This window comes from Nicotiana tabacum, chromosome 23 (genome assembly GCF_000715075.1).
Source record: "Nicotiana tabacum cultivar K326 chromosome 23, ASM71507v2, whole genome shotgun sequence".
In the NCBI taxonomy this organism is placed as follows: domain Eukaryota; kingdom Viridiplantae; phylum Streptophyta; class Magnoliopsida; order Solanales; family Solanaceae; genus Nicotiana; species Nicotiana tabacum.
This window is the reverse complement of record NC_134102.1, coordinates 135,953,020-136,025,108: the sequence shown is the minus strand read 5'-3', so window position 1 is coordinate 136,025,108 and position 72,089 is coordinate 135,953,020. Positions and strand designations below refer to the sequence as shown.

At 35.1% G+C, this 72,089-nt stretch overlaps 3 protein-coding genes and 1 long non-coding RNA gene across 5 annotated transcripts; 2 read left to right on the top strand and 2 right to left on the bottom strand.

Moving 5' to 3' along the window:
• Positions 1 to 2,362: 2,362 nt before the first annotated feature.
• LOC107786484 (uncharacterized) lies at positions 2,363 to 3,945 on the top strand. The gene is made up of 3 exons (XR_012706023.1): positions 2,363 to 2,522; positions 2,627 to 2,731; positions 3,807 to 3,945. It is a non-coding gene; the product is annotated as an uncharacterized LOC107786484 (long non-coding RNA).
• LOC107786483 (uncharacterized) lies at positions 3,657 to 5,579 on the bottom strand. 2 transcript variants are annotated; one of them, XM_016607972.2, is made up of 6 exons: positions 5,115 to 5,579; positions 4,918 to 5,032; positions 4,753 to 4,834; positions 4,602 to 4,653; positions 4,419 to 4,470; positions 3,657 to 4,331 (listed from the first exon to the last, which is right to left on the bottom strand). In XM_016607972.2, the coding sequence occupies exons 1-6, from the start codon at positions 5,451 to 5,453 to the stop codon at positions 4,162 to 4,164; spliced, it is 810 nt and encodes a 269-aa protein (XP_016463458.1). In that variant the 5' UTR covers positions 5,454 to 5,579; the 3' UTR covers positions 3,657 to 4,161. The 2 variants fall into 2 exon arrangements, with proteins under 2 accessions (XP_016463458.1, XP_016463457.1); XM_016607971.2 differs by having other exon boundaries at positions 4,024 to 4,470.
• Positions 5,580 to 17,786: 12,207 nt separating this feature from the next.
• On the top strand, positions 17,787 to 22,406 carry LOC107806805 (uncharacterized). Its single transcript, XM_016631045.2, has 3 exons — positions 17,787 to 19,093; positions 20,642 to 21,184; positions 22,006 to 22,406. Exons 1-3 carry the CDS (start codon positions 18,188 to 18,190, stop codon positions 22,102 to 22,104), a joined length of 1,548 nt encoding a protein of 515 aa, XP_016486531.1. The 5' UTR covers positions 17,787 to 18,187; the 3' UTR covers positions 22,105 to 22,406.
• A 29,100-nt stretch (positions 22,407 to 51,506) lies between these two features.
• On the bottom strand, positions 51,507 to 61,763 carry LOC107806804 (golgin candidate 6). The gene is made up of 20 exons (XM_075245427.1): positions 61,598 to 61,763; positions 61,343 to 61,399; positions 61,191 to 61,243; positions 60,268 to 60,395; positions 60,129 to 60,181; positions 59,020 to 59,166; positions 58,857 to 58,930; positions 58,697 to 58,766; positions 58,568 to 58,621; positions 58,361 to 58,456; positions 57,011 to 57,061; positions 56,844 to 56,930; positions 56,583 to 56,696; positions 56,433 to 56,504; positions 55,980 to 56,165; positions 55,688 to 55,791; positions 55,383 to 55,431; positions 54,149 to 54,214; positions 52,692 to 53,468; positions 51,507 to 52,200 (listed from the first exon to the last, which is right to left on the bottom strand). Exons 2-20 carry the CDS (start codon positions 61,364 to 61,366, stop codon positions 51,673 to 51,675), a joined length of 2,733 nt encoding a protein of 910 aa, XP_075101528.1. The 5' UTR covers positions 61,367 to 61,399; positions 61,598 to 61,763; the 3' UTR covers positions 51,507 to 51,672.
• Positions 61,764 to 72,089: the final 10,326 nt, after the last annotated feature.

The following is a 72,089-nucleotide window of genomic DNA, read 5'->3' as shown; positions in this document are numbered from 1 at the left end:
ACAACGGTCCCGGGGTTAAAGTGTTGCAATGAGGCCATGTACTTGGGTAGAACTGCAAATGACTTATCCCAGTTACCATAAACAATTTCAAACGCACGTTTGCGCCCAAGAAATGCCTTTCTTTTGGTAATGGTACAACCATATTTCTGGTGGACGGATGTAATGTACCCTTTGATCTTGTACCTTATGGACGCTTCAATGTGTGAAATCAGGACAAGAGAAATCAAGCCAACATCCAAGTTGAAGTGATTCCCACTGAATGTGTCCATTTCATAAGTGTGGGTGCTAATGTATTTACCCACTTTCCACATACATGTTTTCTTCTTGCTCGTACGCAGCATCCAATGACAATCCGTAAACCATCTACGACAAACAATCTTGTATACATCCGGAGTTGACTCTCATACCGTCATCTCACGACACTCTTTTACGTTATACATTTTCGCCGCCCTGCTTAGGCGCGTTTTATCAGGAAAAAGCATGCCATTTGCCAGCACCGTTGGTCTAGACTCATCCCACACTACTGTCCGAATTTCATCAATATCCCTTGTGAGGGCATCCACATCCGGCATACTTGGAAAATAATCAAGGTAGGGAATCTCCCTTGAATGAAACGGCACTTGGGACTCGTACGCTCTTGGTCTAATAGGGGTGGAGCATGCTCCCTCATCAAATCAGGTCCAGCATTCTCTTCCTCCTCATCACCACCCTCATTAGGGAAGGGTGTGTCATCTCCGGACTCATCGGCATTGTTGTTATAATCACTGTTCTCTTTCCTGACTCTGTGCATCTACCATATCCCGATTAAATATGTAGTCTTCGGGCAATTGAGTCAGGACAGGAGGTTCAACTTGCTCATTTTCACTGCACAAACAACAAAATAATGAGCTACTCAAATTGATAAATACTTTACATATAGCTATAGCACTTCACTTACAAGTCGTAATGTGTTGACATCCCATGATGGACATTATCCTAATGGTGATGACTCCCGGATGGACCACCATGATCCAACACACCAGAACTATGCATATTCCAACTGGGCGTGGGTTCATGACTTGTAAAATTCATATCTGGTTGGTACCTCATGTGGAATATATGAGTGTTAATACAAATTCAATACAACAAAAATAAACATCATAACATAAAGAAAAATTGAAGTTTACCACTCGTCTTGTGGATTATGTAAAGTAGGAGAGAAATTATTTTCTCGCTCCTCATTCGCCCGTGGAGATAAGTTTAAATAAGCCAAACTCTTTTAGCCGGAACCTGTTCGGCAAAAATTGCTCCAAAATAACCACCCGATGACTGAGGGTTATCCCTGCTTTGCGCAACCTCATTATTGTGAATGTCTTCAACCTTCACGTACATTTCCAACATTTTTATCAAAAGAAACTCTCGGTATTCATCCGGAGTCCTCAAAAAATCACTCAAAGTTTCATCATCCTCGATGTTAAACTCAGCGTAACAAGCAACCCCTTGCGGAGTGACAGAATACGGATATCTTCCAGTTTCTTTAAGGTTCACCGAACGTTTGCTCACACTCATTTTATTACACAACAACGATACAAGTCTATCGTACTTTATTGTAAGTGGCAACTTAACATGATACTATGGAGATAAACTATAGCTCACTGAGTTATTCGCCACCACAACCTCACCCCCCAATATAATGAAACCCTTACTTTTCGCTCTTCAGACATTATGACAAAATGCTTGAGAATTTAACAAGAAGAAAAATTTAATAGGAGTAGAGAATATTTCTGAATGAATTTTTGCAAAATCCTTAACACCTTTAAATAAGGCAATGCCCAATCCGGGGGTTCGAATTTTTTGAGGTATAGCGCCCTTTAAAAGGGAGCTATACTCATTTGAATTATTGTTATGTCAGTTAAGCGCAAAAGAGTTATTTGTGGGCTCACAAAATATGTATAGCGCCGTTTATAAAGGCGTTATACCTGGCAGTTTTGTTAAAGTCAGACCACCCTTTTAAAGGGCGCTATACCGTAACGTCCAAAACGTGTTTGGTCACAATGTTATTTTTCACTCATTTCGGTCATTTGAGTCCACAAAGACCACATTTAGGTTCCGGGCCCCCCTATGAGCAAACCTTTAAGGTCAAAAGTCAAAAGTGTTGCCCATGAGACAAATGAGAGGCAACACTTGATAAACTTAAAGTTTTGCCGATGAGGCAAGTGAGGTCAAAAACTCAAAATTACCCACTTTCAAGGCCATTCTTGCAAATCTCCCGACTAAAATGGGCCTATTAGCAAATCTCAGTACTACGTAGGCCCAAGTATCTTAATTACAATGAGGCCCATATAGAGACCCATTAAAATCAGGGCTGTAGGCAAACAACAGCTAGGCCCGCTTGAACTTTCAAGAACATTCTCCAACGCTCTTGTTCCTGCAATATCCGACCACCTTCGAACTGCTGACATAACATCTCTTCTCTCTCTTCTACTAAGGCGAAAGATCAGTTTTTGGGAAGTTTTTAGGACAAAAGAATTTAAGATTTTCTGGTACGGTTTCTACAATTTCATCAATCTTGTAATCATGGGGTTTCCTGTTGGATCGGCAATTCAACATTATGTTTATTTTTCACACATTTTTCTATGATTTGCAGGATTTGGTGAAAGGGTAAGAAGAATTGCACCTATGATTCGAACTGAAACTTTAGTTCCTGCTCTAACCAAATTCAAAACCATGGTTCCAGCCGGAGGAAAATTGGGTAATTTCTCAATGTTATGCTTTCTTTATGTACGAGCACTAATTATATAATTACAAAGGAACCTTATGTCACGGGTTCGAGCCGTGAAGCAGTGTTTGGCACCGAAAAAAATGCTTAAAAGCACTTACTTTACTTTTAGGCGTACAAAAATAAGCCAAAAGCCAAAAGTTGGGTATTACCAACTTATGACTTTTGGCTTTTAGCTTAAAAGCTAATTTTTAAAAGCCAATACAAACACCCTCTTACCTTATTTTTATACTTTTCATGCCTAAAAGTAAGTGCTTTTAAGCACTTTTATCATTGTCAAACACTACATTAGTGTAGTCTGTTTATATCATACCCCTTGGGTGCGTCACTTTCACGAACCCTGGGCGGATGCGAGATTCCTTATGCATTAGGCTGCCATTTTTTGACTAATATATGATTACGTACATAACAAATATACACTCCACTTTATTTAGATTTTTGTCTAGATACAAGTTTATATGTTAATTTGACTTATATTATATTAGTGTTTGTAGAGAATATAACTAACTAATGTTCTCTACTTCCAATTTATGTGACACTATTTTTCCTATTAGTCCATTCCAGGAAAATGACATATTTCTCTATTTGGATGTAATTTAATCATTTAACTTTAAAATACTATTAAACCCTCAATGAGTGGCTTTTATCTACACAAATATTATGGCTTGATTAAGATTACAAGTTTCGAAGTCTTTATTTCTTTATTAAACCCGTTACGGAATCAAACGGTGTCATATAAATCGGAACAGAGTGAGTATGAAAAGTCAGTGGGATAGAAAAATTGACACGGAAATGTTTAAAATATGAAATTTTAAATGAATTTGAATTCTTGAATCTTTTGAAAATTGTATAAAAAAAATATTGTCACTGGAATTGTGTCGAGTATATTAGGAACGTTCCAAAACAAAGAGTGTCTAATTAATTCGGATAAAGATAGAATTGTTATTACAAATGTACAAGAAAATTGTAGTTAAGGATATTAATGTTGACTACTTGATTTACTGTTGTATTTGTTTTGATAAACTGAATAATGGCAACATTGATGTAGTTGGAACAATGATCCCTAAGAAGCAAGCAAATGATGATGCTGGAGAAGCCCAGATGAAGACGGAGAACATTGAACCCCTTGTTGCTTTTAGCAGGCCGCCTCCAATTCCTCCTTTCCTTGGACCTCTAGTTGCTCTTTCATTGCTTGAATCATGGTCGAGACGAGATAGCAACGATGATTGACAGCTGAGATGGTTAATGGCATATGCCTTCTTCTGCCTATAGAAGTAAGAAACTTTTGAAGGTTTTAGAGTCTTGTTAAATGTGAAGTCTATCTTGTCTACTATCTTTATGTAGGAAAAATAAGTCGTTGAAATGTTGTCCGATGTCTTGAATTGGCAAGCTGTGCATATCTTCTACTTGTGGAACATCTCTATAATGTAAAGGAATAACTTGTAAATAAGTGTAAGAACGGTGACTGTGATACTCCATAGCTTGCGGTACCAGGCAATAATTGGACCTATGCTTGGCTTGAGTGCCATATCGTAGATAGTTTGTACCACTTGGGGATTCATCAAGAACAACCCTGCATAGGAAATGTTTTTTGTCCCGTTGAGAATATTTTCTTCTCTTGTTGGTGAAAGTATAAAGAATATTAAAGAAATCAACATACGTGATGCCTCAGGGAAAGTATCAAACACTGAAATGACCGTCTGGAACACGTCCTGCTTTTTGTCAAGAACATGAACACCACGTGTGTTAATGAAATAGGAACTGAACAAAGACATCTTGTTGATGAATTAGATTGTATAATTTGCTCTTTTTCTGAAATATAGAAAATTGGCGGTGTTCATACCAAAGCAAAGCTTCCTGGTTTGATTGGCGATTCAATGATTACCTGAGCTTTCCTGCATAAAATTTCCATTTCTGGAACTTTTAGTACTTGTGCGGCGTACAAAGTAGTAGTCTTAAAAGTTAACATGGCTTCAGAAAAGTTTGAAATTTACTTTATAATTAGTTGTTCACCATCTCTTGATAACTCGTAGCAGCTGCAGCCTCTTGTGAAAGGAACCTGTTTCTTCTTCCACTCTGCATTTACCAAAATATAGTTTCTCAAGTTTCAACTTATATGCATTTTCTCTAAATGTGAGAAATAGGTGATTTGGCCTTACCTAAGTGCCAGTTTACCACAGTTGTAAGATCAACTCCTTCATAAATTTGTTCAATGCAGAACTTTGTGTTCTTACCCATGCATGTGGTTAGTTTCTCCAGAAGTTTCAAAGCTTCCTGCATATATTTGCAAATAGGAGCTTCAAGAATTAGACAAAGTTACTATACTTTCATATTTCTGAGAGAAGATTGAGGTTACCTTTCTCCCTTTGAATGGTCGAGTATAGGAGAAATCATCAAAGAAACAATCTTCAGATATGAGTAGTGCTAGTTGGTTCAGGTCGTTGTTGTTGATGCTAGAGTAGAATTTCTTGATTGTTTCGGATGGAGAAGATGGACTCGTGCCATTATCGGGATGTGACATTGAAAATGTGACCAAACAGTTTGATTTTCTCTTGATGCTTTGTATATCAAGTTTTCGTTGTGATAGTATTTTGACTGGTTCATAGTTAGCCTTTAACGGAAGGATGCTCCGGCTATGCCTAAACTCTGGTTTGGACCATAAAATATGTGGGAGAAGTTGGCCTGAAAATGCCATTTTTAATTGATATAGCAGCACTATAGAAACTGTAATAATCTATTTATTAACCCATGATTGAGAAAGTGTAAAGACTTTGGTTTATGCCTTGGCATTGAGGAAAGGAATTGCTGGTTGTCCTATTCTTTCCCTAAAATTGTTGCCTTGATGTTCTCTGCCTTGCTCTGTACTTGGGGAAAGGAATTGCACAAGATTACACGAGGTTTACTTATTTCTTATATCCTATTCTTTATTATTTTCTTTTTCCTTTTTTTTTTTTGAATTTTAGCCGTTTGCCATTTCCTTTCAAAGTATTTTAATTTAATTTTTTTCTAAAAACAATGGATGACTAAAGAAACCAAAAGAAATGTTGGTGTCATAGGGGTTGCTTGGCAGGAGGATGTTAAGCAAATGATAGACAAGCATCAAAAATAAAATTTTATAAGAGAAGGCCATATTCCGTTACATACATTGATCTTAATATTTGAACCTTGCATTGTAGGTGAAAATTTGCTCTGGACAGTGGAAAATTGTCACAAGATGGGGAGGAAACGATGTCTAAATACAAGAACTCAATGAAAATGATACTATTACAAAACTCTCTAAAACCCCTGAGGTCATTCGACAATCGACTCTAACTTGTCAATCTCCTACAAGATAGGGAGGAAAAAGATGTCTAAATACAAGAAATCAATGAAATTGACACTACACAAAACTCTCTAAAACTCTTGAGGTCACTCGACTCGTCAATCTCCTGTCATTGTTATCTCGCACATAAAGGAACATTCATGCTTTCCCTACATCACAAATTTTTTTTTAAGTCATGACCATCTTTATCTCCTGAGGACTAGGATTTGGGAGCGGAATTTGAAGGTGGAGTGGCGATCGTGGCGAATATGGCCGCCAGCGAATGCAACGCCATGGCTGCTATCCTTGTTTTAACTTGTCCTCTCTTAGGAAGTGGCCTTCGACCTTTTATCTTCTTGTCAAATAACAAAGAAGTTGTTGCTACATCATTTATTTTAGGCGCCATTTGACAGGATTTGATTCTACAAACGGTTCAGTACAAACAAAAAAATTCGAATGCAAGAATTAGACTGAACGCCTTCTTTGGCAAGAAACAAGTGATTATTACTAGTGTTTTGACAAATCCAATTGCATGAATTAGGCGTATATATATAAACCACAACATTGCTTAGTCATTCAAGAAACAGCGGCCTTTTTCATTGTAGCTACGTTACTAGGGTAGCTAATAAGTAATGACAAAAGGACAATTTGTTAGCAACCTTTTGTAGTAGGTTCATCACACTAGGTAAGGCAGTGGGGAAGCATGACAGCTAAATTTTTCTTGACCAGAAAGATTCCCTAGCAGAATTCTCTAGTGTTATTTTCAAATCATTAGTTGACTATATATGAAGTTAACAATTCCGATCATTTTATTTGTCAACCAATTAGTTGAGTGTACAATATTTGGCAATTTATTAATCATTTCTTAAATACAATAGAGTAGATTGTTTGTTAGCTAACGGAGATGAAGATTAGGATGGATTTATCATGGCTTGCTTGTAAGGTGACCCTATCCTATAAAGTGATACAACAAAAAATTTAATTTTATGCTCATTAAAATAAAATAAAAAATTATTTTAAGTCTTTCTCAGCTCATAAAGTGGATAACGATACTTCAATCACAATCATAGGTAAAAAGTTTTACAACCATAAAAAATAGTCTTTCTACTAATACTATAAAGAAGTAATTACCAGTTAAGTGTTAACACTTGGTATTGCATTTTGGGAGAATGGACAATAGTGCAAAATCAGTGCACTGACTCTAGTCTTTCCACTAATATACTGTAAAGAATTACCACTTGCCACTTGGTATTGCATTTGGGTGAAAATTGGATAATGGTCAAGAATTATTATATTTTTTTAAACAAAGTTGCACTATAATTGGCCTTTTCAGGGGCGTATCTAGGTCGAGGGAGGTGGTTCATGTGAATTCATGCTTCTATTTTTTAATTATATATAATAATGTTATATTTTCTTAAAATTACTTAAATATATGTGTGTTCGCACATGGTGAAAAGCGGGTTCAACTGAACCCGTTTCGTCAAAAAATAATATTATGTATATGTATAAATTACGACTAAAGCTGCATAAATTTTGTATAAATATTTTATTTGAACTCACTTGACAACTACTATTTTACGACTAAATTTGTATACTTCTAAGATTGAACCCGCTTGCGCAAAATCCTGGGTCCGCCATTGGTAAACATGATTTAACGGCGGAGATAGTTTGATGGCAAAGAAATAAATTCGATGGTAGTCTCATATATTCAAATTATAATTCAAATACACCCTTAACACGGATTTTATATATATATATATATATATATATATATATATATATATATATATATATATATGTGTGTGTGTGTGTGTGTGTGTGTGTGTGTGTGTGTGTGTGTGTGTGTGTGTAAAAATCACTAAAAATTTTAAAAAGAATATAATTTTGAACCTATATTTACAGAAGTGTTATGGTATGCCTAAAGTTAAACCCATCAAATTAAATTTTAGATCCACCTCTTTACAGTAATGTATCATTTTCTTGAAATTTTGAATCCGTCTATGCTCCTTTGATGTTAGGCATACGCTATTACTCCTCAATCCACCTCAAATTCCTATGAGCATATGAAACGGAATTTTTTTTCTGTGACTATAATATTTTACAATTCTTTGTTGGTAACAGGGGACAAGCATTTTGTCCATGTGTAGCAGAATCAAGTCATGACTAGGCTGTTTCAATTTCAATTGTAACACTTAAAAAATGAAGAATTGTTTCTCAAGATAACCAAAATTTGTATATCCATTGAATTTTGTATATCTTGAAAATCTAAACCAGCAAAAAATCTTAGACGATAGATTTCTATTTCAATTGTCCGCCGCATGCTTTCTGTCTAATGTAGCAAATGAAAACCAGACAACCCAGAATGTATCCTAAAAACAGCCTCGTACATCTGTCAAATCCACACGAGTTCTTCTCGATCAGATTGGTCATATTAATTGTTTATTTTTTCTAGCCGTATATATAGATTATACATTAATTATACACAACTATACACATATAATACATAAATTATATATATAATATATATTCGCTGATTATTTTTAATTTTAGTTGTAATTTAAGTTGTAGGGTGACGTCTATTTAGGTTAATTTTTTTAAAAATATTGTCACCTATTACGTCAATGAGTAAATAAATAATGTGGGTATTTCTAGATGCCACCAGTTGGGGAGAAAGGAATCTTGATAGTCAGACAATCCTTCTGGCATGCTACCCAACCCCCTGCCTATAGTCCAAAACTATATTTGCTGGTTCAATTGAATTCAATATTTTTAACACGAAATATAAATATACATATATATATATATATAAGAAATTATTAAAATATTATATTCAGAACTCATAATTTTAAAAATATAAAGGTTTGAACCCATCAAGTTTAAATTCTGAATTCGTCGCCCTTCCAAAATCATTTGAAGATTAAAAGCGGATCAAAAATTTGAAGTTTATGAATTTTTACAGCGATCTTAAATTAATATACGATTATAAAAATCCCACAGTCAAATAAATATACGGAGTTTGAACGTAGATATTGGATTCACGTGAACAAGTAGCTGACAGTATGGATGAGAATAAACCTCTCCCAGACAAGACTTTCTCTTTCCTGGTCTGGATTAAGTTACTACACTACTATAAAAGGATCCCAACTGGCTCAAACAAAAGCAAACCATCTCATAACTATCTTATCCCAGTTCAGAACTTGCAACATTTTCAGTCATACTCCACTAAATTATTTGAGCTTCAAAATCATGAATCACAAGATTGATAGAGATTCTGAAGCAGCAATTGAAGGTTTTAGGGGTACAAGGCCTTTACCAAGAAGGGGTCAAATAAAATCAAGAATTGCAGCAAATGCTTTTCATTCCATCATTTCTGTGCTGTCAAAAGCCTCTTCACATCATCATCATCATCACCATTCTATCAGGAAAAGCTAAGAATAGTGAATTGGAGAAATAGATATCTTGAAAATATCTAAACAAATGGTAGTATTTATTTCATTTCTTATTTTCCTTTTCTATGCCCTGTAACTTATTAGAGATATGAAATAATTTTCTGTTAGGAATGTTGATATATTATGTAGAAAGATATCTTTGATACCAAAAAATAAAAAAAAGAATCTTGATTTCTGCAAATTAACTATTGCATACACCCTTCTTCGTGTGTTGTCAGTTCTCATATTGGATAGTAAAATATAGGATAAATATGCTGGCTATAGATAATATTAACAAGGAAAGAAAAAAACCTGCTGGACCAAAAGTAAGCTGAAACTATAAATTACTTGTTCCAAATTAATCAGTTAATTTTTTAAAAAATAGGGTGAGATTGAGAAAGCAATAGTGAAATTTATGTAAGCTGAAACTATAAATTACTTGTTCCAAATTAATCAATTAATTTTTAAAAAAAGGTGAGATTGAGAAAGCAATAGTGAAATTTATGTTCAGGCTCTCTTAAGACAGTGATATTAATATTTAGTGTTATACATATTTGAAAATATGTTTCAATCAAGTGCTGTCATTCGACAGACCAAATGTGATATACTATATCAACGGTGCTTCCATAAAATTCTGCGTACGTCTACTATAATGATTATCATTATTGGGCTCAAAATTACATCAAGAAAGCTAGCTAGAGTACATTTTTGGGGTATTTATCACTTTTAACTCGCGTCATAAACTATTTATATCTGATAATCGAAAAAGTATATAAATGTTATATAATTTTTGTATATATTATGCAGAATATATATATATATATATATATATATATATATATATATATATATATATATAACTATTTATATATTTTTTCGGCTATTATTTTTACAGCGGCTATACAATGTCATTTTTTCCTACATTTTTATTGCAATATCATGCATCTAACAAGCCCACTTCAACATATATCCAGCAATCAAAGAAGCCCAGCTCTTGAAAAGTCAATTTATCAAACATAGCATTATATAACATGGGAATTCAAGCAAAATTTTGAGTCACCTTTGCCGCTATACTAGAAACTTCTTCATATCATGGGAATTCAATAATTTTTTATACACATTTTTTTCGACAAAAGAGATTCAATTAGATGCCATTCAAACTATATAGCCCCCGCCTTAATTGCAGCACAAACCTTAAAATCCAAATCCGAACAAGGTGAGAACTCATCTTAGCATGGCCCAAAAGCCCAATTTCAAATAGTTTGAACAACATGCCTTTCAACCACTGTTTTGGTAATCACTATCCCATTTATCATGATCTTATGCAAAGGGAGACATATATGATTAAATTAGCTGCACATGATAATAAGAACTTTGTTGAGGTCCCATACTACATATTCGATTCGAACACACACACACATATATATACATGATGTGATAATTGTTTTTTTGTCGCCAAATAACAATAGAAAAAGATGTAGTAATAAAAAAGGTATGAAGTTTGTGAGGGCATTCTCGTAACTATTACCATTAGTACATAATCATTTATCTTCTTCTTCTTCAAGTAGCCATAAAATATATTTAAATCCTAAATTATTTTAGGGAGTTAATTTGACTGATGGTTATCCAACTAATGTTAATTTCATAAAAGTCAAGCATTTATTTTTGTTATTTAAAAGTCGCTAAACTTTACCATTATCACTTAAAAGTCATTCTGGCTCAAACCCGAGAGAATTTCTACAAGAAATCTGATATGGCACAAAATTTAATTAGTGACGAGTGCAAAATACAATACGAAATTGATGCTCGCTAGCCAAAGATAGTATAGTTTAATTATCATCTTCACACGGATTGGATTTAAACAATGCTCAAGTAATTTCTAGCTTAACGCTATTTAGGATGATTAACACTTTGGTTGGGATGATTAATAACTAAAATTAACTATAAAACTAAAATAATTAACAATTAATCACAAAAAGACAAGAGTTGAGCAACACCGAAATATCAATGGAGAAATAAGAGTCATGATAGGATAGGTGCAAGATGGCTATTTGGGATCTAACTCTAGTTCAACTCACTATGTAGTTCTAACAATTCTCACGAATTAGCTCGATGATTAGTTCAAACGTGTAGTCAAGACTCCTCTATCGATTAAATCTAAACTCTACGAAGTGAACTAATATAAGCACTGTGAACATATGCAAACATGCGTTAATGAATTAGTTTTCAGGAAAACGTTTCTCGAATATTCTTCTAACTTGATTTAATCAACAATTCAACAAGCTCTTTCGATTACTTAAAAGAATCACTAAATTAAACCAAACAAAATAATACAACGATAATCACCAAAAAATTCTTCTTTCGATTAAATAAACTGGTGAATAAAGTTGCAATCAATTCAAAGCTCCATAAACGAATTCAAGCAAATAACTAGAGTTAAAATCCACAAATATCAACCAAAACACCGCATCCGTCAAACCCTACGGTAAACTACTCCATATTCATGGAGAACTTCATCAAAAATAAAGTTGAATAATAAGAAAACATGAATTCAAGCCAAACTCGGGTGTTGAATCGAGGAAAGAATGATGGATCCTTGTGCTTTGAGTCTCCAATGCTCTTCCAATCTTCCGTAGGTCAAAAGTTTTCTTCAAAAAACATGTTTCCAGTGTATATATACCAAGTAGGAATGAATCCGGACGAAACTACCCTCTTTGATCCGAAGTGGAAAAACCTGCAAACTTTTTATACTTCATGCGTCACATTAGTGTAATGTACTTAGCTGCAAACTCTCCGATAGACGTTTGTACTAAAGTGTCGCACTATGCCACGCACCCTGCGTCGCATTAGTGTATTTTTCTGTCATACCCAAAAACTCCAAGTCTTTGAACTTCTCAAACTTCTGACGAACTTTTATACTAATGCGACACTTAATGCCACACTTTATGCGACGCACTAACACATTTTGCTCCAACCCATGCGCTTTCTTCCACCTTTCATATGCAACACCAGTCCACGAGCTCCGGATGCGATCCCGATTTAATTCTTTGGTTTTTACTCAAATTTCAAAGCTCCAAATTATTTGATTTAGCTCAAATTTATCTTTTAAACTCGGAATCATTTCCTGCAAGGCATAAAACACGTAAAATGTGCAAATCATCATCATTTAAGTTCGAACACACGTAAAATACAGTAATTAGAGTGTAAACTACGACTAAAATACGGATTTCTAGCCAACTATCAATTGGTAAATCTAAAAATTGATGACCTTTAGTTTAATTCGATCATGACCTTTACCATGCAACTAACCTTCTTTATGAACCTTCCAACAAACAAAATAGAAATTGACCATAAAGTTATCTGTTTCTAAGGCTGCTATCTATAATGCTATATGGGAAAGAAATGTGGCGGACAACTGACTTAATTAGTAAAGCTAAACAACATGAGGATGAGTTTACGAATCGACAAATAACTTCACTTCATTAAAGATTATAGATGTACGATCTCTCTCTCAAAAAAAGAAAAAAACATACCCCGTTGAAGACGAGAATGAGGTACAAGTTTTAAGTTTTCAACTCATGTTTAGCATAAACACCTGCAATTAGTTTTTGGTCTATTTGATTAATTATACCTATTTTTAACCATCTATTTATAAATATCTGTGAAGGAATAGAATTTGGAGAAAAAAAGAAACAAGGAGGGGAAAAGAAAAGGTAAAGACCGACAAAAAATGTATATTTAAAAATAAGAGGCTAGCTCCTTAATTCCTGGCCGTTCTTGTTTCTTGATATGACCAACCATATATTTATAATCCAAGCAATGATATTTTTATGCCTAGAATGAATCTAATAAGGTTTGGCACTTAGATTTGATCTCAATAGTATTATGTCGAATTACTGTTTGTCCAGCACATTTCTGGACAGAGTATTGTTTTTTTTTAAATTTTTTTATTGAATTAAGGTAGTCAGAAATTCATGTGCTTTTCCCACGATTTAGACGAAGATGCCAGGAGAAAAAAGGTTTAAAGTTCCAAGAAATTTTCAACTTTAACAAATAAGTTGGTCTCTTGTTTGTGGCATAATGATCTTTTGATAATTATATTTTATTGAAACATATTCATGTTATAAGCAGTTGACCGTGACACGTATCAAATTCATAATTCCAAAAGAGGGTTGATAAACCTTGTGATAAATAAAGGAAACAACTACTCTTAAGAGAGTTAAATGAAAAGGAGAGATAGGAGAGTTGGTCAATACATTTTTTACTACAATAATGGTCGTATTCGTGGTAATTTATTCGCAAGCTGAAGCTAATTATAATTCTCAAATATAAATGTTACGGGTTCGAGTCATCGAGAGAGAGTAAAGTTAGAAGCTCCTCGGAAGGGTTAAAAAAATGGATGAAGATAACTTTATTTTCTTTAAGTGGTTTATATGAAGAAAAATATTAGACCTTTCTTATTAGTGTATCTATATATATTTGTAAGTGTAACGGAACAATCAACCCATCTCTCTTATTAATTTCCATCTATTTTCTAGTCATAGAGGGAAATTTTTTGAACGTTCCCTTTTTCATTTTTATTAAAATCTATTGTATAGTTTACGCAGAAAATAGCAGAATTGATAGAGACAACAACGAAAATGAAAACCCACCAATTTTGGCAGTCTTTATGGTTACTGTCAACACACACAACACATATAAGACGCACTGAACCAACCCATCTGCTGAGCTAATTATTCAAATCTATCCATTTTTAATCTTCTTAATTTTCCTGAAACTAAAATTTTAGATTAAAATATTTAGAAAAGTGTGGTGTATTGTTTGGATTGTTGGATAGATATAAAAGCAAACGGTAGTGACCAATTTCTTTAGTTGGAATTAAAATAAAATTATTTATTTATAGTGATGAATTTGCATTTACAGACACAATGAGGTAATAATAAATACAGTGTTCTTTAATTTAATATTTCTCCAAAAGGAACGTGCAAATGCTTCTCTGAATTTAATTCTGATCTCAAAAAGCCAGGCGTTAATGCTTTCTCTAGTTCAATGTAGCTTGAAGCAAAGTTCAGTAACCTTGCCTGCCAAAGTTTTATTAATTAACAGATTGTGAATTTCAAAATTAATTATCACAAATCAAACACTATATAACTAACTATATTAGGTATACTATATCAATTCACAAAATGCTAAAATAGAATCATAAAAGTTGCAAAATTGAACTCTTAAAGGTGTGTTACTGTGTTTGTAAGAATTAAATCTTTCTGGACAATGTTTTTCATAAACAAGTTAACTTTTAGTACGAATGTTTTTTCACGAAAAATATTTTATTAAAATGAGGAAAATGACTTATACCTCACTCACAGACCAAAGTCATTTTCCTTACCATTATCATAATATTTTAACTTCATATTACTTATTCCAACTTAGCTTATAATAAGTTATTCTAATTAATATTTTGTACTTAAACTTTTCATCAAAACATACTCTCCGATTAGTTAATATTATTAATCCTTTAATATATATATTTTTTAAATAATATTTTCATCTCGCCAACTAAATACATGTGAAAATATTTTTCCAAAAATCATTTTCTATGTAAACATAAAAAATAAAAATAAAAATAAAAAAATCTTCATACCACGTACAGTCACACACTCTATTTTTTTTTATTATTATTTTTTTATTTATAACGTTCATGTGGGAAAAAAAAACGAAACCGAACTATATGGCACATTGGCAGTCTAAACTGGAAGAAAATTAATGGAGAGTAATTTATGGGTTGTAGTTGGCGTATTAAAAGAGTGGCGACATTTATTTATTTGCGAAACCCAAAGGTCAGCCGTATTCAAAGTGCGGTGCCATTGATTTGTTGCTCTTTGCAGTAAAAAGAAGGCAAAACGTTACTAGTATAGTAATTATTTGTTCACACGTAAACCCTCCTACAAATTACAATGCATTTGCAGTTCCTATGCATTAATTAGTAGAGATTTATTTATTTAATTAATTTATTGGGTTTCATATTAATTCATCTTAAAGAAGTAGATGCATGATTGAAAGTTTGGTTGGTCTGAAATACCATTATATTTACTATCTTCTGATAATAATAATAAATAGGGAATTAGAAAAAATATTAATACTATTCAGTTACAACTCTCTATGTTATGAGGAAAAAAGAAAAAAAAAAAAGGACTCTCTATGTATAGTTCAAGCATAGGTCTAAGTCTAACTGGCAAGTGCACATTCGCTAATTATGCTTTTGATAAAAATGTGATCTTGAATTCATGTGAGCTAATCATTTTATTTTATATGATGATAATAGCTTCAAAAATTAGAAATAGGAGTATTATCTAATCCTTCAACGATAATAACAATATAATTTCAAAATTGAAGTTTGGGGAGGTAGTAAATATGCAGTCTTACCCTTTGTTGTTTGTTTATTATCTAAAGATGCGTGAATGAGAAATGGAGGGAAAGGATTTACCCTTTGTTATTTGTTTTTTATCTAAAGATGTGTGAATGAGAAATGAAGGGAAAAGATTCGGAGGGAAACGAAAAGTTTGAAGTATTACTTTTACTAATGCATTTTCTCTCATTCGAAAATGAAAGAAAATCCAATGTTGGACTCAGAACTTTTAATTCTTATGTTTACGTTTCTGTTTTCACTTTATTTTTCGAACACGGATAACTAACACCCTTATCTTGTATAAATAAAGAGGTTGTTTCTGATAAATCACAGCTAATCCTTGTTTGTCAATTTATATGAGTTTTTATATATAACCCAGATTTACCATTTTCCCAAAAGTATCACCACTCTTTGTATCTTTTACCATCTCAAAACAAAATTTTCCAAATGAATATTTAAACTGGAAATTACGTTATTTTCCCACAAAATTTCCTATTTAAATAAAGTTTATTTCCGACATTTGGCAGGTCCATAGATTTAATTTTTCCCCAGGTACATGGATTAAGTGGGTTCACAAGGGGATCAAATCCCACCGACCCCAGTAGCCAATACTCAATACTGCATTGTCTTTTTCCCCCTCAATTTATTAATTTGATGACACGCGTCACCTTGAAACTTCCTCTTTCTGCCCACACAAAGTACACTGCTTACTGTGTGAGAGACAATGAAAGAGATAGCGACCCGACAAAAAAAGTACGTAATACTCTATGATAGTATTTTTTTTTTTTTGGGGGTTTCACGCGTACACGCATTCAAACCTGACTATATCGGATTCGCATCGAGTAAAGCCTCATTCGGAATAAGCGTTTTCTATCAAATATTTTTTCATACACAGAATTCGAATTCGAAATATCTAATTGACGGGAGCAGCCCTAGGTTTTTAATAAGGAATAAAAAAGATAATTTATTATACAAAGTATTTTATATTTATGCAGAATTTATGAAAGAATATTAAGCGTGTAATATGAATAATCTATTTTAATATAAACATTAATTATGTTTCTATAGTTCGAATCAGTCACTTGCAAATTAGACCCAATAGGGAACTATTTTTCCTTACACGAGTCATATAAGTGACCCAAATCTAAATTAATTGAATTCATAAGTTTTAAATATAGAAATTAGCGGCAGTGAGTCAAATTGTCTTTTAGTATGTCCACTTATCGTAAAAGTTTTGACTATAGAAATTATTATAATAAATAAAGTGAAAATTTCCCTTTTGACATAGTTTACTTATGTTTTAAATTGACTTCTAAATACACCATTCAAGGTATAATAAGTGACAGTTAAAAGTACTAAATGAAAGTAAGCAAGGATTTAAATCATATAAATAAAAATTATCTCAAAAGATTTTAAGATGTATATTATATGGCAGAATGTTTTCTCAAGAGATCCAACATTTCTCAAAATTAATTTAAATCTACTTTTATAACACACTATGGAAGGAAAAGGATATAAGTAAGTGATATTAAAAGTTAGATTTGTCTAGTTGGACTTGCCTCCTCGTACAGTTTAGTCTCCAGTGAAATTTGCGAGTTGTTGTATAATGAGTATGTTATCCAATATAAATTTAGAAAGATAGTGATGAATTTTTCCCAAAATTTTCTAAAAAAATTAATTAGTTGGTTATGAAAATTACTGTTAAATAGTGCTTTTCATATAGTTAAATTTTAAGATATTTGTATTTTATAACCAAAAAAAATACTCCAGGGTTAGTAACATCTAAACATTGAAAAAATAGGAGTACTATGTTTTACCTCTCTTATTACGATTTTAACTATTTTTGGTGACATTAAGCTAAACAAGAAAACAAAAATCAAAAACTAAAAAGATGACACTTTAGCTAAAGGACTCTCCTTTTCTTCTCTCTTCCCTCTTAGCTGTAGCTGAGAAAAATCAGAAAGAGTGCGGCCTCTTCTCTTCTCTCTTTCTTCTTGATATCAGCAATTCCCCAATGCATGTTGTTTTCCTTTTTCTCTGAAACCCCTTATGTATTTTTCAGTCTTATCTCTTTAGTTCCTACCCACATATTCATAACCCCCTCTTCTTCTGTTTTTTTTTTAACAGATCCAACAGCCACCTTCTCAAAATTTCAGAAAAATACCGATACCGAAATACTAAAATTTTGGCTAAACAAATACCCATATGGTTTTTTTGAAACATACTGGTAAAGCTTGAGGAATTATTGTTAGTTTGAGGAATTATTGTTTTTGGGTTTTGTAAAGGGAGCGAGAATGAAAGTGACCCAGAAAGAAAAAGATTCAGAAAAAATCATCTGTTGGGATCATCAGATGAGAAGTTCTTCTTCTGGGTCACCATTTGGTTTACAAAATCGAGCTTTGCCTAAATTAATGGTGTCGCTTATCCTCTTTGTTTCTGCCACTTATATTGTTTACACTCTCAAGCTTGTTGATGTTTCCTCTAAACCCTGCAACAGCAACGACATCGTTTTCACTCGTAACAGTCTACTCCTTCATTCCTCTTCCTTTAATTCCCCTAAGTCGATCCAGCCCTTAATTGTTAACGATGAAGAAAAAACGGGGCTTGAACATATAGTTTTCGGCATTGCAGCGTCAGCAAAGTTGTGGGAAAAAAGAAAAGATTATATAAAGCTATGGTGGAAACCGGAGGAAAAAATGAGAGGTATTGTTTGGTTAGATAAACCGGTAAAAACGGTAAAAGATGACCGGGGAGCGTTGCCGGAGCTGAGAATCTCCGGCGATACTTCCCGGTTTTCGTACACGAACCGACAAGGTCACCGGTCGGCGATACGAATATCGAGAATTGTTTCGGAGACTTTAAGGTTAGGGATGGAAAATGTGAGGTGGTTTGTAATGGGAGATGATGATACAGTTTTTGTAACCGATAATTTAGTGAGGATTTTGAATAAGTATGATCATAATCAGTATTATTATATTGGGAGTTTAAGTGAGAGTCATTTGCAGAATATTTATTTTTCTTATAGTATGGCATATGGGGGTGGTGGATTTGCTATTAGCTATCCTTTAGCTAAAGCTCTTGAGAAAATGCAAGATAAGTGTATTCAAAGGTATCCTGGGCTTTATGGTTCTGATGATAGAATGCAAGCTTGTATGGCTGAACTTGGTGTTCCTCTCACTAAAGAAATCGGTTTTCACCAGGTTAGTTTGGTTTCCTATTTTTATTTTTTTATTTTTTTATTTTTACTTTTCTTTTTTGCGTTCTTGCTCTTTTTGCCGACAATGCATTTACTTAGGGATGAATCTTGAATATATGTGTTTGTGAGTTTTATGTTTTATGTACTGTCAGTTTATTAATTATTTACACCACCGGATTAAATTGATTTACTGGTAAATCTTCATAGTAAATCTGATATGACTACCTAGAAAGTAGATTAATAACCAACTATAGCTTGTTGCTGTTATCTTTGGTCTCTGTTGTTGTTGTTGTTACTGATCTACCTAGAAAATAGATTAATAACCTACTATATAGCTTCTTGTTGTTATCTTTTTGGTCTCGGTTGCCGTTACTGATCCATTGTCTCTTTTCGTATTCTTGAGCCGAAGGTCTATCGGAAACAACCTCTCTACCTGCTCTCTACCCAGGTAGAGGTAAGGTATGCGTGCACAATAACCTCCCCAGACCCCACTTGTGGGATTTTATCGGGTTGTTGTTGTTGTTGTAACCTACTATGCGTGCACAATAACCTCCCCAGACCCCACTTATGGGATTTTACCGGATTGTTGTTGTTGTTGTTGTAACCTACTATAGCTTGTTAAATTGAGATGATGGTGTAAAATTGTTTACACTATCAGTGCATATATCTTAAATTGAATTTTTATTTGTATGATTTGTTTTTACCATTTTCACATTGCAATGTTCTCTTGAAATAGTTATCAATGTGGGAGAAAAACCTGGCAACATCTCACATTGTGGAGTACTTTTCACTGCATTTTCACTATTGGTAGTGGGGTTTTCTTAATGAGTCTTAAAAGACATCACATGTGTATCTGGTCACTACAAGTCACTAGAGGAGTCTGTTAATTTTGTGAATTCTGGGACAAGTCAGTATCAATTGTCACATGTGCGCCAAACTCACAGAAGAAGAATGCAAGAGTGGTAGTAGAAGTTTGGAGACTTCTATACTAACTTAAAGTTGACATTTTTATGTGAATTCCCCAAATAAAAGAAAGAAAAAGGAAAGAAAAAAGAGGTTCCTTTAATTTGCAGATTTGAGCTAAATCCGTTTTCTCGGAAGAATGTGGTTGCTTGTATTGTTTTTCTCCTTGTTACTCTTTTGATATTCTGCTTGAGTTGTCTATGAGAAGATATTTTTATGTTAATGACAAGTCTGAGTAATTAGGGGCGGAATGCAGTACTTGTGCTGGTGAATGCAGGATTTTGCTTTTTTTAATTGAGGGCATAAAAAAGTTTAATCAGTCGCCATGTTCGGATCTTATCATGTCCTAGATGGGGTCGTTTGTATTTTGTCACTATAAGCAGAAATACCTTGTAATCTGTGTATTCTTGTTTCAGTTTGTGGCTTGTGCATCTATGAATTTATTGACAATACAGTAGCTTTTAGTTCTTCTGTTTACTGCATCGTGGAAATTGCTGGTCCAGATGTAATTGTGCCTGTGCTTTGTACCTTGTTAATGATTTAAATAAAAGCCTATCTGACTATGACTTTCTTTATTATGGCAACACAGTATGATGTGTACGGGAACTTATTCGGGCTTCTAGCATCACATCCAATAGCACCATTAGTGACATTGCACCATCTTGACGTGGTGGAGCCAATCTTTCCTAATGTGACTCGAGTGCAAGCTTTACAGCGTCTTACAGTTCCAATGAAGCTTGATTCGGCTGGTCTTATGCAACAATCCATTTGCTACGACAGAGCTAATGGTTGGACCGTGTCAGTATCATGGGGATTTGCAGTTCAAATATTCCGTGGCATTTTGTCTCCCCGGGAAATAGAAATGCCGTCAAGGACCTTCCTGAATTGGTATAAAAGAGCAGATTATACTGCATATGCTTTTAACACGAGGCCAGTTGCGAGGAACCCATGTCAAAAACCTTTTGTGTTTTATTTATCCCATGCCAAAATGGATCCTTACAACAACCAAACAGTGAGCCAGTATACTCGTCATCGAGTTCCTCATCCAGCATGCAAGTGGAAGATGGCAGACCCTGCTGATGTTGATCGCATTCAGGTTCATAAGAAGCCTGACCCACATCTATGGGATCGGGTAAGTTCCTTTGGTTTATTCACTTATTTTTGCTTCATAATCATCAAGGGAAGTATGTTACCGTAGTGTATTTTGATGGTGTTCTTGGGTTGGCATACCTGTACTTTGTATGATATCAGATAGGAAAAAAGGTATATAACAGTAAAGGATTGTCTTAAACTGAAACATATATATTAGGCGGAATACATTGATAGACCTTTAAACTTGCCAGCATATTTCACGTAGACACTCTTAGGATTGTTCCAATTGAGCGCCTGAACACATGATAAAGTATTCCTATTGGACACTTGGTTTTCATTTGTTGGGGAGATTTTGGAAAAATGGCTCTTGATTTTCTTTTTTAACGGAGCAGGTTTTTTGTTTAATGGAGCGGGTCATATTTTTAATTAATTGGGTTCTTTTTTCGGATTTTATTTTTGTTTGTTATAACTTATAACAAAGGCTTATATATATGATATGAATAATTAAAGGTGGCAGCATATTTTTAAGTTTTTAGCTTATCCGCATAATGGGCACTTGAGAACATGCACAAAAGCTTTTCATAGGTTTGAGCCCATATAAGTGTTTAATAGGAACGCTTTATCATATGCTCAGGTGCTCCATTGGAACACGGCTTTTAGTTCGAGTGTTTAAATAAAATATACTGACAAGTTTTAAGGGGCTGTCGATGTATTCCGCCTATATCTTATTAGCTGACTGAACAACAAGATGGGAGCAGGTTAATGCATTTGCAAATAGCAAGAAGTTACATTCTTGTTCTTTTATTTAGATAGCCACTTCGTGTCTTCATATTATGACTGGTGTATATTGATTTTGGCCAGTCTCAAAGGAGGAACTGCTGCAGAGTCTTACGCTCAAAGGCGAAAAGCATGGTGGTGGATGTCGGTGTCTGTAGGGAAGGTGAAGTCAGTGAAGTATGACAATGTATGCCTCTCGAGCCTTTCCTCTACACATTCTCTCCGTGTATTTTTCTCGTGATTGATTCTCGAATGCATTTCTTCATTTGTTGAATTCACGTTAAATTTTCTTCGATCCATCCAAATTTAACTTATAGCCACTACATTTAGAAAAAAAAGATGAGCTAATGTAAAATATCCCAAAGTATATACTAGATGTCCTTATATGACGACTAGTGTAGCATAGTTCTTTCTTCCTTTCTGGGTTCCAAAAGTCTTGTCAGTTTAATTTTCTGCAATTTAATTTAGAGGTCTTATTTTTCTTCCTTCCTAGTGGCTCCCTCTTCCTTTTGTGGTATCTTTATATGCATGTGCTGTATAACTTGGATTCTTCAAGACATGTTTAGGGAACAAGTGCCTTTTCAGCGTGGCGTATGCCCGACACGACAGTTCAGGTGCCACACCTATGTCGGCACAATACTAGTATGGGTGTGAGTATGTGATTCATACCGGATCTGGTCAAATAATTTTGGGTACTTTGACTATGACGGGCAAAAAAATTCGAGATGAAATATAATTTGATTCCCGAAATCAGAGCCAAAACTATGGTAAATTTGAAGAAAATAGCATACCTTATCTGGGAAATCAATCTTTTACTTATTTACAACTTGAAAATAATAAAAAAAAGAAATTCTTCACACTTTACGAGTTATACATGGGTATTCCACAATTTTTTTTATAATTTAGAGACAATTTTATATTTTAAATTTTTTGAATTATTTTTAGTATGATCCCCGCATCGGTATCCATATCCCTAAATTTCTTGTGGTATGTGACAATGTAACGAAGGTACAAGATGTAGTTGATGCTAAAGTCTTTGTTACAGTAAAATGGAGACTATTTATTTGAATATGAAACACTTACAAATTGGAAATGATTAATTAACAGTAAAAGAAGCTTCCATGTGCTCTTTAATATTGCTAGTGCTACCTCCATAGTCATCATTAATTAATTTTTCAAAGATATCATAAAAACTTTTTCCATGTGGAGTGGAGAGGTAATAGATCTTCAATGTAGGGAACTAGAAACTAATACTATATTATTGTATGTTTTATAATGAGTTTGTCAAAGTAAACTGGACTTTGCAATATTGGACCCTAGTCTTTTGGATGCTTATTTTTCCCCTTAGAAACAACATTTTCTCCTTTTGAGTCAAAGTCGGTTCTTGATTCCCACCTATAACATCAATGATTTTGTTTAAAAAAAAAAATAGAATATGAAGCATATTGTTTAGTAAAATAATGTCTCAATCGAATAAAGTGAATCTTGAATTCATTAATATTAAGAAACATATAATATGTCTGGGTCTGGGTCAAAATGAAGATGTGGGGACACTCACCTACTCTTGACACTACTTTGAATTTTATGGCCTTTTGATTAGTGGCTGTTCCCTTTGGTACAATATATTTATTAATTTTACAATAGGAAAGGATGGTTCTTGTGCTTTTTCCAATTGTCAAAGGCAGTGGAGGGGGAATGGCATTGACATTCTATTCAAACTTGGATCCAATAAGCGTGTGTTTGGTGATTATTTTGTTGATTAAAAAACAGTTTTGTTTTCTGTATTGTGTGAATTGCTATAAAGTCAAAGGTAGTAGTTTGTTTTAGGTTAAATTAGTGGAAAGGGAAAGTGGGGGTGTTGTTTTGTCACTTAACTTGGAGGGTGACAACTATAGCTGCAAAAACACAACATAGGGACAGGATCCCATGATTCGGTCCAACTGCATTCACATTAATAATTTTAATCTGGCAAAACATGATCTAAGATTTGTGCTAGGAAAATGTGATCTTAGGTGCGACCTAGGTTTCAACTAGTCTCATTTCTTTTCTTTTATGTTAACGTTGCTTGAAAGACAAAATATAATAAGTTATGCCACCTACAGCTTTGCAAATGTAGCAGAGAAAGCACAACTAGACTTTAATAAAAAAAAAACTAAAAATCCCGAACCAAACCGACTATAGAAGTAACTATTTAAATTTATTATTACACACACACACACACACACACATATATATATATATATATATATATATATATATATATATATATATATATATATATATATATATTTTCTGAAATTTTATGATACATATTAGTCATTTGTATTTTTGGTCTAGTTCTTTGCTATTATAATAATCTAATTCTTTGTCTTCTAGTTTGATTGATAGTTTTCTTTTACTAAGTATAAGAATTTATTTCATGTTAAAAATAATCGATTTTTAATTGAGTACTTAAATTATTCATCACTATTTGAGTCAATTATCATCAATATATTTTGGTAAATGATAAATTTCTCAAAGAGCAATTAGTTTGATAGTGTTACGTTGAAAATGTAGTCGCCGGAATATGCGTTTGGTAGTGTATGTCTCATATTTTAAAAAAATCCGATAAATAACCGAAAAAATCGAAAAACTGACAAAAACCGAATCGATAAAAAACCGACTTAATTGGTTTGGTTTGGTTCCAATATTTGAAAAACCGACTTACTTGATTTGATTTTTTTTAAAGGAAAAATCGACCCAAACCGAACCATGAACACCCTTACCCAAGTTGGCGGGCAAATAGGACATAGTGACAATCCATAATAAAAAGATTCAATTTTTCTATCTTTAAGATTGTAAGTCCCCATATATCTTCCGCCACTGCCACCTTCACAATATCTCTTATACATTATTTGAAACTTTATTACCTTCCCTACTCAAGTTTCAATTTAATTACATTGTCATATATAATTTACTAATTATATACAAATAAGTTTTAAATGAGTATCCCTTTATATTAGGAATTGAATAAGGAATATCAGTTATTTCCTTATCCCTTTATACTTGACCCCTCTCTCTCTATATATATATGTCTCTGTCTCTCTCTTTTCGCCTCTCTACTCCTTTTCTGTTTTTTTTCCAATTTTTCTTCATTTGATGTTCTCTGTTTTTTATGCTTTCTTCTTGTATAGAGTTTTAATGGAATTCCTCAATGGATTTCAATCGCTTTAACTTAGCAATTTCCTTTCATGTTGCACAATTGGTGTTCAAATTGAAATTGTCAATCAATAAATTTTGAAGGTGTTTGACTCTCCACCGTTGACAGCCATTAAAAAGTTTTGAAGCTTTAAAATCGAATTTGGATTTTCAAAAACCATTATTTGTTTGGATTGTGTGTTGTTTCAAACAATTGAGAATATTGTTTGGAGTTTATATCTCAATTTTTTAGGGTGTTTGGTGAAGATTAGACTTGATTTTGGCTGAATTTCAGATTGAAACTCGTAAAGGAAGAAGAAGAACACATGACATACAATATACTTACGAAATTGTAGTAAAGTTGTATTATAATTGTATGTAAATTGTATTCTGTTGTAGTTATATATATTTTATTTGAATGTTGTATGAAAGTTGAAAAATAGTTGTATAATGTATGAATCGTTGTATAAAATTTGTATTTAAGTTATCAATACTATTTTTTTACATAAACTTGTTAATATGTATCAAAATTGTATTAAGACAGGAAGTTTTGATTGAAATTTCAGAGAGGAAGAAGAACACACCACTTACAAAATATATACAAATTATATATAAAATACATACAAAAGGCATATTGTATACAATTTGTATTAAAATTATATTTAAGTTGTATGATATTGTAGTTATATTTAACTGGGTAGAGATAATGTATGAAAATTATAGATAAGTTGTATACTATATAATTAGTTGTATAAAATTTAATTTTAGTATGCATATTGTTGTAGATATTCAAATTTGCATTAAATTTGTATGAACTTTGTTTTAAATTTGTACATTGGTGTACCATACATTATTCTTTTCTTAGCTAAAAGAAGTATGCGTCTTTTCAAAGAATCCAATGTTAGAACCCATCCTCAAAAGACCAAAATTGGATTCGATGCTTATTCAGCACTAAAATCTGCACTCCAATTTCCATGTTTGAAACTATTTTTCTTGCATCTTAAAAGTTTTGACGAAAAATAAATTTATTGTCATATGGACAAGCAATAGTATGAATGATATGTTGATATATGCCAAATATTGCTTTGATACATAGTTTTATTTACAAATAACTTGCCTTGAATCTGTAGCTATTTGCAAGATTCCATATATTTTGAAAATAAATTCTCATTAAAAAGAAAGTGTGAAAGTATAAGGAAAAATATTTGGGAATCAGGCAGATGTGGTGAATCAGACAAATAATGCCTTGAATCTCATTATCAAATGGTCAGTGCTCAATGTGGATGTTCTTTCGTAAAGGAATAACTACAAATACTAGTAGAAAAACAGTTAACACTTTTAGGCTTGAAAAAGAAGAAGCGGTCAGTGGTATAATCAAGGAAAAGAATGGGTCACTCCTGATTGCCATTGCTTTTGGATGTCTATGTGTTCTTCAATTTCAAGGTATTAATGTTTACATTAAACATAGAATTGACTGGTAACTTCTATTTTCCTGCTACATCGTAAAATATGTAGTGTGGGTTGACCCACATAATTTGACACTCAATTAAGGGAGTTTTGAGTGGAGAGATGCGGCAGAGAACAGGGCAAGAGGAGAGGAGAGAAAAAAGAAAAAGAGAGTAACAGAATGCCCTAATTTAAGGCACTAATAATGAATTGTATATAATTTGTAAGTAAATCTTAGTTAGGGCGGGTAATATCAACCATATATAAATGGTTAGGCTTGACCCCTGTAAACCTAGAGGAGTCAATAGAACTGGCTCTATTGCGGCCCAAGAAAATTGCTGAATCTCCCAAAGTGTGTATTTTTTTTAATTACAAAAAATGAGGCTAATTACATACACAGTCACCATTAGAGTTTGTATCGCTCCTCCTATGCCTAATTCTAAAACATGTGAATTGTGCCTTATCCATTCGATAAGCTCCTCTTGCTTCAGCTGGTAATTCAAAAACTTGAGAGAAAATCCTTGCCTCTGTAGAAATTTGCGAGTTGGCTCCAAATTTGGCTAAGGCATCAGCAATTTCATTTCCTTCTCTATAGCAATGATGACCTTCTATGTTCAAGGATTTTGCAATTTGAGTCATGTACTTGATGTCATCTGTAAGCTCCCAAGGAGATTTATAAACACCCTTCATCATATAGACAGTCATGAGAGAATCCATCTCTAGGATGCAGTTGGTCACATTGTTTTGCTTGCACCAATTAAGAGCATAGAGTGCTTCCTGAACTTCAGTTTGGTTGTTATTACAGAAATGAAGAGCTTTGGCAAATGCCATGACCAAATCTCCATTTCTGTTCCTAACCACCCCCTCCAATTTCTGCAGTTCTCTTTGTAATATTACTGCTTCTATCAGTATTTATTTTTAGCAAACCTTCCGGTGGTTTATTCCATATAACTGGAGTGCTTGTGATTCTTGGCCTATAACCTTCCATGTAAGGCACATTTGATGCTATTGCCATTTCATATCCACAGTAGCCCCTCTCTTCTTCATGTATACCTTCATATGAAACAAAATAAAGTGTCTTAATTTTGCAATCGTAGGATTTATGTTTCCATACCTGATCGAGCATCTATGTTTCCATAGTTCCCAACAGATAAAGATAGGAACTACTTGACATAAGTTTCTTTGGATATCATTCTTATTCTGAATGTTCCTTCATTCTTTTAAAAGTATATGCAATTGAATGGCATCCTACTTTAATTCCTAGAGGACCTGCAAAGAAATTCCAAGTTAGAAAAGCAATATCACTAGTAAGAAGAATATGAGAAATAGTTTTTTTCTTGGGATGTAGACAACATGAGCATCTGAAAACTATATTATGACCAAATCTCTTTGTGGTTTCATCCACAGGCAATTTACCCTTAATAGCTCTCCAAAGAAAGAAAGACATTTTAAATTGGACATTCTTCTTCCAGACATCTTTACACATATTATCCATATCCCTTCTTTTTCTAATGCTATTAAAAGCAGAGGAACAAGTAAAGGTCCCATTAGAAGTCTCAGTCCAGACATGAGTGTCATTAATCTGTCTATCACCAATAAGAATATGTTTAATATGATTCAACAGATTATTAGGAACCAGACTAGTAATAGTGTTTATATCCCATGCCTCATCCTTGATACAGTCCCTGATCTTCATATTACCAGATTTTCTGTTACCATTGATATACGCACCTAGTGGTCCAAGCCCTGTCCAATTATCCTACCAAAAGGAGCTATCACCATCATTGATCTTCCATAAGATATAAGGTTCAATATCTTTTTTGATATGCATCATGTCCTTCCAGGCAGAAGAATGTTTAGATTCCAAGACCTTTGCAACAGGGTGACTTCTACGGGAGTTTTTAGCTCTCATAAATTTTGCCTATAGGTTGTTTGCAACTCTGAACCTCTACCATCTTTTGGTAGAGAAAGTCTTGCATAAGTCAGTCAGACTTTTAAAACTAACACTACTGTTTACCCGAAAAATCAGATAGAGTTAAATTTATACGTAGTTCTAAGGGTATGTGTTGACTATAAGAACGAAAGATAAAAACTGTTGAAAAGAGGAAATAAATGAACCAGGTAAGATGAAGTAAGAGAGCTCAAAGGATTGATCTTTCAATATAAGGAATAATCTTTTGTTACAATGTCTGAATGTCCCCTCACAGAAACAACAATCATCCCCTTTATAGTAGAATGATCCTACTTTAGATATAATAAAAAATACATAGTGGGGAATCCATGAAGAACTAACCTTTTCCTAATTTCTGCCAAGATTCTCTCTCCTAGTGTGGTTGCAACGACTCTTGTATGTGAGCTCGATATTGACTCGAGCTCTCGATCTTGTCTCGAGCTCAATTCTGACTCGAAGTTTGGTATTGATTCGGGGTCGGTGTCGGTCGGTCTATGCATCTTAGGCTCGATAATTTTGCCTCGCCCCGTAGTTTGATTTGGATACGAGCTCGATAATAATACTGAGCTTGTCATTGATTGGTCCTAGAACTCAAAACTTGATGACCTGACTTCAGACCTCGACCTGGTATTACGAAGCCGCCCTTCGATCAAAGTATTATCAGACCGACTAGTCCGTACGACGGACTAATCGATTTTGATCGTATACAGATAGTCCCCGCATTTCTCGGAAAGAATGTAACGAGAAACGATATGATTTTCCAACGGTATGATTAGATATATACTGACGTGTGCATCGAATCCGATCATGACGTACACGATAGCTGTTAGGGGTGGGCATATTTTGGTCTGAACCGAAGAAATCGACCGAACCGAAAATATATTTTTTTCGATTTCGGTTATTCGGTTTTTTCGGTCGGTTTCGGTTTAAAATTTTAAAATTTTAGTTTTTCGGTTCGGTTTTCGGTTATTAATTTATTTGGTTTGATTAACCGAAAAACTGAATTGTTAGCATATAGATTCTTTAATTTATATATAGGCTAAGCCCATAGGTAATAATATAGGCCCAATTTTGAAGTCCATCAAAGACCCAATCCAAACTTAATATTTTATTCTAACTTACCGAAATTTTGAAAGAAAACCAACAAATTCGTCAGTCCAATTATTACATAGAGAAAGCCCAATATGATAATGTTCAAACCGAAAACCAATTAGAAATAAACTGAACCGAAATTAGAAAATCGAACTGAACCGAACTTATTTCAGTTCGGTTTCGGTTACTACTTTTACAAAACCGAAAACCAAATAACCGAACCGATTTTCTTCAAACCGAACCGAACCGATTGAACGTCCACCCCTAATAGCTGTCCCATCGGTTCAGTTTACCGAGGCATTTAATGCGTGTCAAACGGTGGTCGGCCATTACCAATATTGGACCGCCACTGCTCAGCCTATAAATATCCACTTCTTTCACCATTAATCACTTTTACATCTTCTAATCTCAAAAATTTCCTAAGCATTTTCTCATACCTTCTGAATTAAGTGCGAAATTTTCCTTCTGTGGCTTTTACTGCAAAATCTTTCTTTGAAACACCACATCTTCTTTATTTCTTTCTTCTAAATTCAAAAAATGGTGATAACATCAAAAATCATCCCTAAAAAAGAAGAGGCTTCTTCTTTATATCCCGCCGCCGATAAAACACCGGCGGAGCCACAGCCTGAGGAGTTTATTCCCGTGACGTGTCTTCTCACCTCTGATTTTAAGGTCGATAAGGGCTTGTTGGTTCCCGGTTGGTGTGAGCCGGTATCGAGATATTTGTGCTCGATAACCAAAAAGCAACTTGCACAGTTAAAGACAGATTGCAACTGGGATAACAAGGAAGTGGTAATTCCGGCTCCCGATGAAGATATTACCATCCACGTGGAAGAGTTCCTTAGTGTGTATACTTACCCTTTTACGTTAGGACATTTCGACCCTGTTATCATCGATTTTTGTCGTCAATACTGAATAACTCTAGGTCAGATTCATCCTTCCTTTTGGCGGATCGTTATCCTGACACGTTTCTTTGTAAGCAAGATCGAGGGGATGCCTTTCACCCTTGATCATCTTATTAGATTGTATAGTCCCCGCCTCTTTCGAGGTGGATTAATAAATCATCAATACCGGGCTACCAAGGTATTGTTCTCGACCATAGATGAGGACAATGATCGAGGTTCGATGGGCAGGTTCGTTCGAGTGAAGACTTCGGACCTGATCCCAGCCGAAAAGATGACATTCCCCGAAGAATGGAATATGAAGCGTAAGTGTAATTCTGCTGCTTATTCCCTATCGCCTTGTCCATTTGTTTCTTTCTTGCTGATATCTCTTTTGTGTTGCAGCAGTTCCTTGGATGCCCAGTGTCGTTCCCGATCTTAAGAGCTGGGTACGGGCCCTGGCTTCTACCTCTACATATGCCAAACGTTCGTGGCATGATTTGGCAAAGGGCCGATGGGAGGCCAAAAATCATAGTAGGCCTATTTCTCATGTTTTGAGAGTTCGAACGAAATATTTTCCACATATTCAACCGATTTTCTTGTGCGTAGGCCAGGGCAGAGATGCGGTTTTGAGGCCCCTGCCCGGCGAGGAAGAAGCCTCGGACCCGATTTCTAAACCGGCGGAGGAAAATAAGAGAAAAAAGGCCTCTACTTCCGAAAATTCAAAACCGAAGGCAAGGTCGACTCGTAAGTCGAGGAAAAATACCATCCCTTTGACCTTAGAATCGGTTCAGCGTCTAAGGTATGAAGATGAGGAAGAGGAAGACGACAGGTCCGTACTAGTGGCCCGATCGAAGAAGACCACCGATGTTCCACATGCAGCTGGATCGATAGCGGTTTATAAGGCTCCTCCTCGAACTGAGGATATATTAAAGAAAGATTTGGGCAGAGTCCCCGAGTCGTTGGAGATCGAGGATGCTTCCCATCGAAGCCAATGAATGAGGAATATGTCTGAAGGGGCTTTCCCCGAATCTCTTCGAACCGAAGAGAATGCCCCAAGTGACTCACCTGGGGCAGTAGCAATCGAAGACTCGCCCACCTTCCCTTCTTTTTTTGAAGGGGCAATTTGGGAAGCCCAAGCTTTTGGGGGCCCTCGAACTAGACATGCCTCATGAGGGATGGGATCCTTTTTGTGACCTACTTACCGGTGTCGAGGACGCAGCCGGTACTAGTGATGCATCGAATCGTTTTCACGGAATGCAGCAGGCTTTGAATCAGGTAAGCCTTAAATTATTTTGTTGGTATTATCTCTTATGTCTGTTTTTCTTTTCTTACTTTGTTTCTTCTTTCTTCGTAGGCCGTGGTAGCTCATCGAGAAGCATGTTCTCGATCCCAAGCTGAGCTGCGTCAATACGAGGCCGATCTCCAACGGGCCACGGATGAGAGGAAGGCTCTTAAACTCCTCTTAGGGCAAAAGGGAAAAGAAATCAAAGACCTCCGAGCTGAGTTGGCCAAAGCTCACCAAGATCAGACCGATCTATTCGAGTAGGTAATGACACTATTAAAAGCCTATGGACTCGATACTGGAACAATGGATAATCTTTCGGTCTCACAGCTGCAGCAGAAGCTTGAGATGATCGGGAAGCTCCGTGCGGAGGTCGATGTGATAAAGGCGGAGTCCTTGAAATGGAAAGGAAATATGGACCGCTTTGCTGCAGAGAAAGAGGCTGCTCGAGCCCACTTATCATCAGCCAAAAATCATCTTCAAAGTCTGAAGGAGAAAAGCTTGGTTCAAGCAAGGAAAACAGAGGAGCTCGAGTATCGGTTGGCTTCTGAACTTGCCAAGGCTGACAAGACAAAGGCCGATGCAGACGCATTTGTGGCTGTTTATCGGGCCGATGCTGAGGCCGCTCAGTCGTATGCGAGAGAAGTAGCCGAGACCGCTCGAACTCGAGCACATTAGATTGCCGAATTTGCCAAATGCCAATCTCGGAGGGAAACCCACGAGGAGATCCATACACGAGGCTTCGATCTTACTGAAGAGATAACAAAGGCAAAAGAGCTTGAAGCCGATGCTGGGGCCTTGGCCTCCGATGATGATGATGATGATGACGATGACGATGACGGGAATGGGAGCAAGAGCGAGTCTCAGATTGGGGAGGATCCCGATGGAGAAAAGACTGCTCCCGTAGACAATTAGGATTTTTCTTATTTTGATCTTTTCGTGTAAGGTCCTGATCGGACGTTTTGTAAACATATATATAAAGGTATTTTCTTTTCCCAACTTGTATTTGTTTTCTTTTATGCCTAGTGAAGATTTTGTTTTACTTGTGTCTTATGAAAATGTTCATAAGTTTGAGGATTTAGTTGAGTGAGTGTTTGCTCGAACTTTTAGTAAAGTAGCCCTTAGACTTAATAGTCGAGTGAGTGATTGCTCGAACTCGAAGTAATATAGCCCTTAGGCTCAATAGTTGAGTGAGTGATTGTTCGAACTCGAAGTAAGATAGCCCTTAGGCTTAATAGTCGAGTGAGTGATTTCTTGAACTCTAACTCTAAGTATTGCAGCCCGTAGGCTTTATGGTCGAGTGAGTGATTGCTCAAACTCGAAGTAAGATAGCCCTTAGGCTTAATAGTCGAGTGAGTGATTGCTTGAACTCGAACTCAAAGTATTGCAGCCTGTAGGCTTTATGGTCGAGTGAGTGATTGCTCGAACTCGAAGTAAGATAGCCTTTAGGATTAATAGTCGAGTGAGTGATTTCTTGAACTCGAACTCGAAGTATTGCAGCCCGTAGGCTTTATGGTCGAGTGAGTGATTGCTCGAACTCGAAGTAAGATAGCCCTTAGGCTTAATAGTCGAGTGAGTGTTTGCTTGAACTCGAACTCAAAGTATTGCAACCCGTAGGCTTTATGGTCGAGTGAGTGATTGCTCGAACTAAGATAGCCCTTAGGTTTAATAGTCGAGTGAGTGATTGCTCGAACTTGATAGTGGTCGGCCCTTAAGCCTGTTTGAATCATGAAGTAGAACAAACTTTTCAAAGTATGAGATATCGGTAAAGAAGAAGTTTTTCCTTTATAAGTCATTATACATGTGTTCGTATTTTGCGTCAGGCTCGAGAAAAACTATGCGGGCATGGTTCGTTTTGACCATTGGCCCTTACACTTTTCTCTATCGAGACTCTGTCTGACATGAATTTGATATGAAATAACTTTATTGTATCGAACTTGATTTATTTGATGGTGAAGCCTCCCAATATTCGAGGTTGACTGTAAGGAGGCCTTGGATACTGTTGAATTGTCCTCAGGTAGCACATAGTTGTTGCCTCATTAAAAATCTCGTCGAAAAAACCCAGTTGGAAAAAAATCGATCTAAGGGAAAAAGAGTGGAACACATACTTTAAAACTTGAGGTCTCGATGTCTTTTGTCGAACTCCTGCAATGTGTTAGCGTCGAACATGTATAGATGAAAGGAGGGAGAAAATCATACCTTAATAATAATATCGTTTGAGAAGTGATATGTTCCAGTTGTTTGGTAATGGTTTGTCATCCATCGTTCCGAGTTTATAAGACCCTTTTACGACTATATCAAGGACTTGATAGGGTCCTTCCCAATTCGGGCCGAGCTTTCCTTCAGTAGGATCTCGAGTGTTGATGGTGAACTTCCTTAGGACTAAGTTTCCTACCCTGAAGTGGTGGAGGTTGGTTCTTCTATTGTAGTACCTTTCGATTCGTTGCTTTTGTGCAGCCATTCGAACAAGTGCCGTTTCTCGTTTTTCATCCAATAATTCGAGGCTAGTATTCATAGCCTCGTGGTTCGATTCCTCCGATGTATGCCGAAACCTTGGGCTGGGTTCTCCGACTGGAATTAGGGCCTCAGAGCCATACACTAAGGAAAACAGAGTTGCCCCCGTACTGGACTTCGATGTTGTTCGATATGCCCAAAGGACCTCGGCCAGAATTTCTCTCTATTTCCTTTTAGCTTCGTTCAACATTTTCTTGAAGTTTTGGATGATAGTCTTGTTCGTCGATTAGGCCTGTCCATTCCTACTAGGATGGTACGGTGTTGACAATATACTTTTTATTTTATGGTCTTCGAAAAATTTTGTTACTTTACTGCCGATAAATTGCTTACCATTGTCCCATGCTATTTCTGCGGGTATCCCAAATCGACACACGATGTGATCCCAGATGAAGTCTATAACCTTTTTTTCTCTCACTTTCTCGAACGCCTGTGCTTCAACCCATTTAGAGAAATAGCCAGTCATAAATAAAATGAACTTATCTTTACCTGGGGCCGATGGTAAGGGGATGACGATATCCATCCCCCATTTCATGAATGGCCATGGGGATAGTACTGAATGTAGTTGCTCTCCGGGTTGATGGATCATCGCTGCAAACCTTTGACATTTATCACATTTTCGAACAAACTCCTTAGTGTCCTTTTCCATACTATTCCAGTAGTATCCTGCCCTGATGATTTTGTGAATCAGTGATTCGGCGCCGGAGTGGTTTCCACAAATACCTTCATGGACCTCTCGTAAAACATAATCGGTGTCTCCTGGTCCTAAGCATACTGCCAATGGTCCATCGAACATCCTTCTGTATAGTGTTCCATCTTCTGCCAACGTGAATCGAGCAGCTTTTGGTTCGTAGGGCCCTTGATTCTTTAGGGTTCGGTGGGAGTTTTCCGTTCTTCAAGTATTCAATATACTTATTCTTCCAATCCCAGGTTAAACTTGTAAAATTTATCTTGGCATTCCCCTCCTCGATTACGAATCCCGAGAGTTGAACGACGGTCCCCGAGTCGATCTCGTCTTCCTCGACCGATGACCCCAAATTTGCGAGTGCATCGGCCTCACTGTTTTGTTCTCGAGGCACATGTTGTAAAGTCCATTCTTTGAAACGGTGCAAAGTTACCTGTAATTTGTCCAAATACCTTTGCATTCTATCTTCTCGAACTTCGAAGGTTTTGTTTACTTGGTTTATCACTAGCAAAGAGTCACATTTGGCTTCAATGACTTTTGCTCCCAAGCTTTTAGCTAGCTCGAGACCTGCAATCATGGCCTCGTACTCGGCCTCATTGTTAGTCAACCTAGAAGTTTTGATAGATTGCCGAATAATGCCACCCGTGGGGGATTTCAACACGATGCCAAGTTCGAACCTCTTCGCATTAGAAGCACCATCTGTGAAGAGGGTCCAAACCCCTAATGTTGTACCCGATTTTGACAAGAGTTCTTTTTCAACTTTAGGTACGAGGGCTGGCGTGAAATCGGCCACGAAGTCCGCTAAAATTTGAGACTTGATGGTCGTACGGGGTTGATATTCGATATCGTACCCACTTAGTTCGATGGCCCATTTGGCCAATCGGCCCGATAGTTCGGGCTTGTGCAAAATATTACGAAGTGGATAAGCAGTAAAAATGCAAATGGGGTGACATTGAAAGTATGGTCTTAACTTCCTAGAGGCGCTTATTAGTGCAATTGCCAATTTCTCTAAGTGAGGATATCTAGTTTCTGCTTCTCCTAAGGTCCGACTTACATAATAAATAGAAAATTGCGTACTTTGCTCTTCTCGAACTAGGATGCCACTTACCGCGATTTCCGATACCGCCAAGTATAAGTAAAGTTTCTCATCTGCCTTCGGAGTGTGAAGCAGTGGTGGGCTCGACATGTATTGCTTCAATTATTCTAATGCCTGTTGGCATTCCGGAGTCTAAGCGAAATCGTTCTTCTTTTTGAGTAGAGAGAAGAATCTATGGCTTCGATCCGAGGACCTCGTAATGAACCGGCCTAAGGTAGCTATCCGCCCGGTTAGCTTTTATACTACTTTCACACTATCTACGATGGTGATGTCTTCGATGGCCTTGATTTTATTTGGGTTGATCTTGATTTCCCGATTTGATACCATGAAGCCAAGGAACTTGCCCGAACCAACCCCGAAAGGACATTTCTCGGGGTTGAGCTTCATATTGTATTTCCTTAAAGTCTCGAACGTCTCCTGCAAATGAGTCAAATGGTCCTCTGCACGTAGGGACTTAACTAGCATGTCATTAATATAAACTTCCATTGACTTACCTATTTGTTCTTCGAACATTTTATTCACTAGGCGTTGGTAAGTAGCTCCTGCATTTTTTAGCCTGAAGGGGATCACATTATAACAATACGTTCCATATTTGGTGATAAATGAGGTCTTTTCTCGGTCCTCCGGGTTCATTTGAATTTGATTGTATCCGGAATAGGCATCGAGAAAAGTAAGGATCTCGTGGCCGGCTGTGGCATCGATCATGTGATCGATGTTAGGCAGTGGAAAAGAATATTCGGGGCACGCCTTGTTTAGATCCTTATAATCTACACACATTATAAGTTTGTTCCCCTTTTTAGGGACTACAACTACATTGGCTAACCATTCGGGATAATTTACTTCCCGAATCGACCCTATTTTGAGAAGTTTAGTTACCTCGTTCTTTACAAATGTGTGCTTTATATCGGACTGAGGTCTTCTTTTTTGCTTCACCGGTTTGAACCTAGGGTCCAAGCTCAGCCGGTGCATTGTTATCGACGGTGGGATTCCTGCCATGTCTAAATGGGACCAAGCAAAATAATCTATGTTATTAATAAGAAATTGAATAAGTTTTTTCCTGAGTTCGGGGGTCAATCCCGTTCCCAGGTATACCTTTTTCTCAGGCAGATGCTCGATCAATATAACCTGTTCCAGTTCCTCGATCGTTGTTTTGGTGGAGTCAGAATCTTCTGTGGTGATAAAAGTTCGAGGGGTCAGAAATCCTCCTCCTCTTCTTCCATTTCCTGCTTCCCTGATTCGGTCGAGACTGGCGCCTGTGATTGCTATTTGACTTCCGTTTACCTTTAATGCTCGATCTTTTTGAGGTTGAGAGTGTTGATATCAGTGTTACCTCATCGACTGCAAACATTTCCTTTGTAGCATGTTGTTCCCCATATACTATTTTCACGCCTTCCGACTCGGGAATTTCATTACTTGGTGGAGAGTCGAGGGTACTGCTATCATATTGTGGATCCAAGGCCTTCCAAGTAGGGCATTGTACCTCATGTCGCCTTCAATTACGTGGAACTTGGTACTTTGGATGGTCCCAACCACGTTCACCGGTAGAATAATCTCCCTTTTAGTCGTTTCACTGGCCATATTGAAGCCGTTTAAGACCCGAGCTACGGGCACGACTTGATTTTGCAGACCGAGCTGCTCCACGACCCTCGATCGGATGATGTTCACAGAGCTACTTGGATCCACTAAAATACGCTTAACTTGAACTTTATTTAATAGGATAAAAATTACCAGAGCGTCGTTGTGGGGCTGAGAAATGCCTTCTGTTTCTTCGTTGTCGAATGATAAAGTGCTTTCGGGCACATAATCTCGGGTTCGTTTTACCCCAGTGGTCGGTACCTTATTGCGTTTGAGTACGGGTCCCTATGGAGTGTCGACCCCACCGATGATCATATGAATGATATGTTGAGGTTCCTCTTGTTCATTTTTTCTGCTGGCGTCCCTTTCTCTGAAGTGATTCTTGGCTCGATCGCTAAGGAACTCTCGAAGGTGGCCCTCATTGAATAGACGAGCTACCTCTTCCCTTAATTATTTACAATCCTCGGTCTTGTGGCCATGCGTACCATGATATTTGCACATCGAATTTGGGTTTCTTTGGGAAGAATCGGTTTGCATATGTCTGGGCCACCTAGTGTCTTTGATTCTTCCGATTGCCGATACAATGCCCGATGCATCGACGCTGAAGTTATATTTCGATAACCGAGGTGCCCCTATAGGATCAACATATTTGTCAAAAACACTCTTGTTTATAAGTCCCCGAGAATTCTGCCCTCGATCACTTCTTCGATTGTTCCGGACGGAATTGCGTCTCGAACCATTGTTCCTTCAATCTGCAATGTATGGTTGAAATCGATCTCTGTTCGACCTTGGCTCTCTGTCGATGTCCCTTTGGTTTTTAATAGCCGACATGGCCGACATGTTTGGATGTACTAATCCGGGATGAGCTCCTAATTGGTCGTCTTCGACCCTGATTTTTGATTGGTATCGATTGTGTACATATTCCCAAGTTATTGCTGGATACTCGATCAAATTTTATTTCAACCGGCGTGATGCTATCGAACTTTGCTCATTCAACCCTTGGGTGAAAGCTTGCACGGCCCAATAGTCTGTGACCGGTGGCAATTCCATGCGTTCCATTTGAAATCGGGACACGAACTCCCTCAACATTTCATTATCCCTTTATTTTACTTTGAAAAGGTCCGATTTCCTTGTTGCGACTTTTATGGCACCGGCGTGTACCTTTATAAAAGAATCTACTAACATGGCAAATGAGTCGATGGAATTCGGTGGTAGGTTGTGATACCAAATCATTGCTCCCTTCGAGAGAGTCTCTTCTCGAATTATTTTAACAACACATATTCGATTTCACAGTCTTCTAAATCGTTACCCTTGATGGCACACGTGTAAGAGGTTACGTGTTCGTTGGGGTCAGTCATTCCGTTATATTTGGGAATTTCGGGCATACGGAATTTTTTGGGGATTGGTTTTGGGGTTGCGCTCGAGGGAAAAGGCTTTTGCACGAATTTTTTGGAATCCAACCCTTTTATCATTAGTAGAGCCCCCGGGATCTGATCGACCCTGGAGTTATAGATTTCTACTTTTTTATCGTTGGCTTCGACTTGCTTTGTGAGCTTCTCGAGTATTTTAGCAATTTCGGGAGTAGTCCCTGATTCTTGCTTATTTGACCTCACTATGACTAGCTCCGTTCTGTGGGCAATTTCTCGAGGTGGACTGGGCTCCGGCCTGCTCGGTAGGTGGGTTTGGCTCTGCAACTGAGCTATCGCTACCTGTTTGGCTTGCAACATTTCAAAAACCATACGCAAGTTGACACCGTTTTCCTCAATGTTTTGAGTGTCTCGGGCTGCAGATCGAACACCACTATGAATGTTATGTTCAGGTTCAGAACGTTGGTTTGCCTCAAGGGCCACATGCGAATTAACGTCTAGTGGTACTTCGACTCGAGCTTCAACGACATCGACAAGCGGCCTTCCGGCTCTGGGCGTCAAGTTGTTGGTTTCATCTTGAAGGCCAGCTTCGTTGTTGATAGGTAAAGCCATTAATCGGGGGTTTGTCTTTGCTAATCCGAAGCCAAAGATACTCTTGAAAGACAAGCGTAAAATGGTGTATGTTGCAGGATTGTATCAAACAACCACTGTTATCCTCAGCCCAACGGTGGGCGCCAAACTGTTTACCCAAAAAATCAGATAGAGTTGAATTTGTACGTAGTTCTAAGGGTATGTGATATAGCTTGATACAAATCGTAAAGAGAAATAGAAGTATCCAATCTTGACTATAAGAACGAAAGAAAAAAATTGTTGAAAAGAGGAAATAAATGGACCAGATAAGATGAAGTAAGAGAGCTCAAAGAATTGATCTTTCAATATAAGGAATAATCTTTTATTACAATGTCTGAATGTCCCCTCACAGAAACAACAATCATCCCCTTTATAGTAGAAAGATCCTACTTTAGATATAATAAAAAATACATAGTGGGGAATCCATGAAGAACTAACTTTTTCCTAATTCCTGCCAAGATTCTCTCTCCTAGTGTGGTTGCAACGACTCTTGTCTGTGAGCTCGATATTGACTCGAGTTCTCGATGTTGACTCGAGCTCGATTCTGACTCGGAGTTTGGTATTGATTCGGGGTCGGTGTCGGTCGGTCTATGCATCTTAGGCTCGATAATTTCGCCTCGCCCCGTAGTTCGATTTGAATACGAGCTCGATAATGATACTGAGTTTGTCATTGATTGGTCCTAGAACTCGAAGCTTGATGATCTGACTTCGGACCTCGGCCTGGTATTACGAAGCCGCCATTCGATCAAAGTATTATCATACCGACCAGTCCGTACGACGGACTAATCGGTTTTGACCGTATATAGCTTATAAGAAATAAACAATTCGAGGGCATTTAATTATAGTATGTTCCAAATCCTATATTAACAAGGATTTAGAATATCAGTGTAAAACCCAAGATATTTTTGGACTTCAGCGGGACTTAATCGTAAAAATAGAAATCAATAACAAAACAAATTAGAACATGAAACCAATTAGCAGAACGAATAAAAGAAAGAGAAATTCAGAGAATAAATATCTGAATGTGTATGTTTAGGTTCAGCTTTGCTTGCAAGACTAATCTATACTATATTAAAATCACTAAGGCCTTTAACAAAATATCGTTCGTCTTTTTTATCCTTTATAAATAGATTTTACATTGGATAAAATTATAATTTAATTATTTTTACTCCTAATATTTAGGATTTAAAATTAATTAAAATTTTGCATATTAAATAACTTCCTTATTTGAACTACTATTAAAAAGGTCCTAATATTTAGGATGTTATAATCAATTAAAATTTACCTTATAGAGCTACATGGTAAAATAGGAGTAGTAATTAAGTAATATATAAAACCTAACCTACGAAATTTCATATTACATTTACTTTCTTGAAGGTGAGGAATCCAAAAGAGTCGAAAGAATCGAATTCAATTTGACATTGATTTTATTTTTTATTTAGTCCGTCTACATTTTTTTTGTTTTTTTTTCTTTTAGAAAATAAGTTGAGCACAAGTTTTATGTTAGATTTTTGGGGGGATTTGCAGCCGTACCCTATATTTGTGGCACCTTTTAACCTGTACCCTATTTTTTAAAATATTGATTTGGTAGCCATCTCACAAAAAACCCGTAATAATATGACAATTACACCCCTGAAAAAAGATATAAAACGATCTCCTCCTCTCCTCTCAGCAACTTTATTAAAAAAAAAATCAGAAATTTGTCCAGATTCATCTTCAGAATCACACTTGCATGAAGTTGTTTCACCTTAAAGCTAAAACTTCATGCTAATGTAGCGTGAAGTTGTTTCATGTTGAAGCTAAAACTTCATGCTAATGTATGCTGAAATTATTTATCCTGCAGTCTACAGTTTTGTCATGAATTTTATCCGAAACATCAGTCTAAACATGCTGAAGTTATTTAGTTCATTTGCTAAAACTTCAGACTAAACATGCTGAAGTTATTTAGTTCATTTGCTAAAACTTCAGACTAAACAAGCTGAAGTTATTTAGTTCGTTTCATAAAACTTCATACTAAACATGCTTAAGTTATTTAGTTCGTTTGCCAAAATTTTATTCTAAACATGCTTAAGTTATTTAGTTCATTTGCTAAAATTTCAGACTAAACATGCTTAAGTTATTTAATTCATTTGCTAAAACTTCAAACTAAACATGCTTAAGTTTTTTAGTTCATTTGCTAAAATATCAAACTAAACATGCTTAAATTTTTGTCTTGTAGTATGTAATTTTCTAATGAGTTTTTGGTAATACATGCTGAAATTATTTAGTTCATTTACTAAAACTTCAGACAAAACATGCTGAAGTTATTTAGTTCATTTGCTAAAATTTCAGGCTAAACATGCTGAAGTTTTTTAGTTCATTTGCTAAAACTTCAGACTAAACATGCTTAAGTTATTTAGTTCGTTTCATAAAACTTCATACTAAACATGCTTAAGTTATTTAGTTCATTTGCTAGAACTTCAAACTAAACATGCTTAAGTTTTTTAGTTCATTTGCTAAAATATCACACTAAACATGCTTAAATTTTTGTCTTGTAGTATGTAATTTTCTAATGAGTTTTTGGTAATACATGCTGAAGTTATTTAGTTCATTTACTAAAACTTCAGACAAAACATGCTGAAGTTATTTAGTTCATTTGCTAAAATTTCAGACTAAACATGCTAAAGTTTTTTAGTTCATTTGCTAAAATTTCAGACTAAACATGCTTAAGTTTTTGTCTTGCAGTATGTAATTTTCTAAAGAGTTTTTGCTAATGGATGCTGAAGTTATTTAGTTCATATGCTAAAATTTCATACCAAAACATGCTGAAGTTTTGTAACGCAGTCTACAGTTTTGTCATGAATTTTATCCGAAACTTCAGTCTAAACAAGCTAAAAATTTTTAGTTTATTTGCTAAAACTTTACCCTAAACATGCTTAAATTTTTGTCCTGCAGTTTGTCAATAGTCTTTTATTAAAGAAGGGCAAAATTATCTTTTTAAAATGCTTTTAACAAAAAATGGGTACGGATGCAAACGGAAAAATAAAACGGGTATAAGTTAAAAATGGGCGCGTGCAATTTTTACAGATTTTTGTGAGAAAATAAGTAATAAATAATAGTAATTGATATTGAGCATTTGTATACATAAAGGGATATATTGTCTATCCTTCTCAAACTGAAGGTGTCACGACTCCAAATTCTCTCCGTAGGAGGTCGTGATGGTACCTAGTCTCTAAGACTAGGTAAGCCTATCAATGCGGAATAATCATAAATATCTGAAATAAATAAACCACAATTCAAATAATTACAACTTCCAAAACCCGGTAGAAATAAGTCACAAGCTTCTAAAATTTTTATTCTCAATGTCTCTATGTATCAAGGTCTGAAGAAAAATAAGGAAACAACATAAAAATGATAGAAGTGGACTCCGGAGTCTGCGGACGCTGGCAGATATACCTCGAAGTTTCCGTGCGCAGGTAACTCACTATCGTCTAGACTGGTAAGATGTACCTGGATCTGCACAAAAAGATGTGCAGAAGCGTAATATGAGTACACCACAGCGGTACCCAGTAAGTGCCAAGCCTAACCTCGGTAGAATAGTGACGAGGTCAGGTCAGGCCCTACTGGAGAATAGATAATGACATGAAAAATGTTTAAACAATTTAATAAGATAAAATGACTATGGAAATGAATCAAATAGTATGTCACATTTAATGACACCAAATAATTGCAAATAATATCTCGTGGAATCAAAACAAAATTCCTTTCAACTTTATGAAAACCACAATACTTAATCGAAGGTAACTATGGCCATACATCAATATCAACAAGGGCACTACCGAGGTACCGCCTCGTAGTCCCAAATCAAAAATAAATTCACAATATCTCATTTCCTTATCTCACCGCGGGAGCCTTCACAATTTATTTTAAAGAAAATATTTTTCCCGAAATAGCATCCCGCGTTTTAGCCATCCTTATCACACCGCGCGACTTCTAGTAGTTCCCCCTACTAGCCACGCATATCAAGCCACCCTTATCTCACCGCATGCGTTTCAATACCAGACCTTATACCACAGCATGCGTATCAATATTACAATATATCACAATTTGCACCTCAAGTGCCCAAATATTTTAATTTGCCAAAATAAATCAACGATATTTTCCACAATAAAGAGCTCACGGCTCATGCCAACATAAATCATCAATAATATTTTTTCACAATAAAGAGCCCACGGCTCCATCACAATGAGTACAAAAATCTTATAAAAATATTCAGGAATAAATAATTTAGCAAAATAATATTTCAAAATTTTTAATACGTTGCTTCAATACCAAATTTAAAATGTCAAATACTTCATATTAAAAATATTTAATTTAAAAAAAAAATCAATTTCAAATAATGCACAGAATAAAAGAAACCAAGTTTCAACCAAACAGGTAAAACAATTAGCAGGAAAAAGGTCAAGCAAATTTAAAGTATACAAATCAAATCAATGATGGAGAATATAACAAGATTTAATAAATTAATTAATACACAACAATGATCTTCACAATTTAAAAACATAATCCTTCACATTTAGTACGTGTACACACTCGTCACCTCGTGTACACGACTTTCATCACATTACAATTAATACCAATCTCAGGGAAAATTTCTCCCACACAAGGTTAGACAAGTCACTTACCTCGACTTGCTCCAATTTAACCAAGTAGTATATTTTTCCTCGATTTTCAAGTTCCGGTCGACTCGTATCTAGTCAAAATTAATTCGATACAGTCAACAAAAATTATAGAATTAATTCTGTAAGAAAATATTATATTTTTCAATAAAGATCCGAAATTAATTCAAAAATGGTCCGTGGGCGCACGTCTCGAAATTCGGCGAAAGTTACGAAATATGAATGCCCATTCAACCACGAATCTAACCATACCAAAATGACTAAATTCCAATAAGAGTTTGACCCTCAAATCCTCAAATCTATCCAAGAGGGTTTTCAAAATTTTCCAACTTAAATCATCAATTAAAGGTTAAAAACAGTGATAGATTCGGGTAATCTAACAAAGATTGAGTTAAGAACACTTACCCCAACGTTTTCTTTGAAAATCTCTCAAAAATCGCCTCAATCCGAGCTCCAATTCGTTAAAAATGAAAATGAGACGAAGTCCCATTTTCAAAACTTAAACATTCTGCCCAGGCTTTTACTCATCGCGATCGCAAACATCCACACGCGATCGCGAAGCAAAAATTACCACTGCCCAAATTAACTCTACGCGATCGCGTATATCCTCATGCGGTCGCAGAGCACAGAATTCCCTGCTCTACGCGATCGCAGTCCTCTTCACGCGTTCGCGAGTCACAAGGTCTCAAAGCTACGCGATCGCATCCCGCTTCACGCGATCGCGAAGCACAAACCTTAGCATTCCTCAATTAACCTTACGCGATCGCAAACAATGCCACGCGATCGCGATGCACAACTTGCCAAACCTCTGCGATCGCGGTTGACCTCACGCGATCGCGAAGAACAAAATTAACACTTCCTCAACTAAGCCTACGCGATCGCGAAGAAGGTTTAAAATATCAGAAATCAATAACTACCAGTAGTGCCAAAATGAAGGAAAATACTCCGAATACCATTTGAAACACACCCGAGCTCCTCGGGACCTCAACCAAATATACCAACAAGTACTAAAATACCATACGGACTTAGTCGATCTTCAAATCACATCCAACAACACTAAAAACACGAATCACTCATAGATTCAAGCCTAATGAAATTTGAAATTTCTAATTTCTACAAATAACTCCGGAACCTATCAAATCACGTCTGATTTACCTCGAATTTTGCTCACAAGTCATAAATGACATAACAGAGGTACTCAAATTTTCAGAATCGGATTTCGACCCCAATATCAAAAAGTCGACTCCTCGATCAAACTTTTCCAAAAATTCAACTTTCGGCATTTCAAACCTAATTTCACTACGGACTTCCAAATAAAATTTCAATCACGCTCCTAAGTCCAAAATCACCATACGGAGTTGTTGGAATCAACAAAATTCTATTCCGGGGTCGTTTACACATAATTCGACATCCGATCACTATTTGAACTTAAACTTTTAATTTTTCATCAAAATTCCATATCTCGGGCTAGGGATCTCGGAATTTGATTCCGGGCATACGCCAAGTCCCAATTCACAATACGGACCTACTGAAACTGTCAAAATATTGATCCGAGTCCGTTTGCTCAAAATGTTGACCAAAGTCAACTAGTTGAGTTTTAAAGCTGTGATTCATATTTTAATCTATTCTTTACATAAAAACTTTCCAGAAAATTTTACGGACTACGCACGCAAGTCGAGGAATGATAAATAGTGCTTTTCTAGGTCTTAGAATACAGAATTAATTATTAAATTTAAAGATGACATTTTGGGTCATCACAGAAGGTGGAACTAGAATTCTAGTAGAATACCTCTTCTAGGAGGGCTGAAAGAACTGACAAGAAATTATTGCTATAAATTTTGATATTGTTACTTAGAATTCCAGTACAATAACTCTATTCTTTCTAGGACAACTTGAAGAATTTACTTAAGTTTTTGTCAATCACTTTTTTTTCTTTTTCTTTTTTCTATTATTAAATATTTTTGTAATTATATATTTAATTATGTTTTAAAATCTATAATAATATTTATATCTAAGTAAATTATTAATCGAGGAATAAAATTAATAGTAAGATTCAAATTCTTTAATTTATTTTGTTGTCTTTGAATAATTGTGGTAAATTTTTTGTGTTATTTGCTTATAGTGTTTGTTTTGGTAACAAAGATAACAATAGTTGTTATAAGATATTTCACGCCTCATAAATCATAATAAGGGCATATAAAAACGTATGTAGAGTATGATTTCTTTATTTTATTGAGCTAGCTTAGTGAGATTAAAATTCGTTATTTCAGGAACTTACATTTCTTTCTTTAATATTTGTTCAATAACGAAAAATAGATTATTTATGTAATTTTTAAAATTTGTATATTCATTGATACGTGCAGGTACACGCGCAAAGCGCGTACCCTAAGACTAGTTATTGTAAAAGACTAAAAGGTATATGCTTTTGAATTCTATTTTTCCACGCGTACTATTTATTTTCTTTTACGGATAGTATTTTTTATTATATGTTTACACAAGAAAACAAGTTCAAGTAAATATAGCTAAATAGATTATAATTCAACCATTGAATTCGTACATAACATATGCCAACTTGATATGATTACCGGAATTATTATTTTTTATAAAAAAAGACACCTCATAGAAATACCTACAAAAGGACACATAACAATTTCATGTCAAGTTCAAAATATAATTTTAGAGATGATGAATAAATTATTATAATAATTTTATCATTAATTTTTTTATATCAAGTATATTCTGCTAATTGATCCCGCATAATAGAAGAGAATTGAATAACTTTAGTAACTGGAGGCAAGACATGAAATCACGATAAGGCATCTGATATATGTGTTATTAAGCTAGCTAAATTAGATTAACATTCCTAATTTTTATGAATTTATATTTTTTTAATTATTTATAACTCAAATATATAATTTAATAATATTTACATAAATTTTTTAAGTTATGTAAATATAAGATACATGTGCTATTACCTCTTTTAATTAGAGTTCACATTGAATAAAATAGTTATTTTATTATGAACCCTAAAAATTGAAGTACTACTACTTTTTTTTTTCTTGGACGAAATGAACTACTACTATTTATTCTTCTTTTTATTTTTGGATCCAGTACTATTGATTATTCAAAATGTGAAGCTAGACGAGGAATAAGAGTTATAATAAGCCAATATATGATAGATATAAGAGAATTAATTTTTATTTATTAATAATCAAGAGCCTTCTAATTGGTAGAAAGACTGAATTCATTAGTGATATGAAATATTTATAAACAAAAATTTCAAACGAATAAATTGCTCAATATTAGAAATTGCATCATTGGTAAATAATGATGGACGACTACAACTATGAATTTATTAGTATTGAAATTGCACTAATCAACAAACTCACAAAGTTTACTAGCAAAATAATCTGGTTTCAACTGTCTAAATTTGGTTGGTGAAATTTTATTTTCTAATATTTGAAGGCACTAAATTTTATTTGACATAAAAGGGAAAAGCAAAAAAAAAAAAGAATTATCTCCTTTTTACTTCGTGATTTAGACCATTAAGCATATCATTATTATAAAGTATAATTGCCTAACTCACAAAGTTACAACCCTAAATCAAAATTATTCAAAGTCCAAGTCGAAAAATAAATTGGTATGGATGAGAAAATATTTATATAATTTTTTAAGATTTATTAATTTTAATAGAATAATATAAATCTTTGTAGACATCCAATATGAATCCTAAATATTACAGAGTACTAATAATTTTATGTTTGGTATTTTTCTTAAATATATCAAGGATTTGAAATTTTACACTCTAATACAATGCTTAAAAATAATTAAATTTTTGAATTTATTACAATGACATATTGGTCAATCTTTTATCCCTTAAAAATAATTTTGATATCGAAAAAAATTTGTAATTTAATTATCTTTTTAATATTTAAGACTTAAAAATTAATTATTTTTTAAATTGAAATGTCAGATCAATTTTTTTTATCCTTTGAACATAAAAGTTTTATTTTATAGAAATATTATTATAGTTAAACGTTAAAAACTTGGAATGAGCTAAATATTAAGAATTTAAATCTAGAAAAGTTATTTCCTCTAATTTTGAGAAAAGGTAATTAATGTTTTAACTTATTTAACAAAATAACTCTTTGAACCAACTAATTTGTTAAAGAATAAAATTCAATTCTTTTATGAATTCATCATATAAGTAATTGCAAAACTTTTAGTATACATAAATTTATTTCCATAAGAAGAACATTGAATATGAAAGAGATGAATAATTAGAGCAACATTAATTACAATATAGTATTGGTAGTTGGTTAGACGCGCAAAGCGCGTAATCTAAGACTAGTATAGTACTAAAAATCAGATAAAATTTGTAACTTCAAACAACTTATTTTTGCAATATTAGTCGCATATTTCTGAAATTGATTTTGAAATAGTTAAACTTGTAAATAAAGAAAAAATTAAACTTCGATTATGGCTTAAATAAGGAGCCCAAAATTTACTATTTGTACACTTGCCCCTCCTTTAACGCTCAAACCACATACTTTCGTACCTAGACAATTCGTCCTTCGTGTCATAGGGGAGTCGGAATTTAAAGTTTATGGGCTCTGAATTTGCGTCGGAACTCATAGCTCGTCTTAGTTACTGGATTCGCAATAATATATTTATACATATTTAATGAATTTCGTAATATAAATACAATGTTTAACCAAAAATGAACCTAATAGGCTAGCTCCGCCTCTGCTTCGTGTTATTAATAGGATTAGTTAGCAAAAAGTTTCAGTTTGGTTCTTAAATAAAGAATCAAAGCGACCAAGTCAATCAAAATAAATTCAATAATGCAACAAAAAGTTACGGTGAATAACAATAACAACAACAACAATCCAGTAAAATCTACTAATGGAGTCTGAGGAGGGTAATGTGTACGCAGACCTTACCACTACCCCGAAGGAGTAGAGAGGCTGTTTCCGAAAGACCCTCGGCTCGGCTCAACAAAACAAAAGAACAAAAAGAGACAATATTAGTATCACCACAACAATCATAGGAAAAATAAGAACACCATGAAATCCAGAAGAAAGATGCAAAGCAAAAGCGATAGCTAGTAAATAGGTCCTTCACTGAAAAGCGAAATAGTAAGACACAACATTGTCACTAGCTATCTTAGACAAAAATCTTACCTGGCTAGTCCCACAATGGTACGAAGTAAGTCAAGACTCAACTATCTCCTAACCTACAACCCTAATACTCGACCTCCACATCTTCCTATCAAGTGTCATGTCCTCGGAAATCTGGAGCCTCGTCATATCCTGCCTGATCACCTCTCCCCAATATTTCTTAGGCCGCCCTCTACGCTATTTCTTAGGCCGCCCTCTATCATAGTTACAATGAATAAATACCATAGAATTCATACATCATCAATCAGCAGGCATATTACAACATGAACCAAAACAAATAAATCAACTTAAATAATTTGCAAAAATAATAAATAACCAAACTTGAAAAGAAACAATATAACTCCTCATGAATTACCACATTGATGGTTTGACCCAAGTTGACAGAGAAAAAGGACTTTGTAACAATCTAAGATTAAAATATTCAATTTTTCCATATTCAAGATTGTAAAACCTCTTATCTGTTACAAAACCATCTTCCTCCCGCCGCTCTATGGAAATTGTACTTCAACGCGGCCACCGAGGTTCTTCCGCCGCGATGACTTAGCCAACAACACGTACCCTTGGGGCCAAAGGCCCCTACTGTGGGTCGGCATGCGAACGGCGGGGTCCTTAAACTCAATCCAATCATTGATAAAATATATGTGATTAGGCTTGACTCCGGTAAACTTAGAGGAATCAATAGAACTTGCTCCACCGCGGCCCAAAAATATGGTTGAACCTCCCAAGTTGTTAATCTCCTTCAATTGATCACCTTTGATTACATCTAATTCGTAAACTTTAATTTTAGAGGTCTGACCCCTATGTCCGTGCCTATATCGGGCAACAAATAATGTCCGTGCCTATATCGGGCAACAAATAATAGTGCTACAGATACCTCGACTAGATATAAGTGATCGAAATATTGACGAAACATATCATCCTTCGGGGGACAAAAGAAATTGTGGCTTAATATTTGGTTGAGGAATGCTAGGTCCTGCAATGTCAAAACCCCAAACTTCGCAATCATTAGTGGGCGTTTGGATATAAGAATTGTAAAATTCCGGAAGAAAAAAAAATTCAAATGAAAATGATATTTGAAATTTAGAGTTGTGTTTGGACATGAATATAATTTTGGATTGTTTTGAATTTTTGTGAGTGATCTGATCTGAGTGAAAATTTTGAAAAACAACTTTTTGGAGATTTTCAAAAAAATTCAAAATTTATATTCAAGTGAAAACTGAAAACTTTTTGGCCAAACACTGATTTTGAAAAAAGTAAAAAAATTTCGAAAAAAAAGTGAAAAAATTTTCATGGCCAAACGGGCCGTAAGAGCTATTGGACATAAATTTTCCCCTTATAGTAATTCGTAGACGCTACTGGACCCATTTTTTGGGGAAAGATCACTTTTAGCCCGCAGGCATAATAACCATAAAAATATATAAAATTTATATATATTTTTATATATATATATATATATATATATATATATATATATATATATATATATATATATATATATATATATATATACACACACAAAATTAGGATAATATTTACCCGTTTTAGCTAGATTTTCTATTTATAATAAGCAATTAAAAAAGACCTTGAATATATATAAGTTAGTTTAACAACATAAATCTTCTATTTTTAATAAACGTAAATATTTATTTCAGTAGTTTTATCGGCAATGAAAAATTATTTCACCCTTTTAGTTCTTTTTGGAGGTATACATGAGTCTAATTCGGATGAATAGTCAATTTACTGTAATGTTGTTTATTTGAATATCTTATTTTCTCCCAAATCGAATCACTATGATTAATGCCTGAATTATAGAATTATTGAAACTATTTAAGTGGGTAAAAACAATTAATGGCGTATCAAAATTCTCATCTCCTATATTGTTTTTAAATCCCAAATTTTGACCAAAGTACGTACACGTATTTCGTTGAAAGGCTTACCTCTATTTACTCCGAAATGAATTATGCGTCATTTAAAAAAACTAAAATGTTAAAGACGAGACACTATTACTTAATTTAAACAGAGATGCAAAGGAAAGCAACCCAGTAGAGAAATTACAAGCAAAGCAAGAAGATGGTTTACATCCTTAAATTATGTTGGTATTGGGAAATTTTTACAATGTACAACCTATGCGCCACAGAAAAACAGAGGGGAGTGGAGAAGAGAAAAACTAACAAGAAATACAATGAAATAAATTTACTTGAGAAAAAAAACATCATTCTAGTCTTCATCGTCACCATCATCAGCACCAACATCATCCCCTATATCTTCCAGCAATTTATCTACATCTTCACCTAGCTCTCTTAGCCTATTGCCAAGTTTGTCCACTTTGCTCTGTTCTTGTCCGAGGCAGACGAGCAAATCATTCAGTTCAGCTTCACTCTCCTTCAAAGCTTCTTCCCTTGCTTCTTCCTTTAACGCTTCAATGTCTCCACTCTTTAAAGCTTTTACTTCTTTTTCTAGTCGGAAGTTGGCCTGTTCCAGACTGTTGTATGCATCAGACAAGCTTTTAAGATCAGATTCCGTCTTCCCAGCTAAGTTTTTATACGTTGAAGCTTCCGATTCAGCTTTGGCCTTTTCTGCCTTTAGCATCTCTATACGTTGAGAAGCTTCTTGAAGATCTCTACGCATAGTCTCCAGTTGAACTCTATCTGCGCCCCCACTGACTTTACGCTCAAGAGGGGATGAGTTGTTCCCACCAGTTTTTGCCAGATCCTCGGCCAAAGTGGCATTCCGACTCAAAAGGTCCTTTTTTTGCAGAAAGCAGAGAAAGTGAATATTGTCAGAAAAGCAAAGGTATGAAGCAAAATGGAAGGAGTACTGCATACACGAATCCCAACTATACAGAAAACAAAATGAAGAAAGCTGCTCGAATTATGAAATGTTAGTATTCGTAGGGTCTCCCAGGTTGCATTGGAGGATAGGTGCACACATGACTAGTATAATCCTATGAATTACTTTACCTTTCTTAAGTTGTCGTCTTTACATGATGCAGTAATTTTTAATCATAAAGAATAAAGATGGCTAAATTAGTGAAAAATGCCATGATAGTTTTTCTCAAGTAAATTAAATATCAGCAGCTTTGATTTTCCTAGGAACTTTGTCTTGCAACTGAGACCCCAACTGTGCAGACAAAACCATATGCAGATATACAAATAGTGAGAAGAAAATAAATCAATGTTTGTATTTCATAGAAAAGTACATTTATTCAGAACATAAGTTACCCCAAAGGTCCTTACCTGTATCTCATGGCATTGCTTCTCAACAAAAGTCTTCAGCCGCTTGATGTAGTCAACATCATTTTCCCCACTCTTTTGTTCAAGTTCTGCTGGTACAACTGTCACCTGGGTCTTTGGGCTGCTGTAAGCTTCTACTATCTTTTCTCTAATATCAGCCTCCAAGCGCTTCATAAAATAGACAAATGGAGAATCAAATACTGATGTAAGCATAGGATGGTTCTCATTCTTCTGATCAGATGATTCATTTCCGACATCTTCAATCTCAGCCATACTAGCAGCAGTAGATCTTGTCAGTGGCTTACGTGGCAAAAATGGCTTAGCAGATGTGAAAAGAGAGCTTTTCTGCATTTCATCAAACTTTAAGAAATATGAAGTAAGCCCAACTTTTTGGCTTATGGCATCAACTATGCTAAAGGCATCCCTTCCACTAGCATTGCTTTTGTTGTAGATTACACATTCTCCTAATAGTACTGCAGCCAATCCCCTTACACATACAGTTGTGGTAGGATTTGAGACCAGCTCCAGCAAATACGTCAGGTGAGGGCGTGAATCAAGGAAGCATTGCACCGCATTTGGACAATCAAAAAGCCAAATAATTAGCAGTTTCAGGATAATGGGCTGAACAAACACATTCTCAGATGTGCTTGTGCTTGTGCTTGATTTTCCATCTTTGCTTTTCATAGAAGAGGCAAGAGCCAGATACTTCACCATACGGTGTAACAAAGGTTCCGGGCCTCCTAGAGTGGGCATAGGTGCTTCAAGTTGAATTTGCAGAACCTGCAATTCACTTATATGTTATAACCAAAGAATAAGGTAGACAAACTTCTATATCTTATAGTATTTCTTATAACAGAAACAGTCCAGCGTGACTGTTCTCCTAAATATAAGGTGTATCTTGCTATATCTATAAAACATAAATGAATTCTAGCTCCACAAAACATAATGGTGCAGAGCACACTCGACTAGTAGCCTGTTTGGCCAAACTTTTCCAAGTTTTTTTCCAAAGTTGAAGTGTTTGGCCAAGCTTTTAGAAGAAAAAAAGTGTTTTTGAGTAGAAGCAAAAGCAATTTTGGAGAAGTTGAAAAAAGTAGCTTCTTCCCGGAAGCACTTTTTTGAGAAGCACTTTTGAGAAAAATACACTTAGAAGCACTTTTTAAAAGCTTGGCCAAACACTAATTGTTGCTTAGAAGTGCTTTTCAAATTAATTAGCAAACACAAACTGCTTCTCACCAAAAGTACTTTTGAAAAAAAGCACTAATCAAAATAAGCTGATTTTTCCAGCTTGGCCAAACAGGCTATAGAACTGATAGCAACGATAACAATATAGGTGCTGAAAAACACTTTGACAACATCGCTCAAGGATAAAAATATCTTTTTCCTTTTTGTTCATGTGTGAAAAACTTATTTTACTCGGATAAAAGAATACATCTCTGGATGGTGGGAGGAACTTTACATACCTTTTCCTTGCATTGGTTATTACCCTTGATGACATGCGAAAGAACACTGGCAGCTCTAGAACAAGTCTGCATATTTGAAAGTTAACATGCTGAATCTATCACAAAATGGCAATTAATACTCCGAGTATACATATCAACTCCTGAACCAATAGACATGTGCTAACAGAGGGAGAAACACCAAGAGTCAAAATCTTTTGAGACAATCATTCGACACGTTTTGTAAACCAGGATTTTCCTTTCTTTGACATATTTTAGGTATTTCATGATTCACGTGCTGGTGGGAAGTGGGTTTAGGGGTTCTGGCGTTCTGCCAAGAAAAGATGATCGGAAGCATGGAGAACAACAAAAATGTGTAATCCTCTTGGCAACAGCAGATACAAGCCCAGAAATAATGATAATTGTTAGTAAAATGATAATATATTCATAAAAAAATAACAGGTCAATTTTCACCTCTAATTTCGAAAAAAAAAAACACAATCTTCTAATTCTTGGAAAACAAAATCGAAACTGAAAGAAGTGGGTATTTTGGAACAGGACAAGCAATATATAAACTTTAACTACACATGAGCCTTTCAAAATACTAGCTCCATTTTGATTAGTAAGAAGATTAAGAGCAAATATGTTTGGATAGCTTATTACATCAAGTTAGTAAATAAGCATCACAAATGTTTGGTTTAAAATTTGAGAAAATGAATTTGTTTCCTTAGAGTACATTATATCAAGATTGAAACAAAGTATATTGCCTAACAAAAATTATGGACCAAATTATATTCATTTGTTTTACAATTTGATATAATCTTTTTTTTTTCTCCTAATAAGTAATCTGATATCATCTTTCTTCCGCATTCAACTCAGTAAAAATGATGTCTACAATCTTTATTAGTTTACTATGTTTAACCTTCTAAAACTTAAGTATTATAGTTGTCTTTCTTATGGTTTTTCTACTTATACAAAGGATATTAAAGAAGTATATCGCAAGCAATTTACATCTTATGTCAGGTACTGATCGTCAATTGTTTCTACTCCATGAACCGAAGGATTATGTATCAGGTATCATGGGAACTGGATGAGTCTAGTGTCCTAAATCAAACAATAGTCTTGCAGATGTGAAAAACTACAAACCAACAACGATCAAGCGCAGAAGTGTCTATTTTGCATTTTTTTGATAACAAAATGTCTATTTTGAAAATTATCAGAGAACCATCGAGAAAGTGTATAAAACCCATGACATTACCTCAAGATCACCTTCGTTTTCACCTGTGGTAAGACCATGTAGAAGCATGCTGCCCCCCAAAAAGGAAAAAGACAAAAAAAAGAGAGAAAAAAAGAGATGAGGGTTTGAGATGTGAAGTCATCTGAAGCAAATTAAGCGTTCCTTTCCTTTTATCTTTTTGCTTTTTTATTTTGAATTTTGAATTTGTTGTGCGTATTTATGGGATGAGGTGGGGTGTTTAATGGATACTTTTATTCAATGAGAAGACATTGTAAATACTCTAAAAAGAAGAACTAGGAAGTAAAAGTTTCAGCAGCATAGATTACCTTCCAAATGACATGTTAACATCCTCCTCAAAAGGGGCATAAATCATTGATTGTGGCTGAAGAATTAGAGTAGATGCCAACATTGTCTGGCCATCTGGATTTTGCTGCACCGATCACACAGAACATGCTTTGGAACATGTACATTTCAAGAAAGCATAATGCACAACTAAAGTCCCAAAAAAGAGATAATAAAGGAAGGGTTGTTTATCAATATCTGACATCATTCTAAAATTGTAACCAACTACTTGAAATATCTAACCTAATTAAGCAAGAACCCAGTTAAGATGCCAACCTGACAGAAGTTCTTAAAAAGATAGTCAGCTGCCATGAATTCTTGCTTACTAGAAGTACGCAAAAGTATCCGGAGGACAGAATTCAAAGCAGGCTCTAAATCTGGTTCCTCTCCGAGCCTTTTGCTTGCAAGTTCTTCAAGATTCTTAGGGTGATTCGCAATCAGATCACCGATGGAATGAAGTGCCTGACAGTAATGAAAGCCGTGCTGAGGATAAAGTTTCAAGAATCCACTAGCTATAGCAGCAATTATACTGAACAATGTTCACTCTGTTATAGTGTAAATGGAATTCGCAGAAGAGAAGTCTTAGTAACCATCATATCACCTCATCCCCTAACACTCTTTTCTTGATTTTGCCTATCCTACTATCGAAAGTGCAGAAAGAAACCATGAAAGTTGATTAACTAGAAAGAAAGCCATCGATTTGAAGGCATCAAGAACTAGTCAACTCACCATACAACGCACTGGAACTGGAGCCCATTGGCTTTCAACTCCCAACATGAAGAGATGGTCCAAGACCTTTTTCTACAATATCAATCAGATAGATGTCAGGAAGATGATGCGGCAATCCAAACATAAGCAGTCTCACATTAAAGAACAAACCTGAACCAAGACTGTTTTATTAGTCAGCTTATTTGCATCTCTGCCAGGATCAGTTTCTGGGCCACCCATGATTAGCAAATTAATGGTTTCTAGCACACTGAGTAGATTAATTGTCTACTGGCAATCAATTGAGGCACAAGAAAATGAGAAGAGACCAGTAAGGCTTAGATAAGGCTTAGGTACAGAAGTAAATCATATTAGCAGCCCATTTAATATATATAAAAAATGAAAGAAGAAAAACAAATGGATTTTGGGTTTAACCTTCTGTTGTGTAAATCTGTAGGTGGTCCCTCTGAGCTTCAGAATTGATAACAACTGATCAAAGCCCATCGTCTCCCTAAGTAATACCTGTAATAGATTCATAGTAAATACTAGGAACATAAAAATTATATGAGTAATGAACACTAGGGATGCACTCAAGCAGAAACCTGATTTGACGCACTATTGCGGAGGAGATTGTTCAGCAGTTCAAGACAGTCCTGAAGAATTCCACAAAAAAAGCAACAAAAGGTTTCCGTTAAATGTTCAACGACAAAGCAGTGATCAGGAACAAGTTAATATTACTACATTTTCTAAGAAACCAGATGCAAGTGTACTGTAACACATGTAGGCAATTTCTAGAAACCATGAACTACTAAGATTTACTACAAAGAATGAAGGTGTTTGAATACCTGAAATAAGTAAGAACATGACGAAAATTCTACCCAAATAAGAAATTGAAAAAGTAAAAAAGGCAAGAGAATGACAGACGACACAAGTTCAAAACTTTTGAACAAACTCCAGCATCATTAGCCATTCTTTAGGTGTATTGCTTTAGCTTGAGTGCTTCCATGCCAGGTAATGAATTGAAATCTTTTTGCTTGGTTGAAGGAGAAGGAAAAAAAAACAAAGCCGAACTATTGAAAGAGATTCAAGATAGTTCAACAAAAAGCAGCTGCTTCACCTAAAGATACGGCTCCTAGGACATTAAGGGAAAAAAGGAGAAACCAAATTAGAAAAGATTTAAAGGAGTGCTTTATCATAGATATGGTTCAGACTAAGTACGCCTAATGAAGTGGAAAAAGCCTATTATGTTTCCAGCAGCAAGCTATGGTCTCAAGACCTGGACTAGGCATCTCATAGAAAAAATCGGCCCTCTCCCCCCTCTTTCACTTAAAATATCTTTATCATGTGAAGTTATTTGGATAAAGAGCAGCGAGCAAGCTCCAAAGCTCCACACAGAGGCCAATTCTCATTTCTCAGTTTAGAGATAGATTAAAAGCTCTCCCCACTACCCGGGGGGAGGGGGGGGGAGGGGGGGGAGAGAAATTTTAAAGGACGATAGTAACAAAGAAAAGAAACTAAGAAAGACTAGCAATTTATCAACAAAGCAAAACTGCTTCTCATCACCATTAAGTCAATAGGTAAAAAAAAATAAGTCATTGAGTTCCCTTAACCCAAAAAGAAAAGAAAAAAAGGAGGTAAATCATGGAATCTCAATTAAGAAAACAGCATAAATTTGTATATTTTGATTTTCTCTTGAAATGTTGACTGATAACCAATATCAAGAGTTGCTCAGTTACAAAAAAAATTTACTCAAATCAGCAAGAATTTTGAGTGAAGAAACCCTAAATATTTCAATGACAGTTTAAGCGAATTGAGCGCATGATCACTGAAAAATCATTTGCGGCCCCCTCCAGAAAGAGGGGGAATGGAACATCAGAGTCATCTCAGTTCTCCTACTTTTATTACTCCACAAAAAACATTTTAGACTTAAGAGTAAGATCACTTATCCAAACCTGCACAACAACTCCTCCTTCTGAACCTCCCTCCTCTTTTATAATGCTGAATATCTTTTCGAAAGCACCTTCAAAGACCACGATTTTTTGAATTTGCTGTAGATTGTAAAGGAGTTAGCCATGTTAGGCCACAAAGTAAAATCTGAAGAAAGAATTTTTTTAAAACATGGGGGAGGGCAGCCACCAAGGAAAGGAAGCAGTACTTACTTCAGCTTCACGTGTCAAATAAGTTAGAAGTAACAGTGCCTCATTTCGAATGACCTTCAATACATGCCAAAGGTTAGAATCCCACAAAGAAGAAGAGCATAAACAATTTTAACATTTCCCAGTTCATACCTCACGATCCATAAGCATATCCATCAGCCGTGTGATACCACGGGGAATGCTCAGAATAGCTTCCTGTAACCTGAACAGTATTTCAGCATGCCGTCCCCTCAAAATGGGTTTAAAAAGGACAAATACTTGTAATAATATGTAGAGAAAGTACTAAAGATACCTTTGTGGAGAATTAGTTAGGAGGGCTGTCAAAAGTTGAAGTGTATAGTATCGTACATAGAAATCCTCCTCTGACTGCCAGGGTATTAGTTCAGCCACTAGCAAAGAGATTATTCACTATACAAATAAAAACAAAGCAAGAACAATAGCAAGAATATCCTTACCAACAAACTTAAGAGAAGAGAGATATTATCTACTTCTCTTGAAAGCAAGTCACTATTCATCAAAGCTGGTTGAACCTCATTCATAGGCCCTTTTGCATGATCAAGTGGAGTTAAGGCACTGACAAGAGTTTCCAGAGCCCCCCGGACCTTCAAGCACCAAATATGAGTAACTTTTAGTACCAAGTGAGATGAGCAAGGTAACAATGTTGCATAAAACGTGCATCAATTGGCAAAAACAGGAAGATTTTGTCATTCGCCATCAATGGAAATAAAGGACCATTTCAGTAAAAATTTGTCGTTGTGTATATATTTTTTCATAAAGTAAGAAAGTAGTAGGCTTTTTTATGGAAGGATCAACCAGAAGAATCACGAATTGCACTAAATCTTTCAAAAGTAAATACCTTGTAGTCCCTGAATAAAATAAAATAAAAGGTAAATACCTTGTTGTTTCCAACATGAAGAGAAAGTCGCACAAGTTTTAAGTCGGAGATAGCGTCTAACAAGAATAGTTCTTTACAGCAGAAGACCAAACAGTTTGATAGACAAACAACAGAAAAATAGTCCAAAGCATGAAATCATTGTGTATAAGAAAATCTGAAAATGTAGTTCTCAAAGTGTTCTTTCCTTCTAGTAAGTCTCTTTAGGATAAAAGCTTAATATTAGTAATAATTCTTAAAACAAAAACAAAAAAAAACTGAAGGAGAAAAAGGAAAAATCTGAAATAACAGCCAGCACACAATAACTAATAAGACGTGTTTTTCTTTTCTTTTTAGAATCAGTAAAGACAACATGAGTCCACAAGAAATCATCACCCGCGGAGTGGGTGGTATCAAACTCAGTCAATGACAACATTGACAACATTAGTTTTTAACATATACATCTACAATAAGTAACAGCTATACTTTTCAAGAATTAGCCTTGACTTCATTATGGATGTCAATAAATTCGCTCAAGTCAAGTTTACCTTTTGTACCACTCGAGGAATAAAGCACCCAATTACCTAGCACTATAGCTTGATTTCAGGCCAATAATACACAGAATGCAGAAACTCCGCTAAAATAACATTAACATATCTTTCAATTTTAAAACAGGCAACAAAGCAATTGTACCATCTCAACATCATCCCGCTCCTCCTTTAAGACACTCAATATCACTGGGAACCCTGCAAGAAACATAAGATATAAATAAACATCATTACATACTCACTGGTAAAGAAAAATAGGGCAGGAATTAACAAGAGACACTAACCCATTGCTCCAAAGGCCATCTGTCCAGCACGACTTTCAGTGACAACAGACTGAAGATCAAGCATAGCTGCTCTCCTGTCCTCAGCCAGCACACCGTTGCTAATCCGGTCAAGCAAGCGTTCGACATAGCTATTGGTCAAAAGAACAAACTAGATTAATCAACATGCTAAACTAGTTGGACTACACTGCAAGGTGGAAATATGTTTTGATCTGCTTAAAAACAGCAAAAAGTAGCACAACATAATCAGCTGGACAATCTAAGGGACAAATTCAATTTCCAGGGTCATGTCATCATATCCCAAACATCTCCCTCATTCTAGCAAGAAGTCATTTCTTCTAACCATACTGGAAATATAAGTACTGCAGCAATATCTACCAAGGCTCACATTCCATGGATACAACACACACTTAACCCATCAAGATATATGATTAAAGAAAGTATTTATCTGAATTCAAAGTGAATAAATACAGACCTGAGTCTATTTTCTTTGCCAGGAAGTGGATCATTTATCTTACTATCTTTCTTTTATAACGTTATTTATTTTATACGGGTCTTTTGATAACCGAAGAATCCCCGAGAGCAAGTGGTGCAAGTTTCGAAACTCGGTGAATAATGGTCCTACCTCTACCCTTCTCCACCTAAATACCAGGTTTCTGAATGTGGCAGGGTTCTAGTGTAACGTGCACCTAGCTCACAAATCACTTGCTATGCTCTTACCACCAAACCAAAGGGCAATCGATGAAATGGACATTGAGGATTCATATAGTCAACCCCGACTAAATTGAGATTGAGTGCATAGTTGTTGTTTTCGTTTTCAGTTGTATATAAATGTAGCTCGCATAAACCACCATAATTCATAAATGCACATGGGATTCAACCCATTACAGCTATCAATAAAGGAATTGATGAAACAAAAAACATACCTATCTTCACTTGAACCGGAGTTCTCATTACCAAACACCCTTCCAACTACACCCTGCAACACATTTCAATCAATTCAATCACACCTAACGCTACAAATTATCACAATATTTGTTCATCAGAAAGTGCCCATTTTAGGAAACAAAATAAGTACCTGGTACTTTGCAACTAAATCCATCTGGTCAATAAACTGATCACGTCACTTTAAATTCTGGAATACATTACGAGAAAAAAAAAAAAACCTCAATTAACAATTCAGAACACAACAGGATCAAACCCGAATAGAAAAGCAGAAAAATATCAAAACTTGATCAGAAATTGAGAATAGTTTCGATCAAAGATAGGTGATTATAGTATTCTATAAGTAAAATTAAAAACAATAAAGAGCTTTTGTGGTGTGTGAGCTTACCTGAGACAAGAATCAGATCGCAGGAGAAGGACGGAAGAAGAAGGAGGGAGAGAGGGAGAGGGTCGGGTCAAAACGTTAAAAGGATGTTGGATTGGATTCAAAACCAAATGACGTGTGTTCCGCTAATTTGTACTAGCCCCCATATCTAATTGGATTGGATTTACTTACTTACGGGGCAAGTGCACATATAGCCATTCCTTGGGTACTATTTTGAGATTAGTCCATACATATTTTGTCCCGAAATTTAAAACTAAAAATCTTAACTTCATGACGACTCAGGATATTTTTATCTTAAAAAATTAAACTAAAATAATAAGATTTAGGACACACTGGTTAATTCCTAAATAGCAGTCTTTTAGAGTGACTACCTGATATCATTTCTACCTTATTTACGCGGGCTTGATTTCTCTACCCGAATTGCTTGCTTTTGATGTTATCTATTACCCCTTAATTTTTGGGAGAATGACACAATTACCCACAAAAATAAAACTATTTATCCTTGCCTACCCATTTACTTTTCTACCCATCAAACTAATTATATTTCCTACCAATGATAGTTTTTATGGGTAATTTCCTCTTTTTTCTCCTTTTCTTTTTTATTTCTTTGCTTGTTTTCTTTTTTCCTTCTTTTCTTTCTTTTCTCCTTTTTTCTCATTTTCTTCTTATTTTTTTCTTTTTCTTCTTTTCTGTTCATTTATTTTTTGCCCAAATTATATTATTATTATTATTATTATTATTATTATTATTATTATTATTATTATTATTATTGCCATAATTTAATCTCACACTCAATTTTGGCACCTTCTTTATTTTTTTGTTTATTTTCTTTATTTGTTGTTCCTTTTCTAATTTTATTTAACTCCTTTTTCTTTTATTTTCTTTTTCTCTTCATAATCTAATTTCATTGAATTTTTTTCTCCTTTTCATTATTCTTTTTTTATACAATAAAAGAAGATTATTAATAAAATAAATATTTGTTCACCTTTTTTAATAACTGGTATAATATATATTTTATCTTTTTTCTTATTTTTTTAATTTAATTATTAGAATAACTTATACATTATAACTATTTTCTCTTCTCTTTTTACTTTTATTTTTTTATTTCTTTATTCTTATTTATCATTATTCAAATCATTTTTTATTTCCTTTTTTTCGTAATCTAATTCTACACACATTTTTGGCTCCTTTATTTTTTATTTATTTATATTTTTATCTATTAATTATTAAAAAATAACTTACTTTAGCATATAGTATATCAACAATAATATACTAGTAGCAGTTGAAGTATATTAGTGAAGTATACTATGATGCCCGCATGCTATATATCATATACTAAATGGGTATATGATATCGAGAACTCTATTAGAAAATTTAAAAAGGACCCTTTGAATTTTTTTTGAAAAATAAAAAATACCAAATTTAACTATATTGTTACAATATACCATATACTGTAATCATATATTGTTGCAATAAATTATACACTATTGAATTAAATATCGTATAACAAAACGGTATATAATATGTTATTTTGGTATATAGTACAATTTAGTCTTATTCGCTAGTTCAACTCAATTTCAACCTAAATGTCAAAAATCTATTCCAGAATTTATACCAAATTGACTCAAACTTTAGCCACAATCTCCAATCAAATATTTCAAACTAAATATCTTGGCTTAAGAAAAAAATTAAAAAAACATGAGAACTCCGTTGAAAAGTTGAAAAAGAACTCAATAAAAACTTCAAAAAATTCAAAAAGGACCAAATTATAATAGTATAATGTAACAGTATACCGTTGGAATAAACTATATACCAAATAGTATATAGTATATCATTTTGGTATATAATATAAATTTTTCTTCTCTAGTTCAACTCAGCTTTAACTCAAATTTAAAAAAATTTACTGCAAAATCTCCATCATGAGAACGTCGTCTAAACTTTGAATAAGGACCTGAAAATTTTGAAAATATGAAAAATGGTCCAGTAGTTTTTGAACCCACTTGTTTTCTTTATGATTTTGGCTCACAATAAGTTTCACAACAAAAACAATATCAATTTCAGTCGGCAACACATAAAAACTCAAAAATACACAAAAGACACATATTAGTTCTATCGAATTTTAACTTCATTATTAACACCTAACCATCGATAACCATGGCTAGTTTTCCATGTTGGTTCATCTACGTAGCATCTCATTCCCCTAAAATTATCCCTGCTACATATTGGTAAGAATAAGGAAGAGATTTGAAGAAGTTAGGGTTGGGTAATAAAGAAGATGCAGAGAAAGATAAAGAGAGATTAGAAGAAAAGTTTTTCATGATTTCGGGTATTGGGAAATTGGATAGGCGGGTAATATATTCTCGTAGGCCATGTAGTTTTTGTAATTGGTTTTAAAATGGATAAAGACGGGTAAATATTTTTTGTTTTGTAGGTATATGACGTAGTTTCCACTAATTAATTAAATTTTAAGTGTAGAAATTCTTAAACTATCAGAATAACAGATCTATATGGTAACCAGAAAAATTAGGATAATAATAGTTTGTTAAATTAAATCAATAATATAAAGGTCTTTATATAGTATTAACAAAAAAAAATAAAGATTCCTGAATTAGCACTACAAATTATTTCAAACACTATTGATTGCCAATCTCCGACAACGGTGCCAAAATTTGACGAGCTAAAAATACAACACAAAATTATGCTCGCTAGTCGAATATAGTATAGAAAAATATCGTATCCACAGGGATTGAAATTAGACAGTATTTTCGTAGTTTCTAGTCTTATTGCTATTCAAGATAATCAACAATTTGGAGTTGTGTAAATTAAAAGTAAAATTAACTAAAAGTCTAAACTATTGGCTAATGACAATCGCAACAAGAGTAAGCAAATAAGATAGCAATGGGAGAAAATATGGGTTGATTGGATAGGTGCAAGATGCTTGTTTGGGAATTAACTCTAGTTACTTCACTCTATGGTTCAAGTGAGTCTCTCGAATTCACTATATTATTAGTTCGAACGTTCAGTAGAAACTACTCTCTCGATTAAGTCTCAACCTCACAATATAAACTAAGTTAAGCTCAGTGAAGATATGCAAGAATTCGTAGTGGGTTAATCTTTAGGAGAACCTCTTTCGATTATTCTCCTAACTAGGTCTAAACAATAATTCAACTAGCCTCTTTCGATTACTAAGAAGAATCAACAAATTCAACCAACAAGATAATGCAAAACATCACAAATTATGCCTCTTCCGATTACATAAATATGTGAATATATATGCAATAATAAAAACACCCAAAATGATTTAATATATAAAACTAGAGTTAATATCCACAAACAATTCTCAAAACACCAAATCCATCAATCCCTAAGGAAGAATTACTCCATAGACATGGAGTAATTCATCACAATTAAGTTTAAAGTGTGAAGAAAAACATAAAACAATCCAAACCCTTGTCTTGAGTTGGGATTGAATGATGGATTCCTTGTGCTTTTCCTTCTCCAACTTCTCCTTAGACTCCTTAGGTTTTAGATGTGTCAAAAGTGGTCAAAATACTATTTTTTCATATATATATACCAAGTAGGGTCGGGCCCAAACAAAAACACCTTCTCTTGCGCGAAAAAAGACACTTTTCCGGACAAGACGTGCGCGGCCGCGCACTTGAAAGTGTACCCGCGCACTTTTCACACTGTTCTGCCCCATATGCGCTGCCGGTGCGCGGATGTACACTCGCCGCACACTTTTTACCCTGTTTTGTTGGGAATTTAAAAACCCATAAAACATGAAAGTTGTAGATCTTTTAAATAACTTTCCAATGATATATTGTAGAGCCCAAACGGATCTCTGAGCGAAAAGTTATGTGCATTTTACCGGACACTGCACAATATGCCTGCTCGATTCTTCGTTCGTTCTTAACTATCATCCGTTGATCCCCGAACACGATCCCGGCTTAATTTCTTGGGCTTTTACTCAAACTTCAAAGCTCCAAATCACTTGAATTCATTCCATAATATTTACATAGCTCGGAAATACTCCTACAAGGCATAAAACACACAATTAGTGCAAAACACTAGCGATTAAAGCTCAAACTCAACTAAAGTGCAATAAATTGGAATGTAATAATCGACTAAAACATGAGATTATAGCCTACTATCATCACTAAACCAACACTTCGTTATGGTATGGATATATCAAAACTATATAGTATACTCTTCGTTAGTATACTTTCAGTTTCTGAATAAGATAATAGCGAGTTTATTTGTTGAAGTTAACCTTAGGAATCACTTTTTGAAAGTTAATAGTTTATACTCCTTTTGTCCAAACAATTTGAGTTTTTTCCCCTTGTTAAGAGTCAATAAAGTAATGTTTCATCAAAATTTGTAAATGTCTTGTGTCATATTGTTGAAAATGGAAAAGTTTTCATCATAGAGTGCTTTTCACTTTGTTAAGTAATAGCTAGGCTTTACGCTCAAATAAGTAAACTAATGAATGCTCGATTTAAGCTTAATAGGTGAAGGAATACATCATATCATATCATACTACATTATAAGTGTGAACAATTTAAGTTAAAGTTAATTTACTAATTTACCCATTAAAAGCTGAATAACGATTTTACCCTCTAAATATACATTATCTCTTCAAATTTAATGTATATAAATGTAAAAACACTAAATTATAATATGTATTGCATTTGGAACTCTTTAGCATGGGGTACATTTAGTATTCCCTCACTAATAATGATTCTTATTATGTTCCCAATTAAATTAATAAAATATTTTAGAATACAAATGGACACGAAGGAATGAGAGTTATGTCTTTTCAATTTATATTTATTGGTATGTTTTGCTTTTGTCCAAACAGGAACAATAGTTAAGATGAATGTATAGATAAACATGTGAAGAGAAAAGGCATGGAGCAAAAATGTTAATGGCTGAGTTCTAGGGGCAGCTACATAATCCCACCCAATGCTACGAAAATGTTAGGCGAGTTTATATTTTTTCTTTTTAATTATACATAACCTTGCATGCCTTTAATCTGCCAAGTATTTTGAATCACTTTAATTATTATTTATTTATCTTAAGTAATTATTCTGCTCTAATATTAATAACGATGCTCTTTGCTTTAATTTATGAAGTTGGTATGATCTTTCTCTTATAAATTACGGGACACAATTTTTTTTATACAGCTAAGTAATTTTGGTCTTTGTATATCTATTAAGGCATGTGTTTGATCTTTCAACTTCATTGTGCTATGGTCTAGGAATAAAAATAGAGCAGTTCTAACATCTTCACTTTATTTAGCAACTACGAGAAGAATCTTGAGGAAGATGAGTTTAGAGCTAGCTACAATTGCCAAGTATGATTTTCTCAATTGCATGACAATAACTAAGTTTGATTACCTTAGGTTTACGTTAACCAAATTCGTTTGGTTTGAGATTTTTGTGGTTTCCTCTAAATTATCTTTTGCAGGTCTGACTTTTTGCTTTAAAGTATACACAGTTTATAATATAAAAAGTTAACCGCTTCATCCCTTTTTGAAGTAAAAAAAATAATAGAAAGATGAATTAATCGAAGTTATTTTTGATATCATATTTTTTGACTTTTGGTAAATTGAAATAATCGTTTCAATATAAAGAAAAGTCGGCCAATATATTAAATATTATTTTACCATCCTTCAACAGAGACCAATGTGCAAAGATGCCCTTTTACTTTTATGGTTCAAATAAATTTATATTTGATTAAAATTTATTATTTTAGGTTATAAATTTTATAATTATTACAATATAATGCACATGCAACACACGAATAGTCTAAAAGAGAGTGTTCGTAAGAGATGTATTGAGGTGCTAGCCTTCAATGTTCGTCATTAAATTTATCAAGTTTGGAAATTTCCTATGATGAAAACTTGGGAAGAAATAAGCATGGGCGACACTAGATCAGTTTATTCTTCAACCTGGCAAAATGAAAACCTTGTCGACAATCATCCTAACCAAATATTTGAGAGGAAATATTGTAAAAAATATTTTTTTTACTATAAAATTTATGAAAAGGAATTCACACAAGCCATCTTAATAAAGTAACAAATAATGTTTCATGTTCTTCAAATTGGGCAACCTTGGGCATTTAAGCTTGCATTACGAGGGTGTTTAATTTCCTCATTGGCCATAGAAGGACAAAATTATTTCTGTGAACAATATGATACAAGTTAAGTATTAACTCATTGAACTCAAATAAATACATAATTCATATATCGACAATACAATAAGGTGTTTGACGATTTTTATAGGGCAAGGTGTTGTAATGTTGATGAGTGAGCCGAATAGGATCGCCATTTATCATTGCAATTACACTCTTTTTTTATTTTCAAATTCAAACACATTTTTTAACAATTTTATGTGATTTCTTAAATTTTTTTGGTTATTGATACGAAATATACGCGCAACGCGCGTGGCCAAAAGCTAGTCAATATAATATACATTAGTTTGGTTCCCACAAAGAGAGGAAAATGCTTTTAAAAAATGATATTACTAGTATATTTTATTCCTTTTCATTAATTTTGGAGTTAAAAATGTTGATGTAGAACCCTTCAATTTTACTTCCATAACAACTCTAGGAGATAGCTTCTTCTCTTTTTCTCAATTTACTTCGAGTACTCCTCTAACTTTCAAAGATAAATATTATTGTTTTCATTTTTTCAAAGAGAAGATGTAGATATCAATAAAAAGGATAATATTTTTAAAAAAAAGTCTTTGAAACAGAAAAAACGATAAACATAATGTTTCTGAAAATAGAATACTTTACATGTGCAGAACTAAACTCCAACCGCCAACCATTACTACCTTATTCTGCTATGGACACAAAATATCACAAAAGAAAGAAAATAAAATGTAACGACCCGGCCGGTCGTTTTGAGCGTATTAGCCCCGATCCCCTATTTACTGCATTTCTCGTATCTGTTTCTGCTTATGTGACTTGCCGGAAGGTCTTGTTTTAGTTTCGGAGTGTTTTGGGACACTTAGTCCCTAAAACGGAAGTTTAAGTCTTAGGATTTTGACCGTAGTCAGAATGGTGTGAAGACGACTCCGGAATAGAGTTTCATCGGTTCCGTTAGCTCCGTTGGATGATTTTGGACTTATGAACGTATCCGGACTGTGAATTTGAGGTCTGCGCTGATTTAAGCTTGAAATGGCGAAAGTCAAATTTTCGAAAGTTTGAGGGGGGGGGGGGGACTTTTTGATATCGGGGTCGGATTTTGATTCCAGAAGATGGAGTAGGTCCGTAATGCTGAATATGACTTGTGTGCAAAATTTGAGGTCAATCGGACGTGGTTTGGTAGGTTTCGGCGTCGTTTGTGGAATTTGAAAGTTTAGAAGTTCTTTAGGCTTAAATCTGGGTGTAATTGGTGTTTTGATGTTGTTTTAAGTGATTCGAAGGCTCGACTAAGTTCGTATAGTATTTTGGGACTTGATGGTATGTTTGGTTAAGGTCCCGGGAGCCTCGGGTGAGTTTCGGGTGGTTAACAGATCATTTTTGGCCTTGGTAAGATAGCCGATATCTGCTGCTGCATTTTTTCTGGTCTCCTCTTACGCGTTCGCGAGAGGAGCCTCGCATTCGCGAAAAGTATTTTTGAGTTGGTGAGATTTTTGCTCTACGCGTTCGCGAAGGATAGGATGCGAACGCAAAGGTATGGCAGTGTGCGCATCGCGAACGAGTGAGTGGCGTTGCGTTCGCGAAGGGGAGTGAGGCAGCTGGGGACCCCTAGTCTTTTGTTCTACGCGTTCGCGAGGTGAGGGACGCATTCGCGAAGGTCTGAGTTTGCAAAGCTTCACATTCGCGAAGCGTAGGTCGCGTTCGCTAAGAGTTAAGTTGAGAGGCAGTCTGAGTTAGTCTACGCGAACGCGAGAGGACGGTCGCATTCGCGAAGAAGGATATCTAGGCAGGCAGTATTAATTTTTAAAAAAAACGAGGGTTTGAACCCATTTTGCATATTTTGAGCTAGAGAACACGGAATTGGGCGATTCTTGAAGAGATTTTTGTGGAGTTGATTGGGATAAGTGATTCCTACTTTGTTTAGGTTAAATCCCGTGATTTCATCTTTAGTTTTTTCATCTAATTTGTGATTTGGGATGTGAAATTGGGGGAAAAGAGGAAGAACTCTTGAGTTAGAATTTTGAGGTTTTAAATGGGATTTTGTTGTCGGATTTGAGCAATTGTGGTATGGTTAGGCTCGTGAGTGAATGGACTTTCGGGTTTTGTGACTTTTGACAAATTTCGAGACATGGGGCCAGGTTCGGGTCGATTTCAGATTTTTGGCTTATAATTTTATGTTTTTCTTGTGGAATTGATTCCTTTAGCCTATATTAATTATACTGTACTGCTTGTGGCTAGATTTGGAGCATTTGGAGATTGATTCGCGGGGCAAAGGCATTTCGGAGTAGGATTTGCTCGGTTTGAGGCAAGTAACGCTTTCAAATTTTATTCTGAGGGTTTGAAACCCCGAACTATGTGCTATACGATTGGTATTGAGGTGATGCACATACCAAGTGACGAGCATGCGAGCATGCACCGTGAGAATTGTGGCCTGGTTGATTCCATGGCACTGTATAGTGACTCTATTTTGTTGATATCCGTATTTTTATCTTGTGATAAAGTAATTGAGCTGTCAATCATGCTAGATATCATGTTTAGGCTTTATGCCGGTACTGTTGGTACCCCTAGTGGTCGTTTCTTGATGTCATCTCACTGATTTCATTGATTATGTACTCAGTCATGTTCATGCATTTCATATCATATCCCCGTCTCAGTTGTTGTTATTGATATATCATATCATTGTTTCGGGCTAGTTTTCATGATATTGTGATCCCGTGAGTGAGACTGGAGAGATTGATGACTGAGTGAGGCTTAGAGCCTGATTATGAGTGACAGTTATGGGATCGGGCTGCATGCCACAATGGTTATACTGATTTTATGATAACGCTTGGGCTGTAGGAGCCCCTCCGGAGTCTGTACACACCTCCAGTGAGTGCGGTTGATATTATTGAGGGATGGATCTTCCCTGGACATGGATCTTGTCCGAAGTACTTGATACCTAGAGATGGATCTTCTCAACAGGGCTGGATTGGCCTTCCTCGGTACTGGGTGACTTATAGTCAGTGATGGATATGTTCTGGGATGGATCTTCCCTGGGCCGTATGAGCCATATACAGTACCGAGTGGTTGAGAATTCGAGAGTGTGAGCACGTGAGGCTGACAGCATGGTGCATCACATACAGCATGTTTATTGGCATGTAGAGATAGCAGAGTTATATTCTGTTACGACCCAAAATTCAACTAGTCGTGTGGGCACCTAACCCAGCCCGCTAGGTAAGCCAGTTACCACCTATCCAATTCTAATAAAATTAATAAGGCAATTAATTAAAAGAAAATATCTAAAGCCAATACATTTTTTCAAGAACTGGTAGTACAAATCATGAGCTTCTAAGAATAAAGTTTACAAAGCTGGTATGAAATAATACATCATCTGTTTGAAAAGTACATAAACAGAGTTTCATGAATCTAAGGCTACCATGAATAAGAAGCAGCTACAACCGGAACGTAGGTACATCTTCAGATCCAACTCCCAACGAACGCAGCAACATCAGTAGCCAATATCTGCACACAAGGTGCAGAAGTGTAGTATGAGTATAACTGACCCCATGTACTCAATAAGTAGCAAACCTAACCTTAGGTTGAAATTAGTGACGAGCTTGTACCAAGGTCGGGGCCTAACTTTAATAACCAACAATAGTTCATAACAACTTAAACAAGTAATACCAGAAGTAACTCAACAATCAAATGCTCAACAAAAACACGAATTCTGAAAATAGTTCTGCCTTTCAAGTACATCAATGAAAACCCAAATCGTTTACCGGAGTTGCCAAAAATATGAATAAGTTTGAAAATAATAATTTTTCCAAAATCCTTTCAATAATAATAAGATGTTTCATTTTTCTTTCCAGATAACCAGTGTAAAACAAATGTATCACTATGCCCATCTGCCAACATGTGTGAGAAATCATGAATGATGTAATATCTTACAGCATGAGAAAAAATACATCTCTATGCCTGTATATCATGTGTGCATGTCAATGCAATGTATCTCAGAGATGAACTCATATGCATACTCTTAGAGTATCAATTCACGCAATCCTCCCCATCTCTCAGTCCTCACAGTCACTCAGTCCTCAGAGTCACTCAATCCTCCCAATCGCTCGGCACTCGCACTCAATAGGTACCTGCGCTCACTGGAGGTGTGTACAGACTCCGGAGGGGCTCCTTCAGTCCAAGCGCTATAATCTGCACGGACAACTCACATGTTGCACGGACAACTCGCGTGCTATAGAATCAATATCTGTATCCGCACGGATAACTCACGTGCTATAATAAGCCAATCTGGCCTGCGACGTGCAGCTCGATCCCATAATAATAAAGTATATAAAGCCAATATGGCCTGCTGTGG

Excerpts from the sequence above, each read along its gene's own strand:
- LOC107806804 (XM_075245427.1), bottom strand. The coding sequence starts at position 61,366 with ATGGATTTAGTTGCAAAGTACCAG. Across the intron at positions 61,244-61,342 it reads ATTTAGTTGCAAAGTACCAG|GGTGTAGTTGGAAGGGTGTT; the intron begins GTACTTATTTTG and ends AATGTGTTGCAG. Across the intron at positions 55,792-55,979 it reads TTTTTAAGAACTTCTGTCAG|CAAAATCCAGATGGCCAGAC; the intron begins GTTGGCATCTTA and ends TGATCGGTGCAG.
- LOC107786483 (XM_016607971.2), bottom strand. The coding sequence starts at position 5,453 with ATGGCATTTTCAGGCCAACTTCTCCCACATATTTTATGGTCCAAACCA. Across the intron at positions 4,654-4,752 it reads GGTGAACAACTAATTATAAA|GAAAGCTCAGGTAATCATTG; the intron begins GTAAATTTCAAA and ends AATTTTATGCAG. Across the intron at positions 4,471-4,601 it reads AACCAGGAAGCTTTGCTTTG|GACGTGTTCCAGACGGTCAT; the intron begins GTATGAACACCG and ends GACAAAAAGCAG.
- LOC107806805 (XM_016631045.2), top strand. The coding sequence starts at position 18,188 with ATGAAAGTGACCCAGAAAGAAAAAGATTCAGAAAAAATCATCTGTTGG. Across the intron at positions 19,094-20,641 it reads AAGAAATCGGTTTTCACCAG|TATGATGTGTACGGGAACTT; the intron begins GTTAGTTTGGTT and ends ATGGCAACACAG. Across the intron at positions 21,185-22,005 it reads ACCCACATCTATGGGATCGG|TCTCAAAGGAGGAACTGCTG; the intron begins GTAAGTTCCTTT and ends GATTTTGGCCAG.